Source organism: Mus caroli, chromosome 15 (assembly GCF_900094665.2).
Source record: "Mus caroli chromosome 15, CAROLI_EIJ_v1.1, whole genome shotgun sequence".
NCBI lineage: Eukaryota > Metazoa > Chordata > Mammalia > Rodentia > Muridae > Mus > Mus caroli.
The window spans coordinates 94863521-94933701 of NC_034584.1; the positions used below are offsets into that span (position 1 = coordinate 94863521).

The 70181-nt window shown below is 50.0% G+C and overlaps 2 protein-coding genes across 2 annotated transcripts; both read left to right on the top strand.

The window, feature by feature from the left end:
* The first annotated feature begins 9701 nt into the window (after positions 1-9701).
* Acvr1b (activin A receptor type 1B) lies at positions 9702-48732 on the top strand. Its single transcript, XM_021183435.2, has 9 exons — positions 9702-9859; positions 29615-29854; positions 30463-30711; positions 34278-34508; positions 37471-37638; positions 38431-38587; positions 39930-40054; positions 44111-44241; positions 45757-48732. Exons 1-9 carry the CDS (start codon positions 9769-9771, stop codon positions 45880-45882), a joined length of 1518 nt encoding a protein of 505 aa, XP_021039094.1. The 5' UTR covers positions 9702-9768; the 3' UTR covers positions 45883-48732.
* A 10793-nt stretch (positions 48733-59525) lies between these two features.
* Grasp (general receptor for phosphoinositides 1 associated scaffold protein) lies at positions 59526-67865 on the top strand. Its single transcript, XM_021184137.2, has 8 exons — positions 59526-59866; positions 61881-61930; positions 63773-63827; positions 63932-64034; positions 65674-65767; positions 65866-65932; positions 66126-66192; positions 66655-67865. Exons 1-8 carry the CDS (start codon positions 59624-59626, stop codon positions 67146-67148), a joined length of 1173 nt encoding a protein of 390 aa, XP_021039796.1. The 5' UTR covers positions 59526-59623; the 3' UTR covers positions 67149-67865.
* Positions 67866-70181: the final 2316 nt, after the last annotated feature.

The window sequence follows — 70181 nt, forward strand, 5'->3', positions numbered from 1 at the left end:
AAATCTCAGAGGCCCGGGGAAAATACTGCCAGACATGGCTCCTGGATCTGAGGACAAGCCTCGATACCACCTGACTGTGGGGTGAGGTCGGAGGGGTGTATACACAGACACACCCATGAGCACACTCCAGCCAGCCTCCCTTTCTTGTCTCCTTCACCTTGAGCCTTTGTTCTGTACTTCTTTCCCAGCTCAGCCTGGCTCACTGCCACTTCCGGGCACCTGCCACAGGCTAGCTAAGTCACTGGCTTTTCTTGCCTTTTTAGTTCAAATATGAGAGAGCCCTTCAGTGGCTCAGCTAGTCTCTATGTTGCTTTTCCTGGGACCAGATAGCCAGCCCTGGTATCATCAGCCGTAGTCAGAAGCCTGACCATATTACACCTTCCCCGCAACTACCCCCAACTCCTGCCTCTCACCCTTGCTACCCCCCCCCCCCCCNTCCCCCACCTCACCCCCATCCCATAACACTTCCCCCTTAACTCCCACTCCTGCCTCCCCACCCCTGCCCTTGTCTCCCCTCCCCACCCCACCGTTGTCCCCCCCTCCTCCCACCCCTTGGAGAAGCAGGAATTGCTATTGAGCATGATAGACAAGCAGGTAGGAGGGAGACTTTATACCAGGGGTCTTAGGGATATGAAAGGACAGGGAGGAGAAACCAGGATAACAGAGAAACTGTCAGACTGGGTATTCCCTAAATGACCTTGGGCTGGGGCTCAGTTCCTCTCCTGTATGGTGAGGAGAGTGGTATTACTGCTAAATGGTTGTGAACACAATTTAGTAAATCTTCCTAGGCAAGCTAGTGTCCAGTCTCTGGACACCATCTTTAGGTGTAAGGGGTCCGTCTGCATGAGTCCTAAGTTCTCATCATATAGAGTTATTAACTACCAGCCTGGGCAGTGTCCTCGAACAAGACACCTGTCTCTGCTGAGCCTCAGTTTCTCTACTCTAAAATAACAGAATCAAAGCTGGGCATGATGGCACATGCCTTTAGTTCCAGCACTCGGGAGGCAGCAGGCAGATTCCCGAGTTCAAAGCCAGCCTGTTCTACATAGGGCGTTCCAGGGCTACACAGAGACATCTCGAAAGAGCAATCATAACAACAATAATAAAAATGAAATAACAGGACCAGACAAAATAACTTAAAATTCCCTTTCAGATTTAGAACTTCATGACTCCACTCAACAAAGATGCCTGTATGTTCTGGAGAAGACAGCTGAAAAAGTGCAGAATGATCTCCAGGGACACGGGCATGCGGAAGTACAGCCAGAGCACTGGGGAAGCGTGGTCGGGAGATGAAGACGTTATAGCACCAGCAGTCCCACAGTACTGTGACGTCCCAGCATGCGGAACAAGGGCATCAGGCTGACAGGAAGGAACTGTGAGGTTCTCCACAGCGGGAGAATGACCAGGAGAGCAATCCTGTTTGGCCAGTGGGCATGCTCAGGTGGAAATGCAAGTATGAATCACCACTGGGCTGAGGGCACAGGGCCTGTTTACCCAGGAAGCACTGGGGTGGAACCAGGTCAGTGTGAGAGTTGAAGAAAGAAAACCCTCCTCAAAAGTCCTGAGGTAGCCTCTGGGGCCGGGAGAGAGAGAAAGGAGAGCCCGGAGGGTGTTCTTCCGGACTGCCACGCTCAGCTCCTTCCCGAGGGATCACTTGTGTGCAGGCTGCCGACACCTCTGCTTCCCTCCATATGCTGGCTCACCTGTCTGTCCATATGCCCCCATCCTCTAGCTTCACCGACTCTAAGAGACACATCTGCTCCCACCTCGGGCTGATGAACACTCCCAGAAGAGATAGTGCTGTCTGTCACACAGGGTTTCTGAGAGCTTATCTTTAATTTTTAGGGTCCCCGCTGGGCCCTCAGCACCCCCTTGGACACTCTTTCTGGTTTTCTGAGTCCCTGGCTGCCAGTCTCACTGTCTCCATATCAGTACATATTATCACCTCTGTCATAGTTCTATGAATTTATTTTACATTATTAACACTTTCTTCAAGCATACCCTCCACCATAAGCCTTATGAGGAAATGACATCAAAGTGACTGTCTCTTGACTGGGGACATTAAGATAATCTCCTGTGCTTACACATTTTCTCCTTGCTTACCTCCTCTTTCCTGTCTCTGAGATAATAACATTCTCCCCCAGGCCAAAGCTAGCCCCTGTACCCTTTCATCTCAAGCCTACCTTCTTCATCTCTTCTTGGTCCGGACTCTCTTTTGCTCCTTCAGCTTCCTGTGCCTTTGAACTCCCCTTGGCTCCTTCACGAGAGGTGAGTTAGAATCTCTCCGCGCTTGGTCAAGCAACAGAACAAAATAAGGTCATTCCTTTCACCTGTAGTATCTGCCATCTTTTTTGCCCCTCCTGTTTAGTCACTATTTTTAAATTGGATTATTTGGTTCATTTACATTTATTATAATCGTGCACATATCTGAATTTATTTTTTACTCATTATGTTCTACTTATTGCGTATTACTATTGTTGCTTTCGTTTACTTGTTTACTTCCTTGTGCTTTTCCATCCTGTTTCCTCTTCTCTTAACCTGGAAGTTATACAGTCCTTTCCTACGAGTGGATCTGTGACTCTGTAAGGCACGCATGAAGTCCGCAATGACCTACGCTTTCTGTCTGACTCCTTTTAAAGAGACATCTTGTGCGAATAGACAGTTCTCAGTTGATTTATTTTCCTGGTTGTGTCTTTTTTGGCTGCATATTTATTGGAATACTAACTAAAGAATCTCCTGAGGTCATGGGGTGACACCTCTCATGGTGATTTCTTACTTTCTTTCCTATACTACCACGCATGGCCGAGGTTACTTGAATCTAAATAGCGAGTGATCTCCCAAACTGTCTAGATAGGGAAATTTTTACATTAAAACATACCATGGAGCTGGCTTGCATTTATGAATTCTCCTGGAAGATTTTTGCCCCACCCAATGCCAAAGTTCAAGTCAGGCAATTTCTCTGTGGTGTCTTGGGGGAATTCTTGGTCGTTAGGCTAACTATTATCTTCGGTGGGGCAGAGCTTTGTGCAGAGGGTTTCTCGTTTGGATGGACCCGGGTTTTGGCTCCTCCAAGAAAACAGACCTCAAGTTTGTTTGGTGCACAAATACTCCCAAGGTGAAAGGCAGTTACCTGGTGTCCTCTCTTTCTCCTTAGGTGTTTGCTCTACGCGGCCGGGTGCTGCTGTACTTTTCCTACAAAGCTTATTTCTATTCACCACACATAAAGCAATGACAGACCAAAGGAGAGATTCCAGTCGAGTCTAGCTCGGTGAGCTAATGAATTTAACGGGGCTACTTAAAGGAGCATGGGCCACTCAAAGGCAGATCCATCACTGCACACTTCCCTCCTGCCTAGGAGACACATCACAGAAGCTACGTCCCTACAGACTCAGCAGCAGCTCCACTGAAGTGGCTCCTCTCACCCAGACTTTGTGTGTTGCTTATAGGACCTCAGCCATGGGCCTTGTGAATCTCCCAGATTTTGCAAGCTTCCTGAGTCTCCTGAGGCTCCTCCCTCCTCCCGGGAGGATATGTTTCAATTTAGTGCAAGCAGCTAGACATGGACCCCAGGGCTCACTTGGCAAACGCTCTACCAATGAGCCACAGTCCACCTTGTTCTTGGTATTTTTTTCCCTTTCTTGCTGGTTTACTGAATATTGGGAGTTGTTTTTCATAGCCAACTTCTTTTAAAGAGAAAAATTAACCTAAAGTCTGCCCCCATTCACAGGAAACCCCTCATTCTACCTCCAGTCAACTCAGACAGAAGACATCAACGGTTTATACCTCAAACCCAGAAGACCCCGACCCTTACCTCACTTCAAATTAGATCCTAGACGCCTCTCTTGCCTATGATGATCTCTATGATTCTGACACCTCTCTTGCCTATGCTGATCTCTATGATTCTTTTCTCTCCAGATTCTTTTTTTTTTTTTTTTTTTTGGTTTTTCGAGGCAGGGTTTCTCTGTTTCCTTGGCTGTCCTGGAACTCACTCTGTAGACCAGGCTGGCCTCGAACTCAGAAATCCGCCTGCCTCTGCCTCCTGAGTGCTGGGATTAAAGGCGTGCGCCACCACGCCCGGCTCTCTCCAGATTCTTTTTCCACTTCTGTGAGTCTCTCTTACTGCCATGTTGCTGCGCTTTTGACTTCCAGTGCTCCCTTGAGCTGTATGAACACCTTACGCTGTGCTCCAGGCTTCCAGAGCCACCTCTTTGTGGCTCACGTACATGATGTCTACTCAAGTCAGGGTGCCCCCAATCCATGATGGGGTTCTCATGTCTCTCCGCCCATACACATCCTTCCTACACTAGGTACCAGTTATCTGTGTCAAGTTACCCAGGAGTCCTACCAGGCAATCCTCTCCCTCACATGCCACATCAACCAATCTTGCCTCTACCTCTTGAATCCATTTCCCTGTTGGCTGTTGCTGCCTGGAGTCTGCTCTTCTTCCTCTCCTGTCTAGGCTATCGAAACAGCCTCCTCTCAGGCTCCTTGTTGTCAGCGTTCCCATGATTTGACTTCTGTATCAAGTTTTAGTTTATTTGGATTAGCAAAGTGGTCCTCTTTTAAAAAAAAATTAAAAAAAGATGTATTTTATGAGCATGTATGAGCATGTATGAGCTTGTATGCATGTATGTGTATCACATGGGTGCCTGGTACCTGATGAAGCCAGAGAAGGAATTGGATCTCCCATAATTATATTACAAGTGGATGTGAGCTACCAGATGTGTGTGTTTGGAACTGAACCTGGATCCTTTGCAAGAAAAAAAATTACTCTTAACTACTGAGCCACCTTCCTAACCCTGTTCCATACACAGAGACCTGTATGTCTGAGGAGCCCTGGTCATCCAAGAATCAACTGTAGCATGGCCTGTTCCCGGTCACACCTAACTCTTCAGCTGTTTCCTGTAGGGTGGAGTCCCCCAAGTCTCTGCCCCAGTGAGTCTGACTCTGTGGCTTGTGCCACAGTGTCCCCAAGTCATTATTGTCTTTCTTTCACGCTTGTCTGCCTAGGAGGACAAGCTTCATGAAATCCAGGAACCAAGATTCAGCCATGTATATATGTTGTGTCTGGTATACTTTGGCACTCCATACGTGCTCATAGAATAGAGGACTGGCTGCTGCCTGGGGCTCAGCTCTGTAGGGAAACCGAGATGAGTCCTCGCCATGGTGTCTCGGTGCCTTGTGACCAGGATGGAAGCAGTAACACTGTGTGACCTAGCCCCTGGAGCACAGGGAGAAAGGGCTTTTTTTCTAGGAGAATGACTTCTAGGAGGTCCGAGGGATTGTATAAAAAAGGGGCACAATAGTGGAGAAGTTCATAGGGTGTGGAGGGAATCGAGCCTGCAGTTTAAAGAACTAACAGAGTGTCTTAGTTAGTTAGGGTTTACTTCTGTGAACAGACACCATGACCAAGGCAACTCTTATAAAGGACAACATGTAATTGGGCTTACAGGTTCAGAGATTTAGTCCAATATCATCAAGCAGAGCATGACAGCATCCAGGTAAGGCATGGGGCAGGAGGAGCTGAGAGTTCTACATCTTCACCTGAAGGCTGATAGCAGAACATTGGCTTCCAGGCAGCTAGGATGAGGGTCTTATGGCCCACACTTTCAGTGACAGACCTACTCCAACAGGGCCACACCTTCTAATAGTGCCACTTGACAGGCACTTCACATGTACAAACCATCACACAGGGGCTGTGGAGAGAGGGAAGGAGGATGAGACAGGGAAAGGTTGATAAACGGGAGGATGTTCCAGCTAGATAAAGAGAAGTTTCAGTGTGTTGCTGCACAAGGAAGTGACTATAGATAATGAGAATTTCTACAGTCCAGAAAAGCCAAGGGAACAGTGTCTAAAGGCTTTACAGTCAAGACAGGATGTCTAAGAAGATATGCTTACCCTGACTTGGTCATACACAGTATATGTGTATACACGAATGTCACATGACACCACAAAATACAAGCACTTTTTTTTATTAAGGCCACATGGCTGAGTCTTTAGCCATGGTGAGGAGCTCTAGAAAGAGGTGTTCTTGGGCCTGGTCACAGAAAGGAGCAAAGGATCATGGGTGTGAGGCAGACAGTGTGCCTCCCTGAAGCTCAGGGCCTAAGAGGGAAGGTAGATAGATGCCTCACCTAGGAGCTCTGACTGGACAAGATATCTCACACCCTCACCACAGGGTGTGAGAAACAGAATTATTCCTTCTCCCCACCCCAGCAAATCTCATTTTTCATCTTCAGCTTGGTTCTTGGGAAAGCATGAGATGCTGCGGTTTTGAACAAAGTGCAAGAGCAGTGAGTGGGGCTGTGGTTTTAACAACCGATTACAGGCAAGCATGGGCAAGTCGCACCTTCTCTAAGTCTCCTCGACTGCAAGCAGGGCCCACTTGGACAGGGCTCAGCTGCTCCACAGGGCGGTAGGGAAGACAAAGCTTTGATAACCAGGGCAGCTACTCTCTTTACGTGGATACCTTTCTGTGCCTTACATACAATATCCTAACCAGTTCTCGCAGTGTCCCTCTGAGATCTCATACAAATGAGTGAATTCAGGTTTAGGGAAGTCAAAACCTCTTGCCCTAAGTTTCAGACAAGCAGGCAGTGCGTGTGCTGATCTGGGGACCTAGCACAGAGGTCCTTGTTCTCTGTGCTCAGGCTGATCTTCCTCCTGCGCAGAGGTAAAGTATCTCTAGACTCCCTCTGTGAACCCAAGGCATATGGAAAGATAACCTCAGAGGGTGCTCAGTGTCCCCCCCTCCCCAATTACAGGGGTACTGGCCGCACAGAATTAACAAGTAGCCCTTCAAAACGTGTGGATGTCATTTTACTTGGAAGCCAGATCTAACATAACCAAGTTCTCATTACTAAGCAGGTACACCTGTCACCTCAAACCTCTGCAGAGGCAGGGGAATCAGGGATTCAAGGCCATTCTCCTGTGTATAATAAGCTCACAGCCAGCCTGGACTACATGACACCCTTTTTCAAAACAAATAAAAGGCCTGAGTGGGTGGTAGCACTCACCTTTAATCCCAGCTCCTGGGAGGCAGAGGCAGGGGGAATCTCTGTGAGTTCGAGGCCAGCCTGGTCTACAAAAAAAAAATATCTTAAAAAAAATGAAAAACAAACAAATAAAAGAGCAGGAAGAAAGAAGGACGGAAGGACTTGGATTCATACTGGATCAGGGAGGGCCCTGAAAAATGACCATTGCTATTCTGATGACAGATAATTTGTATTTGTTAGCACTATATGCATATGTGTAAAGGTGTGCTAGCTCACTCACATATACACACATGGAGACCAGAGGTCAACAGTGGTCATCTTCCTTTATTGATCTTCACCCTATCTCTCTATCCATCCATCCATCATCTATCTATCATCTATTGTCTACCTTCTACCTATCTATCCATCCATCTCTCTATCCATCCGTCTGTCTGTCTGTCTGTCTGTCATCTGTCTGGGGGTAAAGGCATGCATGTCCCGATGCACATGTAGGACTCAGAAGACAACCTGTGGGAGTCTGTTCTCTGTGTCAACTCCAGTCATCAGGCTTGGCAACCAGCACCTTTACCTGCTAAGCTATCTTGTTGGCCCACCACCTTACCTTGAACAGATCTTTGTTGAACTTGAAGCTTGGTTGGCCAGTGAGACTCTGGGATCTGCTTGTTCCTGCCCTCCTACTGCTAGGGCCCACAGATGTGAGCTGTACACCTACCTGTTTTCTATCTGGGTGCTGGAGATCTGGACTTGGGTCCTTGTAGTAACACAGCGGGCACTTTACCGACTAAGCCATCTCCCCAGACTTGGATGTGGAGACACAGGCTGGGAGAGAAGACTGCCATGTGAAGATGGGGCACCAAGGATTCTGGGAACTACCGGAAGCTCAAAGGGGAGGAGTCATTTCTGAAGAGTTTGATGGAACGTGGCCAAGTGATTTTGGGTTTCTAAGCTTCAGAGCAAACACAGAATAAATTTTTTATGTAATGCCAACTTTGGTCCAGTGGCCCTCAGTACTGTTGGACCACAGCTGGGGGCCTAAAGGAGGCCAGATACAGCATAGTTGGGTAGACCAGTAAGACAGACTTGGGGAATAGGCTACTTTTGGGGGGCAGGGCATGATTGAGGGTAAAAAGAATAAAAATGGTGGTGTTTATTTACCCAGCTATGCACTAAGCACCAGTTTGACTTTCTACTTATATGTGTTTGTGTGTTGTCCCTGGGGAATGAGGCCAGAAGTCCTGTTTTCCTTGGGTTCTTTGTGTTGGAGACAATTATAAGGTAAGATGTCAGAACAGTGCCCCCCCCCCCCGTTTGTTTGTTGGTTGGTTTGGGTTGTTTGTTTGTTTGTTTTTGAGACAGGTTTCTCTGAGTAGTCCTGGCTCTTCTGGGACTCACTCTGTAGACCACACTGTCCCAGAACTCAAGAGATCTACCTGCCTCTCCTCCCTCCTTCTTGACGGTCTTCTCTATCCCTTGGTCTCACACATGAAACTATCTATGACTTTGAAAGGCTAAGATGTTGCCTGTTTTCTCCTAGTTGGTTATCAGAAGCAGAATACAGATCCCAAAGTCTCTTGTGAGCTCTTCAGAAAGATATGGGATCATTTGCCTTTTATAAGTATTTCCTACTAAATTTGAAAGTAATGTTTATCTGGAAACTATTTAGAAACTACCGGAATACTTAAAGGAGAAATAAAAAATTATTTCGGCCTGCCTCTGTGGCACACACACCTTTAGACCCAGCACTTGAGAAGCAGAAACTGGCAGTTCTCAGTGAGTTTGAGGCCAGCCTGGACAACATAATAAGACCCTGTCTCAAAAACAAACTGAAAACCCTAGTAGTAATATTGAGTAATATCGTTCCCTTTTCTCCTATGCATACATGCATACATATCATCCACAAAAACTTATTGTAAAGGTTGGTGTTTGCATTTTCATTTAACATGGAGTAACATTTCCTCGCGCCATTAGTTTTTGTAAACCGATTTTTAATCGCTAGTGCCCCTTCACATGAGTGAGCCACAGTTTATCTAAGCTTCTATGATTGCTTCTCTAGTTTCCAGCTTTTTCCAATGATAAATAAGCAAGGGAACATTTTGCGTAAATATTTAGCCTCATTATTTCCTGAAGACAGACAGGAGGAAATGCCGGGCAAATGCAATGCGTTTTGTGAAGCTGTCTGATAGGTGCTGTCACATTGTTTCCCAAAATGGTTCTACCTGGCCAGCACCCTCACCAAGGCTGTCAGCCGTGCCAGCCTAGCTACATTTCGAAAACACAGACGCTCGCACAGGTAGTTGTGTCCAGCTCGCTGCAGCGGGAGGGAACCTCGAGGGGACGCCGGTCAGGAGACTCTGGCGACTAACCCAGCGGGACTCAACGGGCCGGAGGGTCGGGGCTGGGGGAAGGAAGGAGGACAGGCGCCGGCGCCGGCTCCGTCACTCCGCGGAGGGAGGAGGGAGACGGTCGGTCGGCGGACCCGGCCTCCCCCGCTTTCGGCTCAGCTCCGCACGGGTGCGCGAGGTTGGCCGAGGCGAGAGCCTCCGCCCCTTTAACAGGGACCCTCCCCTTTAAGGCGGGCGCACGCGCGCACCCGGCCCCGCCCTTCGGGGGCGCGCGCGGCGGCGGCCGCACCGGCTCCCGGGAGCTCACGTGCCGGCGCGGAGCGAAGGAGCCGGGCGCGCGCGTGCGGGCGGGAGGAGGGAGGGAGGGAGGGAGAGAGGCGCCGGGGGCGCGCGCGCGCGCTGGGCGCTGCTGGGCTGCGGCGGCGGTTACTATGGCGGAGTCGGCCGGAGCCTCCTCCTTCTTCCCCCTTGTTGTCCTCCTGCTCGCCGGCAGCGGCGGGTCCGGGCCCCGGGGGATCCAGGGTGAGTCCGGGGCGGGGATGGGGGGGCGGCGCGGGATACAGACGGCCAGGCGAGGCCTCGCACTCGCCGTGGGGCTCGGGCGCGCCCCCTCCCCAGCCGCGCAATATGGCCGGGCGGGGGGCGCGGAGGGCCGGGGTGGCGCTGGGTCAGCCTTGGGGACCCGCGCGCTCTTCCAGGCGGAGCCCGACCGGGGCGCCCAGGGGGTCGCGCCTCCTGCACCCTCCGCTCCCAGCCCAGGCTTCCTCGAGATGTGGAGGTCTCTGGCTCCTGCCCTTCAGCACGTCCGTGCGAGGGGGGTTATTCCCTGCCAGCAGATGCTTCTGGGGGCGCCTTTTCTCCCGCCAAGATTGTGGGGTTCGGCGATGGGGGGTTTGTTTCTCCGATGTGTTCTGTTGCCGAGAGCCTATGCGTACCCTAGGCTAGAAGGGTAGGGGTCTCTAAGCCTCCCTTCATCATGGGGTGCCCCTACCCTCTTTCCCCTGCCACCCTGATGGTCTAGGCACCGGAGTCACATTCCCCCTTCTTTCGCTCAGCTCCTTGGGTTCTGCAGGGCACCCCCCTCCCACCCACCTCGGATATCCATGCTTGTAGACGCTGTTTGGAGGAAATGGGGCGAGCAGGCCCCTAAACCTTTTTGGAGATTGGCCTCAGAGCCACTCCAACCCTGTGAAAACCTAGTTCCCCAGCTGTTAATCTGAATCTAGGTGTGTTTGCATGCCTCCTCACCTCCCCCACCCCGCCCCAGGGGGCCCATTCAGTTAATCACTCCGAGGATGCTTTTCAGGTGAGATCCTGGAAACTGCTTCCAACCCCCCCCCCCAATTATTTAAAGACCCCCACGGTTGGACCGTCTCCCTGGCCCTTGGTCAGTACTTTTGCCTTAACACACAGTACCTCCTCCCGGCACCCACCCTCCACACACACCCCTTACCTTCCAGCCTTAAGGGCCTTGTGTGGCCAGGCCCACCCCCACCTTTCCCACTACAGAGGTGGAGACGTTTCTGTGGGACACTACACCGTCTGTGTTGTTTATGAGGCTTGTGAGGCTGGGAAGAGCCCGTGAAACCCTAAAATATTTCATCTGGTAGTATTCTCAAATGTGCTTTGGCATTGGGGTTGCAGAAGAAGGTTATATTTGGCAGTTGCATCAAAGTGATTATTGACCCACAGATGGGTATGGTGAGACAATTAGGGGTTGTATTTGCTGCTCCCATTGTACAAAGCCTTCTGCTTTGGCTTCTCAGCCGCCCCCAACCTTCCAGCAATGGAAGTTCGTGTGTGTGTGTGTGTGTGTGTGTGTGTGTGTCTCTGTCTGTCTGTCTGTCTATATCTGTCTGTCTCTGTCTGTCTGTGGCTCTAATCTGCACACACACACACACACACACACACACACACACACACACGATGCTCAGGTGGGTCTTGGTTTAGTAACGCAGACCCTCAGTAGAAGACACCATGCTACTTTGGAGTCTCAAAACCAAGCTCACTACCCCCAGCTTTGATGTGTTCTCCCAGAGTGGCGGGGCTTGTGCGGCTTGTGCGGGCGGCTGGGTCTTTGTTCACTGGCTAGTGCTTCTGCTAGGCACTGTGCTGAGTTCCCTGTGTTGCTGCTGCTCTGTCACAGGTAACTGAGCGGTGGCAGAGACTAGTAAACCCTGCTGAAGGTGGATGTACAGCCTTCTGTTTGTGGGGAGAGAGTGATTTTTATAAATAAGAATGTTCTCTGGGGCTTGCGGGCCATGTTTTGGGATCTGTGACAGTGCTGTTTCCCTAGTAGGGTGGTAAAAATAAGGACATTCCGTCTTCAGGTTTGTCATGTTATGTGTGTATAAATAAATCTCTAAGTCCCTCCAGTGAAATTCATATCCTGCCTCTAACATCTCCAAGATTTTGAAACAGTCAGTTCCCTGCTGATTTGGTGTCTGTCTGTGGGCTTGCCTTGTTGCTAGCATAGTTAAGAATGTTTAATTGGTAATCCAACTGGTTCTGAACACGGTTTGTTTGTGTATCCTCCCTAAAGTGGATGTTTGTTGGGGTGACAGTGGGTGGGTATAACTGGGACTTGGGTTCTTTTTTTGGTAAATGGGATATTTGGTTGTGTGTCCAGCAAACATTCTCCAAGGCCTTCAAACTTCTTGGCCAGACACTGCAGTTTTTTCCGGGATACATCTAGTTGCCAATAGTGCATGCTACAGAGACCACTGTTGCAAAAGTCTTAAAGTCGGACGTCACTTCTGGGAAAGTAGAGGCTGGGATAACAAGAAGTTGATTTTTTCCCCTCCCCTGCATTTCCTATACAGAGCTCGTCTGTGGGCTGGAGAAGTGACAGACCAAGGCAGTTCTCAGGCCTGGTATGTGAACACCATGTGAGGGCAGCAAGAGATAGGTGTCTACTAATTCATCAAGACTGGGGCTTAGTAAAAAGCCAGGACAAGGAGGAGGATTTTTCCCTGGAAACAGCATCCACTGGGTAGATGGTGTGTTTTAAGACCTGTCTTAGGAATCTTAACTAGTGTTATAAAATGTAAAATTAAGTTAGTAGCAGGAGAACAAGACATTCATGTTTTAAAGACAATCGCAGCAAGAGAGGCATCTGAGGTTCTGATAGGAACATTTTGCATTTCTATGAACAGCTTCATTGAGTGGGTTTGGACTTGAGGTGCGGGAGGTGGGGGGAGTGAACTCCTGTGGAGGGGCAGGGAGCCTCTGATTAGTTTGTTCAAACAGCTCCTGGGCAGATGTGATAAAGCACATTAAAATGGCTACTCTGGGTAAAGGTTAGAACCAGATGGAGGGAGGAGGCTGTGCTCAGGGAACTTTGTTTCATACAGGTTGCCCTTGAACAAGTAACTTAACCTGTTACTGCCTCAACTGTCCCTCTGGAAATGAGAAAATACCGTGTGTCGCGCCGATTGGGACATTTGTGAGGCTGGCTGACTGATAGGCCTTTGGCACGGAGGTATTTTTAGACATGGTTTCTGAGTTCACTGAATAAGCAATGTTGGGTTACTTTTTATCTTATGGGCAGAATAACATACTTTGATTGATAGACACGCCACATGTCAGTGTGGCTCGTTTCTGATTTTGCTTTTTAGTAGCCAGGGTTCAGATTTCCTCCAGATAATTTCTGCCCTTGGCAGGCTTTTTCCTCACCCACCAGCAGCATACCTGATCTAATGGAAGGCAGGCTGGAGGAGTGACCTGCTTTAGGCTTTATTGGTTGGCAATGTTATGCAACTCTGGGTGTGTTTATGGTACTATGTAAATGTTACATAAGAACATGGAGGCTGAGAGGTGGCCAGAACTTGGCTGTGAACACAGGGAGGTTAGACGGAAGGAAGGCTCCGTCCAGAAAGCCCTTGCGAGTCTTCAGGCAGGGGGGAGAAGCTGCACTGTATTTTCCTCTAGAAACCCTCTCAAATGATTGTGCCTTTCAGGGGACTGCTGTGTTATAAATAGGTTGATTCTCCACCGGTGAGCTAATTGTAACCTTGCTACCATTTAAGAATCAGTAGAGAGGAGGAGGGAGAGGAGAGAGGAGAGGAGAGGGGAGGGCAGGGCAGGGGAGGGGAGGGGAGGGAGACCCGCGCTGTCACTTTCAGCGTGTCCTGTCAAGGAGGCTGCTTGTTGCATCTGGGAACATGAGTTAGTTGCTTTGCAGTCTGTTCTCATAAGTGCCCAGGAGTACAGGGTGCTGTGTGGGAACGGAACCCTCAGCCCAGGGCACTTTTGACTTTCTTTCTTTTTTTGCAAGTTAAATTATAATACTGGTATGGCTGTTGTGTTTTAGTTTTGAAATCTTTGCGTGTTGCTGACGTTCAGCTTGGGACAGCAGTCAACAATAAGTCTGGGATTCCTTCTCTCTGTACTGAGTTCTTATGTTGTCTGTGGGGGGCGTCCACTGCTGTAAGATGGCGTTTTATCCTTTTCCTCTATATTTACAAAAAGATCCTCTTCCTCATCCAGCCTACAGTGCTGGACCAGCTGCGGGCACTCTCAGCGGTCAGTCCCACCTAGACTAGGCATTCATTCACAGCCTTAGAGTATATGCTCTTGGCCAGTCTAACTGGCATTTCTCTCAGCTTGTGCCATGGAGAGTCCAGTTTGAATACCGGGCTCTCTGTTTCTGCTCATCTCAGTGTTTCTACCCTGTGTGTGGCTTACCATGAGCTTGGACTCCAGAGACGCCATCTTCACTCTCTTCTGCTGTGTACCTGTTGGCTTCCATCAGGATAAGGGGACAGGTACATGGGTGGTCCTGCAGAGCAGCCTCCTTAACCTTGCTTAGAGCCACCAAAGTTTGATTTAGCGGTGAGTTCTCCATCCCCGCAGATCCTACCCATGCTGCCCGTCTCTACTCAGGCCTTGTGGCCATCCTTCCCATTTCCGTCTCTCTGTCCAGTCTCAAGCTTGTGTCTGCCTCACTGAATCCTCTGGGTTTGACATAATGAAAATGACAAGTGTCCCGTGGCCTCTGAAGCCTACCTGGTTACATATAGGGGATGCCTTTGTTCATTCAGTTGGATATATGCCTAGAACAGCTTCTGGCATGAGGACATAACACTGAATGAGAGGAACAAAAGTTCCCAAAGCCCTGCTGTTGTGGAACTTAAAATCACAGTGGCTTAAATGCAACCTAAGTAAACACGGTTCCCATCCGTCCTCTGCTTTATTCATCCTCTGTAAACCTCGGAGACGGCTTGGTAGTTTGGTCTGTAAGTTGGCCACAGACACTGCTGACCAATAATATGAGCCGTTGCTCCTCTAGGAAGTACAGGGCTAGTTCCTGCAAGCCTCTGATGAGAGGTTTCATCAGTTGATCAGCAGATAACCCTGTTTCTGTGTGAAGACCCCTATTTAATACATAGTGTTGGTTCACACCGTGAAACTCAAGCAAGAGCAGTGCTCTACCTCTTGTCTGAATCAAGCTCCCAAACACACCGTTCTCCCCAAGGCATTACTGTCTTCTTGTGCTTGGGAACACCAGATATCACTTCAGCACTATGCTTGGAGACTGTTCTACATAGCAAAACCATCAACAAAAAGCATGGCGCTAAGTAGACTGCCAAGAGGACTTGTGTTTACCGTAGGAGAACCTAAATGGGGAGCGAGTGTCACCTTGACCGACCTCCAGTGGGAGCGCGTGTACTGAGCTTGCTCAGGTCTTACTGTTGTGTGCATATATCCTCCAATGGCTGGAAAGGATTTTGAGCATTGTGTTTTGGGGTTTCATGTAACTTTTAGCAAGCAGGCAAATTCATTTGCATGCAATCTGAATAATGGAGATCAATTTCAGTAGTTAAACAAATGTCCTAGAAGTAAATTGTATCATGTAGAATTTTAAGAACTCCTTTTTGTGTGCTTGTGTCTGGTGTGTGTACATGTGTGAGCTGCCACACTTGGTCATGCCTATATGGAGGCCAGAGATCGATGTCGAGTGTTTTTCCCAGTCATTGTCCACCATATTTTTGGAGACAGGGTATCTTGGATAGACTAGCTAGCCAGCAAGCCCACAGGACCTGGCTGCCCCCCCACCCCCCACCGCCACATCCTCTCCCAGTCCTTGGATTACAGATGTGTGCCTCCACACCTGGCTTGTATACGGGTGCTGGGGTCTGACCTCAGTTTCTCTCGTTCACACAGGGAGAAGTTTGACTATCTCCCTAGTCCCTAAGGTCCCTAATGGTGCCACTGCATCTGGACATTTTATTGGTTTTTGGCAATGCTGGGGCTGGAACCCCAGAATTGTATAATACACACAGCTAGAAGTCCTCTAAGTAGATAGACATATACATGTTGAATATGTTTGGGTGATCCAGAGATTCCTTTAGCACATACTCAGTGAGCACCTTCCATACACTGGGCATTGGCGTGGCTGCGAGGGACATAGCTGCCTTTCTTCAGAATGCCCACCTTGTGCCAAATGAGACGGACATAGACAGCAGAGAAGAGGGTTGTGCTTTTGGCAGCCATGCTGTTTCCCACGCAGAGCCCTGGAATCTGATGTCTCTCCACTTGTACCCAGGCACTCAGTCTAACAGTGGTGTAGTTGGTCCTACCGCCTAGGGATTTGACAGATAGGTCTCAGTCTGTTGATATTCAGGTAAGTGGGCTTGATATAATTGAACTTGCCCTTTAAAGCTTATTCTCAGTCCATTGCAGAAAGGAAGTCAGTGATGTTCCCACTGGCTTAGAAGCAAGTGAACACCCATGTTCTGAGCTTCCTGTCCCAACAGACACGTGTGGGCAGACGAGTTGCTGAGAGTGGTCCTCATCTGACAGGAAGAGTAAAACAGTGCTCTGGGTCCTGGTGTTCGCTCGGCAGTGGATTTTGCAAGCAACCATTAAACTTGGAAGGGGACCTCATCTTAGAGAAGCCGACCTTAGCTGGCTCCCGTCTTGCTGTGTGTGGACTTGAGACCTGTAGAGACTGAATAAAGAGTAAAGTGCTTGTGCGCGTGTGGTGACCAGACAGCCGTGGGCACAGCGGAACGATGGGAGAATGCAGAGAAACAGTCCAGGATGTGGCCAGGAGTTCAGCATCCTTTCACTAGGACTTACATAGGAAAGTCTTTTCCGCGGTGTGGTGGCGTGGGGCATGAACCTATCCTCGTAGCCAGGAGGCTGAGGCTGGAGGATCATCTGGAGTCAAAGTTGGAAGTTAAATGGAGGAAACAGGATTTGTGTATTTTCTAGATTAGCTTGGGTTGAATTGAGCTGAGGAGTGTCTTTTTTTTTTTTTTTTTTTTTTTTTTTTTTTTTTTTTTTGGTTTTTCGAGACAGGGTTTCTCTGTATAGCCCTGGCTGTTCTGGAGCTCACTTTGTANACCAGGCTGGCCTCGAACTCAGAAATCTACCTGCCTCTGCCTCCCGAGTGCTGGGATTAAAGGCGTGCGCCACCACGCCCGGCTGAGGAGTGTCTTAAGAATTTGTGGAGGAGCCCCTTCGCCCCAAGTCCTCAGGCATTATCTTGATATGTGTTTGTATATTGCACTTAACACTCAGAGACATAAGATTAAATCAGTTTGTTACTAATGGCCCAGGCATGCCTGGTCCGGAGAAGAAGCAAGAGGTATATCCTTGCCCTTCAGCAGTTTACAGGCAAAGTGACTTTGCTTCTGCCTGTTGGAATTCCAGTGGAACTGCAGGGGTTCAAACCTTCTCATTCACCGGGTGATGGTGGCAGTAAAAGCCACCAATAAAAGTCTAATCTGCTGGAAGTGCAGCTTCCTCCTGCACAGTGCCTCTAGCCTTTGAGACCTCCTTGTTTCTCAGCCTCAGCACTGAGGGCATAGGGAGCTTAGGCAGTGGCCAGCGCCTGGTGCTCTGACTGCTGGGGTCTGCTGGGTTCTAACCCTGCAGTCACCTCTGGCTCCCTCCCCTGCAGGGTTTTACTGTGGAGTGCACTCGCTCTGTCCCCTCTGTCTCCTCTGTCCCTACCCGCTGCTTTCCTATGTTTCCAGGGTCAGCTCTAGGCCCCCAGGTTTGCATGGTCAGTCAGATGTGGCCCTGCTCTTGGGCTTCTTGCTGCCCCTTGTTTCTGGCCGGCCGGGACCTTGGCACTGTTGCTGGCCTTTCAGTGTGGGCCCAGGATGCCTTGTGTTTTTCATGGCCCCATGCCTTCCCTGTTCTTTCTGGTACGCTTCCTCCCTCCTCCCCTCCTCACTGAGTTCCGTGACCCAGGGGATTTTATACTTCTGTGTTTCCCGTGGTCAGCGGTCAGCCGTGCACCTTCCCCTGTGGAGAGGCTGGAGGCTCAGGCCACTTAAGGTTTTGTTCTTCCTGCATTCAGACAACAGGTCCTTCAGCTAGACATCGAACCTTGAGTATTTTAAGTGCTTATATACATTTGATTAATTGAATTCATTTTTCCATCCTCTTGGCAAAATCCTAGGCAAATAATTCCAATTTTGTCTTTCTGTGATTTTTAAAAAATATATATTTTTACTTTTTAAAGTATGGGTGTTTTGACTGCATGTATGTATATGTACTGCACGTGTGTTAGAGACCAGAAGAGGTCGTCAGATCCCCTGGAACCAGAGTAATGGATGGTTGTGAGCTGCCTCGTGGGTGCTGGGAAGCAAATGCAGGGCCTGCTCTGCTGAGCAGCCAGGGCTCCTCCCTCCACTGAGCCTGAGCGGCTCTCCCGCCCTGTGTTGTATTTTGTTCTTTTAAATCCCAGTCACTATGGATATTTTTTAATTACTTGGACATAATCTCTCTTTGGTTTCTATTACACATTTATTTTATTGCAGCCAAATGAACTGTGTCTTAGCCCCATTAGTCTCCGTGTCTTAGTTGATTTGTTTGTCTGTTTGTTTCCTCTTCATTACCTGAGTTGCAGGAATCGGTCATCTCTGTAGCTTCTCTCCCACACAAGTGTGAGGGTCACTGCTATCTGCTGACAGTGGAGTACCTGGGTCAGGAAGAGAAGACTCCCCCAACTTTAATGAACCAGAAGTATGTCTGCAAAAACAAACAAACAAATGCCACCTTCTCTGTTTGTTATAAATTAAGGAGAATAAACCAAATTCCTGAAGGAAATTGGTGACAGCTGAGCCTGTGTGTTTAGGCCTAGGAACTTTTGCACACATGCCTTCCTGGTGATGCTGCTTTGGTGCTGTCCCTCCTGTGATGTGCAGGTATTTACCATCAGCCATAAATTAAACTCCAGTGACAGCTCTTTAGCATAAACATCAAACATCTCTTCTGAGTGAGAACAAAGCTTTCATTCTCTGCACCCCAGGCTTAAAGTTGAACTTGTTTAAGCAGCTCTCTGGGGTTGGGTTTGTCTCCGAGTAGACCTGGAAAGGCAGGCTCACAGAACGCAGCAGTGTGGAGCTGCTTTCCAGACACCTCTCTTGTGCAAGCGCCATTCCAAGATCTTTTCCAAGATTTGGAGTTAAATGCCAAGTTTATCAAACGTCTATTGTTAAGTTGGTGGGTTTGCCTCTAATACAGAAACTCACTTTATTACACCGGTTGCTCACCCCCACTCCCATCTCCACCCCATAAGTGCTTTTCCACTCTCCTTGTCTCCCAGTACTCAGGAGGAGGCTGGAGAGGAGGACTAATTCCAGGTCAGTTTGGGCTACATAGCAAGATCACCTTACAAACACAAGTAAGACGGCTCAGCAAGAAAGGTGCTTACACCAGGCCTACCCCCAGGTTTGACGCCTAGGACCCTCGCAGCAGAAGGGAGCACTGACTCCCAGACATGTACTCCTCCTACCCCCACACACAAAGTCAATCAAAAACCTAGTGTTATTACAACACCATAGAAAACGTGCTTGTTCCCTAGTAAGAGAACCATGTAGTTAGTCCAGTAGATCTACCACACACACCAGCAAGCGCACACTCCTAGCCTGATACGGAAAAGAACTAAAATTCTCAAAACTCCCAAATGCCGATCAACTGATGAAGGGGTAAGCAAACTCGGTACATTCAAATAGTGGAATTATTACTCAGCCACAGGAAGGAAACAATTACACATACTACAATATGGATGAATCCTGAAAACACTGTAGAAAAAGGAACCATGTCATGTGTTCCCATCGAGATGACACTTCCAAACATGGGTTTGTGGTTAGAGGTGCTGCTGAGGGAGAGGCTGGTTAATGGATTTTCTTATTAAAGGTTTTCTCTCGGAGTGCTGAACAACTTTTGAGAATTCCACAGTGGTGATTAGATATTGCGGAAGGCTTAAATACCACAGTATACACTTTCCAGTGGTTACAATAAGTCAATCCTGCTATATGTATTATCATTTAAATCTACACACCCAAAGCAAACTGTGTATTGTAACCTCAAATACAAAAACTAAACAAATGTACAAGAAAAAAATTGAAGGCATGGTGCTTTTCCAAGTGTTTCTCCAGGCCCTCCGCCATATCCCAAGTCCCAACAATCTCTGACTCACAGGGAGGGCAACTCGGGTCCTGTCACCTTTTCCTCTGTTCTCTACCTGGCACAGTATCTGGTAAATGCAGGAATACTGAGTTTGACCAACAGTGTTTGTTAAGTCTCAGCCCAGAAAGTTACATGCACGTCTAGATTGTAATGTCATTATTTATTTATGTTAGATTTATTAATTAATGTTGCACACACGTGCACGGTGTGTGTGTGTACCTTATTTGTGCTTGGTGGCCATGGAGATTAGAAGAGGGCATCAGATCCCTTATAGCTGAAGTTACAGATGGTTGTGACCATCATGCAGGCACTGGGAATTGAACCCCTCTACAAGAACAACAAGCGCTTATAAGCACGGAGCCATGTCTCCAGCCATAGTGACACAGGGCTCGCTGTCTAGCCGTGTCTGGTTCAGAGCTTGCTATTTAGACCAGGTAGCCTCACACTCAGGAATCTGCCTGAGAGTCACCTGAGCACTGAGATTAAGAACACGCACTGTTCCTCCCACTCTGTCTCTTTTACTTTTGAAAAAGGATCTCACATATCCCAGGCTAGCCTTGAACTTCCAACTGTCTACCTCTGAGTGGGCATCTGGTTTTAGGTGGTGCCTCTACTCCCCGAGCTCTTCCTCAGAGCCCCTGTGCTGCCATTCTCCCCACTGCTTAAAACGAGACAGTAACTACACATCTAGACAACTGTCAAAATGCTTATGAAAATCTTGAATTGGAGGTCAGAGAGATGACTCAGCTGATTCAAAAGCACTTCTAGCCATCTCTGATGACATGAGTTCAATTCCTGGGACCACAGGGGAAAGAGGTGACTTCAGAGAGTCGTCCTCTGACCTCCACACACACATGCCTTGGAATTTGTACTGCTCCCCTACAAATAAGTAAATTTTAAAAATTAAAAAAAAGAGAGATCAGAATTAGACAATAAAAAAATTATCTGACCCTGAACTGTCTCAAATAGATGTTTGGTTTGCTCAGGAGATAAAAAGGTGGGAAGGCAGTAATTGGGGACTAATTCTGAGTCCCAAAGTTGGAACTATGCTAAGTAGAAAAATCTTGCACCAGCTATTGGCTACCCTTTCCCAAGTTCCATTCCATCTTCATGATCATCAAAATTGAATTTTAAAACAAGACATGAAGTTCTGAGTGCTTACATACAAGACAGTCAGAGGCCACAACGCACTGTGGTATCCAGAAAACTGAGTTGATTTGGTGAAGAGACATTTCTTTTCTGTAGAATATTCTAAGCCCAGATGTTGAAAAGCATTTGATCAGATATATGACTTTATTTCTGGTCTCAATTTCTTTGATGTATACATCTGTCCTTATGTGGTGTTTGATAAGTATGACCTTGTAGAGTAGAAAGTTTGAAATTGGGAAAAGTGAGTTTTCTGAATTGGTTCTTGTATTTCTACCTTCCATGGTTGTCCTGACTCAGGATCCCTTACAATGCTATGTAAATTTTATTGTCAGATTTTCTGTGGGGGAGGGGTGTTGGCACTGTGATTTGATTTATAGTACAAGATATTGGGACGAGGGCAGGTGGGGGGCGGGGCTCAGCAGTTAGCAGTGTGCCCTGCTCTTGCAGAGGCCTGGATTTGGTTCCCAGCATCTGCTTCAGGCTACTCACAATTGCCTGTAACTGCAGCTCCAGGAAATCTGATGCCCTCTGCTGGCTTCTGAAGGTACCTGCACTCATGCGCACACACTAGCACGTGGATACAATTACGCATAATTAAAAATAAAATAAATGCTTAAAAAACATATGTGATAGCCAGGCATAGTAGCTTACAACTTTAATCCCAGCACTCAGGAGGCAGAAGCAAGTGGATCCTCTGTGACTTTGAGGCCAGCCTGGTCTACAGAGTGAGTTCTGGGACAGCCAGAACTACATAATGAGACCCCATCTCAATAGATTAAACAAACATATATGTGTATGGTATTGTATTTCATATATTTTATGTAGAATTTATATGTTGGTGAACAAATTAGGTTCCTATTTTTTGTGTATTTAGTTTGAAAGTTACATCATCTAAGAAACCACTGAGAGTTGTACATCCAAGTAAGTAAGTAGAGAAGATGACTGAGCACCCAGGTCCTGCAGCCTCCTCTCGCTCTCAGGGGAGCTTGCCTTGCTTTTCTCCATTACTGCTCTGTGTCTGGTGTGGCTGCTGTTCTGGGAGGCACCACCAGTCATCCACACAAATATTTTAAAGAAGGAAATGGAGATTGTGTAAAGTAAAACAACCCAGTCACAGAAAAATACACTGGGGCAAGTGGCATGGCCCTGCAAGCCTTATGCTCTGCACACTCACATACATCACACACACACACACACACACACACACACACACCAGATACATACATCACATATGAACACCTCACTCACACATATCACACATATACACCATACATCGCATACACATCACACATAATACATACACACATCACACACAGACGCATCACACACTTACACAGCATACACACCACACACAGACCATATCACGCATCACATACTATTCACAGTCATGTATAACACCTACATCATACATACATCAAATGCACGTGCACACACACTTAGTCAAAAGACAAAGGGCATTAAAAGACCGAAACCTAGCATACAATGTTTAGAATGGCCGTAGTAATTTTTACAGCGACTGGATGTCCTGGGTAATTCTCCAGTGTGCATGACTAGAACTGAGAAGCTCGTAGCAAGTGGGGGCTTTGATAGCAGCACAGTGTGGGGATGCCAAACTGCAGACCTGTGGGGAGGCACAGCAGAAGGAGTGGCCTGGTGGAGACAGGACAACCTGACACAAGATCTCTGCTCACGAGATCTTGTCCTTATATGGACTCACTAGGCTTGGAAGGATGTGATGCCAACCTCTGGCCAGGGTAATGAGGCTGGACAAGCCACAGGATTAGATCAGACATGAATGATTGTAGACAGCAATTATCAAAGCAGAAGCAAGAGAGGAACCGATTTGTAAGGATGGGCATGATGGCTCTTGCCACTGAGTGTGACAACCTGAGTTTGATCCCCTGAGATCCACATGGGAGGGGGCAGAGGTCTGATGCCCTCAGGTTGTCCTCTGTCTTCCACGTGTGCAAGATAGCATGCATGTGCAAGCGCATGCACGCATGCACGCACACACGCATGCACACACACACGAGAGCAGATGTTTTAAAGAACCCATTCTTAAGCCTTAGAACTTCTGAGGAAATGCATTGAATCCAGTCTTTAGTTTTGAGTGGAATCTAGTGGGTGCATAGTGTGCGAGGTGTCTTTGCCAGAGACTGTGCCTTGTGGGCAGTGCTGAGGACACAGTGCTTGCAGTAGGTAGGGTCTGTCACGAAAGGAGACACCTTGAAGAACATGCTGGAACAGACCTGGAGTCCCGGCAGTAGAGGCAGAGGAAGGAGGAGTTGAAGGCTAGCCTAGGCTACATAGCAAGACCCTGTCTTGGAGAGCCAAAAGATGGGAACTAGAGAGTTGGTTCAGGTGTTAAGAGCACTTGCTGTTCTTACAGAGGACCAGGTTCCCAGCGCCCACATTGTGGCTCACAACCATCTGTAACTCCAGGATCAGAAGATCTGACATCTTCTGGCCTCTGTAAGCACCAGGTATATACATGGTATATATACATCCACACAAGCAAACATTCATAAAATAAGAACGAAATCTTAGCAGTCACATGTGAAGCCACCCGCCTCCCTCGCACTCGGCAGGCAGAGGCAGGAGGATCAGGAATTCAAGGCCAGTCTGGGTGGTGGAAGACCCCTCTCAGAGACAGAGAGGGGCAAAAAAAAAAAAAAAGGTAAAACTGAATTGTATACAAATCAGACCTTCAGATCTGAGTTTATAGAACTGCAGAGGTGTGCATACTCAGAGGACACCACTAGGAGTCAGCAAAGCCCAGAATGCGGGCACTCCAGGATAAACCACCTGGCTTCCTTAGCAGGTGACTTTCCTGAAAGTAGTAACATGGGTCTGACAAGTTTAAGAGCTTTTGGCCAAATGCAGTGAAACCGGCTTTTGGTTTAGATTTGAACAAGCCAGCTCTTGGGCATCTTTCACGATAACAGCGCTGACAGGCACTGGGAGGGTTAGGGGCATGGTCAGTTAATTTGAGGAAGTGAGAAAGCCAAGCAGTTTAAGATGTAACTTGTAGAGGATTCTCAGAGCTAGCCTGGGACCAGCTACCCCTGCCCTACGCTTAGAATCCAGGTACAGAGGGCAGATGCTGGGCCAGTCCATTCACACCCCAGAGTATCTGGAGCACCATGGTTTTTCCTCTGTCTTGAAGGATTTCAGCACTGTAGTGATAAATGGCCATTAGATTTATTTTGTGTTGGGGGAGGAGTGCCACAGCAAGTGTTTAGATCAGAGGACAGTTTTCTGGAGTCCGTTCTCTCCTGAGATATGATGTTCCAGAGATCAAACTTGGGTCAGCTTGGGTCATCAGGCTTGGCAGCAGTCATACCTGCTGAGCCTTCTCACCAGCCCAGTGAGAAAACCCACTTTTTGAGTAAATATTTCCTGTGAGTCTACTCATATTCTGTTCTGGAGACACAGGTGAATGAAGCACTGTCTGGTTTTTGGTTTGTTTGTTTGTTTGTGTTTTTAAATAGTACTTCAGCCAGAACACTGATAGTGACCCAGTCCCTCTGTTTGTGAAGAGATGCCAGAGATCTGACTGTAGCACTGGGAGCCACAGTGAAGGCTAAGCCACCAAGGAGAGGTGACTGGAGGGTTTCTCTAAGACTTGGCAACCTAGTGGTTTGGTTGTTTCTAAGAAGGTAAGAATGTCTGAAAAAAGGGTGCTAGGAGACAGAACACAAACTGTCAAAGACCAACGTCTGCACTGGTAGCTGTCTGGAAACCTGACTTTAGAGGCTGAAGCGGGAAAATCCAGGTTCCAGGCTAACTTGTGTCGTGTAAGTTCTATCTTACAACAACAAGAGGGAACTTTCGCTGTATATGCAGACCTGCCTCTTAAAAATAAGATGGGGAGCTACATTGGTGTGCATGGCACAGCTGTCTGCTCAGAAGGCAGAAGGATTAGACTGGAGGAAGCTGCAGGAATACTCGGTGAGATCTTTTGGTCAGAGCATTAAGAATGGATATGACCTGCTGGAGGTAGAATTATGGGGGTTTAACTGGGAAGGTGTCTCCAGTGGTTCTGAGAGTTAGGAATCCTGGGCAGTGTCACAGGGACACTGGAGAACACCATGGGTGCTCTAGGACAACTGGGTTTGTAAGGTTGCTTACCGTTTGTGAGCCCCATACCTTCTCTAAGGCCTTGTTCCACTCTGTCTGCCTCAGCTCTGAGCTGTGTGGAGACCACATAAGAGAGAATGCAGATCACAGAAGAGTGGACTCTTGCTAATGTTATCAGTTGAGCATCACAGCATCGGAGAAAGCCAGCTTCGTGTCTTTGTGTTATCGCTAGTGAACTTACTTAAGTGGCTTCCCTAGCACGCCTGAGGCCCTGGATTCTGAAAATATCAGCCTGTCAGAAAAGCACACCCATCAATACAACCCTGAGAGGTGCCCATAACAAACACCAAAAAGCTGTAGGGAGGTTGGGCGAGGGCCAGGGAAGAAGTGGTAGGCCCTGATGCTGTAGGCTGCTGTTGTTCACACAGTGTATAGTGGGGTTAGAAACTGCAGCGTGGGGGCTGCACAAACCCCGCATGTACTGTCCTGATAGACTGTCCAGTGTCCCTAAGGAGTAATGAATAAACTAAGGACCATGGTCGCTCTACCTTTCAGAGCTAGAGAACTGGTTGTGTTCGTAACCAGTTCTTGGACAGAACAGGCTGCTGTGTAGCGTGCTCCTAACTTTCTGAGGTTTTGGGTATCCCCTGCGAGATCTTGTGGCACTGTGAGTCTAAGGCTCTGTAGTGGTTCCTGGGACTTCCCAGCTGAGCACAGCCTGAGCCTCTGTGTCCTCCTGACACAGGAGGCTGTGTGTGCAGCACACAGCAGCCAGAGTCAGCTCATCCTGGGACTTGGCTTTTCTCAAAACAACCTTTTTCTGAATCAGATTGGCATTCACATCCTACCACAAACCACCTTCTAGTCAGACAGACTGAACCATGCTGTAGCCCTGTTGAGGTGGTTTTGTCTTCAGTTCACTTCTGACTAATTAGACTCATTAATAACAGAGAGTCTGTGCTGGGGAGAGAGGGCTCGTGTGCTGACATCCCCCCGATTTGATTGGCCATTTGATTTATTTTTATATATTTCAAAATGCCGGGGACTGCATGTGTGAGACAGGCCTCTCAACCGCTGACTTGTTCACACAGAGTGAGTTAGTGCCTCTGTGGTAGTCACTGCTCATGCATCATGCTTGCTGATAGAGTAGGGAGTGTTTTAGGTGACTGTGTGGTTGTACACACGTGCAGGTGGCCCTGTGGCAGTACACACATGTGCAGGTGACTGTGTTGTTGTGCACACATGTGCAGGTGGCCCTGTGGCAGTACATGTGTTCAGGTGGCCCTGTGGCAGTACACACAGGTGCAGGTGGCCCTGTGGCAGTACATGTGTGTGAGGTGGCCCTGTGGCTGTGCACAAGTGTGCAGACTTTTGACCTGATGAGTCATGATGAAACATGACAAGAGGCTGCTGTCATTAGCCCGGATTTAGCTTTTCAGAAAGAATTAAATTTAGGATATGAATTTATAGTAAGTTCAGCATATGCTTATAATTTTATTATTGCTTCTTCTGTTTCAGCGAAGAGTATTAGCAGATGAGTGGTGAGTGCACGAGTCTTTAAAGGACACAGCAGACTGACTGAGACAAGTGCTCTGGACCTAGACCAGAGGGAGGAGAGCTTGTAGCTAGCGAGAGCGTGATGTCATCTTTTTCACTTCCTTTTTCCGGTTGATCAGGAGGAAAATGAAGTGCAGAGATAGTTGATGACTTCCTGAAGCCACACAGTCCCACAACCATGCAGCGAGCTAGCAATTTCCTCTGAGACTGTGGCTCACCTCTTCCTAGCCATTGTTAAGAAATATTTTCCTTGTTGGGTTTTTTTTTTCTTTCAATTTTTACATTAAAAGGTTCATATGTAAAGTATATTACTATATGTAATGTTTATATGTTGTGTGAGCCTTATTAACAGTCCTCCTTCACACCAAAAGAGACTGTCACAGTTAGGGTAACTGCATGCTCCAGGTCATGTGGCCAGTATTGGAACTAGCACTTGAGGTTCAGGTCTCTGTGACCTGTTGCTCTGTGATGCCCACTGTCCCTCCTGCTATGGTAGATTCAGATCCTTCCAGGGTGCAGGTATGGCGATGGTTATCTTCACAGTGTGTCTGCTTGGGCTTGCCACTCATCTGTAAAAAGCAAAGGTGAACACAGTGAGGGCGGGATGAGCCTTGCTCAGGGTAGCCACAGCACTTGGCAGGCGCTTGGCTAACTTCCCTCTTGTCTCTGTAAGATAAACGGTGTTTGCTGGTTGGAGAGTGGCAGCCTAGATAGGCTCAGGGACTTGCCTGCCCGCCTGGCCCACTCCTTATCGCAGGCCCACATGGCCCACTTCCCAGCTGATCCTGGGCCCTTCAGCATAGATTTCACCACTTCTGTTCTTTCCTGCCTTACACCAGGCCTGCTTAAGTACTTCCCAAAAATAATGAGCCATGTGTGGGCGTGGTCATTCTCCAGAATGAATCACTGTGAACCAGGCCAGCACCACCAAAGGGGGAACAGCTATCAGGAACCAGAGACTCTCCTCTGCCCCACTAATTGATGGACTCCGAGGTGACTGCTTTTGAAAGGGCCGCTGTGGGTTTGGCCGTATGTCTCACTGGGCTCAGAATAGTCATCTCTTGAAGTTGTTAATTTTCCCTTTCTTGCTTCCCAAAATAGACCCAATGCTGTTGTCTTTGCTGGTCACAACATGGTGCTGAGAGGTGCTCCCTGTGGGGAACCCCTAAGGGACACAAAGGGACTTGTCAAAGGCGCCTTCTTGGATTAGCAGGATTCCAAAGGAAGAAAAGGGGGTCTTGCCAAGTTTTCTGAGGCTTGAATAAATTTTAAGTTCTTAAGAGGAGTAAGACAGAGCCTGGCTTAGTAGCCCAGGCCTGTGATCCCAGCACCGTGGAGACTAGGGATGGAGAGTTCAAGGCCAGCTGGTTACTTAGTGAAAACTGTCTCAAATACACTAACCAATAGGAAAAACAAACAAAAACAGAACGAGAGAGAAATTTCACCCACAAGTTTGGGAGGAAGATCTGAGGCATTTTTAGTTGTGAAGCTAGAAGAGTAGAGTGAGTTCCAGGGGGAGCTTCCTGTGGAAATTGCTTTCATGACCGATCTGCTCGCAGTTCCTACTTCACACGCTCTGTCTGTGAGAGATGGTACAGCCCAAGCTGCTCCCAGGCGGCTATGTGCTTGGGAATTCATCTCAAGAAGATAGAGATCTCATCAGACACTGTAAAGAATACAGCAGGCCCTGCCTGCATGGAAAAGCTTCCATCTACCTGCCTGTCTCACAGTGCCGCCACCGCCGCCACCTCCTCATACCCTGTGTCCTTGTGTCCCTGTGTCCTTGAGTGGGAACAGCAGAGGGGTTGCCTCATTGATAGACACTCTGAGGTAGCTTGGGTTGTCTTGGGTATTCAGAGCTGAGCGATGACTTCCAGAGTAGAAGAAGAGATGAGGATAGGCTTTTCTAGCCTGGGCTTCTGTTTGGATTGGGCCCAAGCCTTTCTGTTGTAGCAGCTTAGTGTGCAGGTCCTCCCACAGCGGGTGTGCCATGGAGGCCTTGCCCCCTTCCCTCTGTCTCCTGGTGGGCGAGCGAGCACTTCATTCAGCACTCGCCAGCTTCAGTGTTGTAGCCAGAGCTACATTCCTGCCATCCCGGGAGGGAGGTCAGGGCCAGGTTAGGCTGGGGGAGACAGTAGAGGAGCACCAACTGTCTGCGCTATTCTTGTCAGATAAAGAAAGGATTGCAGCTTTGAGAGGCGCCAGGTTCATCTGCAGTGATTTCCTGTTGGGGGCACACACTTCAGTGTGATCCACACCCAGCAAAGTCATCAGCCCCAGTGAGGACTGTGTATTCAGCATGGATGAAAAGTGCGTGTGTGCGTGCGTGTGATTGTGTGTGTGTGTGTGTGTGTAGCACACGGTGAGTGTGCGTATGCATGCCGGGTGCTGCTCAGGGGCCTTTCAGGCCCTGCTGGCTTAAGTTTATTAAACACCTTTATGTGCATGAGTTCACTTTGTCCTCACAGTGACTTTGTGAAGCAGGCATTCAGATTCTCTATGGAGAGCACCCTCCTTGGCCCTCCCTCGAGATGAAAGGCGCCACACATGGCCTAGAGGAAGTGGGTGATAGGGAGGCGCAGGGGGAGTTTGTCAGGGGAAGTGTGCCTGGCAGAATTTGGAAGGATTTAAGCAGGAAAAGGAATTTCAGTGGAAGGACATATGAGGCCAGGCCTCCCTCATCCTGGAACTGGGTGCCTGCTGTCCAAGAAGAGATGGGAGGAGGCTGGTTTCAGGGATACTGCATAGTTCTGTATGGGATGTAGGGAGTACCTGCTCTCCCAATGGAAGACTCCGTCCACCCAGCAGGACCCATTTGGATGGAGTCGATAGTTCATTTGTCCTTTACTGGCATAGACTAGAGCAGTTAGGAACACTGGGCCTATAGAGCTTGCCTGTAAGCTGAATAAGGTGCAGTAGTGCCGGCCAAGGCTGCCTTTCTGTCCCTGGCTCTATAAAAGCTGCTTATTGGGGGCATGTGAAGCATGCCTCTGACTCTGGAAAAGGACCTGGTGGGAGATCTCACATCACTGTTGATACCTGCCCTTCGCTGTCCTATAGCTCTGCTGTGTGCATGCACCAGCTGCCTACAGACCAATTACACCTGTGAGACAGATGGGGCTTGCATGGTTTCCATCTTTAACCTGGATGGTGTGGAGCACCACGTACGTACCTGCATCCCCAAGGTGGAGCTGGTTCCTGCTGGAAAGCCCTTCTACTGCCTGAGTTCAGAGGATCTGCGCAACACACACTGCTGCTATATTGACTTCTGCAACAAGATTGACCTCAGGGTCCCCAGCGGTGAGTGAGTTCTTGTGTTGTTGCCTCACTGTGGAGGAAGGGCATCTTGTCCTTTCGTTCTTGCCTGCTCTTCCCAGCCCTGAGCTCAGGGACAGCTGACGGCAGGTTTAGTTTCTCCCTGAGGTGATGACAGAGGATCAGCCTCCTTTCTAGGCAGGCTTGTTGCTCAGAGGTGAGAAGAGTAGAGCTCCCAGCTACTTGTGGGGTCGAGGCCATCAGCAGCTGAGACATCTGCTCTGGGGACAGGGTGGACATCGTGAAGAAGGCTGAAATTTGACAGGGAGGTGATTTCAGTGGAGCAGTGTCAGACACCGCCTCAGACAGGCCCCCCATTTGTCAGATCTTTCTAGGGAAAGACAGAGAGAGATTGGGCCAAGCTTGCTACTCTGGTGTGCTGTGAGCTTCCAGAGTGGGTTTGGTTCCACAGTTGTAGGGGTGCTTCACCAAGAGAAAGGAAGCATTAGAGAGAATCAAGGCACAGGCTAGTCCAGGGAGACCAGAGGAAACTCACAAGTGAGGGTTGTTCATGGGTGGTCCAGTTACGGGGTGGGTTGGGCCCAGCCGTGTCTTGTTTTCACTGTTTGTTCCATCCTTGCTCATCTTCCCAGGACACCTCAAGGAGCCTGCGCACCCCTCCATGTGGGGCCCTGTGGAGCTGGTCGGCATCATCGCCGGCCCCGTCTTCCTCCTCTTCCTCATCATTATCATCGTCTTCCTGGTCATCAACTATCACCAGCGTGTCTACCATAACCGCCAGAGGCTGGACATGGAGGACCCCTCCTGCGAGATGTGTCTCTCCAAAGACAAGACGCTCCAGGATCTTGTCTACGACCTCTCCACGTCAGGGTCTGGCTCAGGTAGCAGGTTCTCCAGGCACTGTATGTGTTGGCCCTCACCACTGGTTTCCAGCAGGAGGTTGTGTTTATGAGGAAGGCCGGGGCCCTGCTGTGTTGAGTCATTTGGTTTCATAATTCTCATCATCTGGAATCTGACATGTAATAAGATACGATGATGGCCTCACCAAAAACCCTTCATGCCCCGAGATTCCAGAGGTCAGGTGCAAAACTTTCTATTGCTAAAGCCCTGCCTCGCTCCAGTTTTGGAGCTGTGTGTCTGTGAAACTTGAGCTGGCTCCACCTGAGTGGTGGTGTGCTCACTTTAAGGGCCCCTTTTGAGAAACAGGAGTGTGCCGGATTCCTGTGAGGTGCTGACGGCTAACCATTGATCCCTGAGCAGCCACGAGGGGTGTTTGAGGACACGGAGTGAAGCTCAGACTGGGGATTTGGTGAATCATTGACTTTGCCCCACTTCCACAGGCTTTGGGGAGGGTTATCGGAAAGGCGGCTTGGGCTTCCAGCATAGCTTGGTCTCCACTTCCTGTTCTGCAAGGCTTTCTTACATGAGCATTGGGGTCAGCACAGTCTGACAGGACACCACAGCTCAGGGTGGAAAGAACTTAGTAGGTTGCTCACATCTCAGGAAATAGCTCAGCTGACAAAACCAGAAGCATATTAAATTTCTGCGTGTGGTAGAATATGGCCGAAATCATCCATCATCCCAGCAGTAGTACTTGGAAGGCTGAGGCAGGAGAATTGTCTCAAGTTCAAGGCCAGTACAGGCTACCTAGCAAGTATCGGGCCTACCAGGACTACATTGTCAATCCTGTCTCAAAAACTTGTCCGTGATATGTCCCAAAGACTTGCTGCTGTTGTTACTGCTGCTGCTGCTGCTGTTGTTGCTGCTGTTCCTGTTGCTGTTGTTGCTGGTGCTGTTGTTGCTGTTGCTGTTACTGTTGCTGTTGTTGCTGTTGCTGTTACTGTTGCTGTTGCTGCTGTTGTTGCTGCTGTTACTGTTGCTGTTGTTGCTGCTGCTGCTGTTGCTGCTGCTGTTGTTGCTGTTGCTGCTGTTGTTGCTGTTGTTGTTGCTGCAGTTGCTGAACTGAAGATTAATGATCACTTTAGAGCTATTCTGATCTGGAGCATAAAAGAAATAGTCAAAGAGGTCAGTGCTGCCATGTGAGCACAGGTGAGCACACATGAGCACAGGTGAACATACATGTGAGCACAGGTGAGCACACATGTGAGTACACATGAGCACAGGTGAACACACATGTGAGCACAGGTGAGCACAGGTGAGCACACATGAGCACAGGTGAACACACATGTGAGCACAGGTGAGCACACATGTGAGTACACATGAGCACAGGTGAACACACATGTGAGCACAGGTGAACACATATGTGAGCGCATATGTGAGCACAGGTGAGCACACATGTGAGTACACATGAGCACAGGTAAACACACATGTGAACACACAGGTCTCACTGTGTGTGACTCTGTTTCCCCGCCATGGGTTAGACTGTGGTTACACAAGGAAGTTGTACCATCAGTCATGGCCAGATGCCCTCCTGAAACTCGGGGAGTCCTGTGAGCTCTGACATATCCATCATTTTGGCTTTATGAAGCTCGGCATTAGAGTGCACCAACATGAATATATTGCTGCACATTTTTAGAAACCTAGAAAATATCCAACATATGCTTTCCCAACAAAGGTCGGACAGTGGTTGAAAGAGCCTGAGAGAGGTGATGGTCTTACTGTCCTGGGAATTTCCAGATGTTTCAGACCATCTGAGCCTTGGTTGATACTTTGTTTAATGACAGTTTTCTGTGGGTAATTCAGTCCATTTTGGTACAGAGTGCACAGAGCCCCCAAGTGTTGTCTTATTTGTTTAATTATGGGGGCAGGAGGTGAGCAGGTATGTGTAGCTGAGTAGGTGCCCTTAGAGGCCAGAGATGCCAGATCCACTGAAGCTGGACTTTGTGAACCATGTGATGTAGCTGCTGGGAGCTGAGCTTGGATCTTCTGGAAGAGCAGTTGGGCATGCTTGCTTGCTTGTTTGCTTTTTTCACTATGTAACCTTGGCTGTCTTAGAACTTACTATGTAGACTAGATTAGCATGAAACTCATAGAAATCCACCTGCCTGTGCTTTCTGAGCACTGTGATTAACAGCGTGCACCGCCATGCCCGGTCCAGTGTGTGTTCCTAACCACTGACCCATCTCTCTAGTCTAGGCATTGGGTTGTTCAATAATGTTATCTTTAGAGCGTGGAGCTCATATCACATATGTAACTCTGGGCCTTAGTAACAGATGAGTACTGAACATCCCCTAGAAACAGACTGGGAAGGAGCTGGCCTGGCCTGGCTCACATGGGCTGGCATGGTTGTTGGAATGGTGGTACAGCGTGCACACATAGAGGAGTCTTGAAGAACAGGTTGAGGTTGTAAGTGAGGTAAGCAGCAGGGGCGTTCCAGGCCACAGGGCAGGCTTTGAATGCAGAGAGCAGAAAGCTGTGAAGGTTCAGTTTATTTAAAAACTCATAAGGAGACTGGCATGGCGTGTCTGGAGGGGGCGGAGGCAGGCTGGCCAGGTGTCAGAGACTCTGGGGGTCACACTATCTCACAGGTTAGAGTGTGACTGAAAGTTCTTACACAGACAGACGAATGGTCATTTTCCCCTTTGGACAAAGTGTTGGCTGTGGTGTGGAGGATGGGTTCGCTTGCTTGCCAGTGTCTTACTAGAAAGGATGGGGTGAAGCAGGGCTGTGTGTGGTTGCACAGGGCCAAGAGCAGGCTGAGATGAGACTGGAGAACAGGCTTTAGGAGGAGGGCGGAGTGGGACAGGGCATAAGCTTTCAGGGAAGGATGGAATTTCTGTAAAATCCTTGGCGGAGACACACATGCATGTTAAACACACAGTAAATCCAGCAAACCTAGGGTTACTAACAGCTGTTATTTGGTCCAGTGAGAGAATGGAAGTCAGTCATGATAGATAAGGGGATTGGATAGAAAGAGAGATAGACATCAGATGAGTCAAATGAAGCAATGATGAGCCAGCCCTACAAGGCAGTAAACTGAGTCATGAATTAGTGTGGGTAGTCCCGAGTCTACACTGGAGTTTCCTGCTTTCCTCTGCAGAGCTAGGTACCCTGTGTGCTTCCACCATAGGTCTGCTTTGTTGACCACACAGCATCGCCCTCTAGTGGCCAGTGAGCAGGGTGGCCAGAAAGGCAGTGCCCGCCTCAGGAGTCTGCTACATTCTTCCTGTTACACCAGAATAAAGCAGACATCAGTGAGTTGGTAAATCTAGTCAAAGATTTACATGCAGGTCTTTGATCCGTATAGCCTGGAGGGGAACTCCTGGCTAAGGGCAGCTAGCATGTGTTTTTCTGTGCTGACTTGTGCTTAGCCTGCTGATAAACCACCTAGCATGGCTCCTGCCTTGCTATAGCGTCCTGTGGCTATTGGGTCAGGGAGAGTGGAGAGACACCTGGTGGAGGGCCTTTCTGGGGTGTATATTGTATGGCAGGCCCAGAGTTTGACAAAATTGCAGTGTCAGATTTTTCTCTATTCTTTGGCCTACAGGGTTACCCCTTTTTGTCCAGCGCACAGTGGCCCGAACCATTGTTTTACAAGAGATTATCGGCAAGGGCAGGTTCGGGGAAGTATGGCGTGGTCGATGGAGGGGTGGTGACGTGGCTGTGAAAATCTTCTCTTCTCGTGAAGAACGGTCTTGGTTCCGGGAAGCAGAGATCTACCAGACCGTCATGCTGCGACATGAAAACATCCTTGGCTTTATTGCTGCTGACAATAAAGGTACAGTGTCCCAAAGTCAGTGCCCACTTGGGGGCGCTAGAGAGGCCTGGCTGCTCTGCTCTGCTGCACACAGCAGGTCTGAATAAGACCATAGTTCTAAACCCACTTTAAATGTGGAGCATTTTATGCCAAGACGCTCACACAGAACCTGGGTTATTGCGCAGCTAAGAAGGCCTCCCATGCCCCACAGGCTCTTCTTCCTCTATCCCTTGATTTGCTCTCCGATCTGCACCCAGCATGGCCCCCATTGGGACTCCCATGTGTTTGTTTTGAAAACTGCTACAATAGGAATCACGTTCTCACCAACCTGGGCAGGTGGCAGAGACACATACACGTTCTACAACACAACACAACACAAGCGTTACACACACTGTTGTAGGGAAGCCATCATAAGCAGACACTGGCCTTTCAGTGTCACCTCATAGCTGTGAGACTGGTTTCGGTCTGTTTTATACCTAGAGCCCCAGAGCTTCTGCTGCTGGTCCTCCCCCTCCTCTATCCCCTCTCCTTCCCCTCTCTATCCCCTCTCTTCCCTCCTCTATCCCCTCTCCTCCCCCCATCTATCCCCTCTCCTCCCTCCTCTATCTCCTCTCCAACCCCCTCTATCCCCTCTCCTCCCCCCTCTATTCCCCTCTCCTCCCCTTCTCTATCTCCTCTATCCCCTCCTCTATCCCCTCTCCTCCCCCCTTTATCCCCTCTCCTCTCCCCCTCTATCCCCTCTCTTCTCTATCCCCTTCCCCCCCTCCAACCTCGTTTTTTCTCCTTTGTCATAAGGCAGACTAGACATATAGGACAGCCTAGCTACAAATGTACAGTCTCTCTGTCTTAGCCTTTTAATTACATGGGAGAAGCAGGGGAGGGATAGGCAGAGACAAGGTTATGCTGGATTTTTGTGCGTTCCCATGCCTGTGTGTGTGTGTGTGTGTGTGTGTGTGTGTGTGTGGTGACACATATCTATGTTGTGTGACCTGTAATTCTAGTTCCAGGGGATATCATGCCCTCTTTTGGCATCTGCTGGTACTTGCATGAATGTACACATAGCCCTACAAAGACACACCATTCACACACCTGGCATCTGGTACCCCTGGAACACAGCAATGATGAGGGCACTGCATTGTGTTTTAGAAGTGTCTGGCAGTTGTGACACATGTCCCTCTGCAGCACAATGACACAGATGGATGGAGAATGCCAGCTGAGCATATTCCTCAGAGTGCTGCGGGGCTGCAGGTCCCTGGCTGCCCAACAGCTGAAGAGCCCTGGGTGTTAGTGCAGGGGAAGAAGAGATGGTCTCAGCCTTCTGATGAGCTGCTGCTATCCCAGACATCTTAGAGTCATTAAAAGGCTCCAAGTGTCCTATGGCAGGTCATGGCCTCCTCAGAAAGGAGTTACTGGTTAGAATATGGCCCTCTTTGGGGTCAGAGCTGACAAGTTCAGACATTTCTAGCAGCCAGCCTTTATTGATTCTGGAAGCTTGTATGAGTTGGGATCTGGCTGGTTGAGCCCGAGTTAGGGCCAGGGAAGGAGGGGAGTCATACCCCTTTGTTCTTGCCTTGTTACCATGATATATCCAGTGTGAGGCCCTGGGATTAGCACCAGCCTAGAATTTGGGAGCTTTCAGCCCAGTTTCTAATCTTCCTAGCGACAGCAGCAAGCATAGCCAGATTGATGAGTGTTGCTTTCTCCTCTCCCTGTCCTCCGTCCTGCCACCCCAAAGTGAAAGAGAGATCAGCAAGCTTCCTGCCTTCCACTGCTTTCCCGAAGGGCAAGATGGCCTTTGTGGGAGTGCTCAGAAGTAGACGGCTCACACACAGTAGAGCATTCCTGGCTCTGTAATAGGGATGCACAAATGGGATCCTTCTGCTCTCATCATGGCCCTTGGCCTGAGAATGGCCACCAACTGGAAGGAGACATTTCCAGTGAGACAGGTGCTGCACTGGGTCATGATCGAGGGAGGAGTGCAGGCAAGGTGGGTGGAGCACTGAGAGCCTCCTGTCAGAGCGAGGGAGCAAGCCACTAATCTGACCAATAGTAACAAACTGAACCTGCACATTCCAGACTTGGCGGTAAAGTGGCTGCTGAGCATCATCCTCACTGACTGGGCCACTTGCTTGTTGCTCTAATAAGACCCCACAGCCAAGTGGCGCACGCCTTTAATCCCAGCACAGAGGAGGCAGAGGCAGGCGGATCTCTGAGTTCAAGGCCAGCCTGGTCTACAGAGCTACACAGAGAAACCCTGTCTCAAAAACAAACAAAAAACAAAAACAGGGCTGAAGAGATGGCTCAGTGGTTAAGAACACTGACTTCTCTTCTAGAGGTCCTGAGTTCAGTTCCCAGCAACTCCATGGTGGCTCACAACCACCTGTAATAGGATCTAATGCCCTCTTCTGGCATATAGGTGTGCATGCAGTTAGAGCATTCATACATAAAATAAATAAAACTTAAAAAACAAAATAACACAAATAATGGCAATAACACATAACACTACTACTACTAATAATAATAATAATAAAGACGCCATGGCCTGAGTGACTTCCAGAGCGGTTTGCTCTGTGCTCGCGGTCCAGATGGTCACAGCCTGTGACGCTGAAACAGGGCCAGGAGCTGAGAGCTCATATCTTGAGCTACAAGCAGAAGGATGGCTTGTGACCTCTGAAACCCCAAAGAGTGCCCCAGTGACATACTTTGTTTAGCAAGACCCTACCTCCTAGACTTTCCAAAGAGCCACCCACTGAGGGTCAGGCAGTCCAAAGGCCAAGACAGTTGTGGGGGAGCATCTCGTGCAAACCGCCACACACACCTGGGTAAGGGAGTCAGCCTGAGAGAGAGGTGCTCTCTGGCCTCCCTGGAGGCTGCCAGAGGTGAAAATTCAGGTCTGCGTGGACCTGGCACTGCGTGTATCACCTATCTCCTTCCTTATTGCATAGTGTTCCTTCTATGTGACCCTTGTCTGTGTTCTCTGCAGATAATGGCACCTGGACCCAGCTGTGGCTTGTCTCTGACTATCACGAGCATGGCTCACTGTTTGATTATCTTAACCGCTACACAGTGACCATTGAGGGAATGATTAAGCTAGCCCTGTCTGCAGCCAGTGGTTTGGCACACCTGCATATGGAGATTGTGGGCACTCAAGGTGAGTATCAAACTCAGCCAGGGAGCAGGAAGCTTGAGACAAAAGGCCTGTCCATCCCCATGTCCTCCTCACTGAGGCAGTTGGGGACAAATGCTGGGAATGGTAGTTTCGTGTGAGGAACAGAGCCCCTAACTGGGTTGGTTTCCTCATTGGCTGTCATTAGCCCTCCCCTAGGAAGAGCCATAAGATGAAGGATTGGCAGCTGTTAATGCATGGCACAGGTGTTTGCTAAGGAACAGCATGAAGGAATGAAACTAAGAAGTGAGGCCAGCACACCAGGAGCGGGAGTGCAACAATCTCATGCCAAGGTTGGGCACTGCCTTGCACAGCTCACGATGGCAAGATGCGGTGCCCATCTGTCCGCATCCTGGATGAGGAAACAGGCTTTGCACTCGGTTGTACTGTTGCCTCCAGACCCTGATGTGATTGTTGGTGCTTGGTTGACCTGGGCAGCAGCTCTTACCAGCATGGCTGTCGGGCTAATGTCAGTTCCATGTGCTCTTTTGCCCATCCGGCTCATCTGGGCTCACCTCGACTGGTGAATGATGGAGATGTTCTAATGTGAGTTAGTAGCCATGCCATTGAGAGGCCTTTAGTTCTGGGAGTGCTTCTGTCCTCTGCACATTCCCATAAAGTACCGCTACTCTAGTTGTTCAGAGAGAAGACAAGAGATGCTCATGGGGTCACTGGCTTGAGGGATGCAGAGCCGGGGCTCAGCCCAGAATCCTCTCAGAGTCCACACATTTCCTATGCACACATCTTCCTTGAACATGCCCGGTTTGTGTCTGCCAGGGAAGCCTGGAATTGCTCATCGAGACTTGAAGTCAAAGAACATCCTGGTGAAGAAGAATGGCATGTGTGCCATTGCAGACCTGGGCCTGGCTGTCCGTCATGATGCGGTCACTGACACCATAGACATTGCTCCAAATCAGAGGGTGGGGACCAAACGGTAAGAAGTCCCTCGGCCCCAGCCCAGGATTGCCACCTTGCCTGGATGTCCCATGTGTGGGTCATGAGTGCACACAGGAGGAAATGGATAAGCACAGAGGAGCATCTCCTTGTCCTTGATGGCCAGTGTTATTCTGTTCCCCATACTGGGACACTTGACAGCAGTGTCCACCAAGCTCTGGCTCCATAGAAGTGTGGCCCTGGGGCTGGTGAGATGGCTCAGTGGGTAAGAGCACCCGACTGCTCTTCCGAAGGTCCAGAGTTCAAATCCCAGCAACCACATGGTGGCTCACAACCATCCACAACGAGATCTGGCGCCCTCTTCTGGAGTGTCTGAAGACAGCTACAGTGTACTTATATATAATAAATAAATAAATCTTTAAAAAAAAAAAAAAGAAGTGTGGCCCTGGAGGCAGGCAGTGAAGAAAGAATTCAGAGTAAAAGACCTGGCTTGAGCCGGGCAGTGGTGGCACATGCCTTTAATCCCAGCACTCGGGAGGCAGAGGCAGGTGGATTTCTGAGTTCGAGGCCAGCCTGGCCTACAGAGCAAGTTCTAGAACAGCCAAGGCTACATAGAGAAACTCTTGCTCAAAAAATGAAAAAGATTTGGAAGGAGGGTTGGGAAGGGTGGGGTCCGGGGAAATGCTGCAGTATAGAGGGAAGCTTGCAGAGTGAGCCCTCTGGAAGCAGACAGAGCGTGTATTCTGTTGGAGTTTACAGACCAGGTTTGCCATCCTAGAGCAGAGCTAATGTAGGCTAAAACTGGGGTACCTGGGAGGGCGAGGCCTGTTCTCCACACCACTGAGAAGTGAAGGAACTATATAGCTGACATGATAGGATGGAGGAAAGTGGAGGAGAGGGTCTGTGAGTTGGATGTACGTGAACTAATTATAATTACGCTGCTGCATTTTGTCCTTTTGACCTGAGATTGCATCTACCCAGGCTCCAGAGTATAGGCGGGGCATCTTACATCACATAATTACACACGATTACTGCTCAGTCACTATGTGTGATTTCAGTCACCTCTAGAGTTATTTTCACCTGTCTGAAGTCAGGTTAAGATTACAAAAGAAATTGAATGAAATTAAGCTCATCTCATCACTGTGCCCCCCTCAGTAAAGCGAAGGCTCCAGCAGCATCCCACTGGCCCCGTCTGTGTGGTCCCATAACAGCTTGTACCAGGAAGGAGTCGTCAGTGCTGAACCATGTAGACTTGAATCCAGGCTTGCTTCTGCTCCTCAGAGAGCTGCATTAGAGCAGCCGTCTGCATACCCAGACCTTGGCCTCAGCGCTCTGATGAGAACGTCCTCGTGTTGTCTGCATGACTCTGTCTTGCGTTGCAGATACATGGCTCCTGAAGTCCTCGACGAGACGATCAACATGAAGCACTTTGACTCCTTCAAGTGTGCCGACATCTACGCCCTCGGGCTTGTCTACTGGGAGATTGCACGGAGATGCAATTCTGGAGGTACCTTCTCCTCCCACTCTGGCTTCCAGCATTATGGGTTACCCCGTGGTGCTAGTGCCCCTTCTCCACAGCCGGTGCGATGCTTGGTGCCCGAGTCTGGAGGCAACTGTGCTGCGCTGAGAGGCCAGCTTGGCATTGTTTGTTTGCTCGGGGCTGGGGATGCACTGGGCTTTGTCCATGCTAGGCAAGATTCCTGCATACCTGAGCCTGGGGACCACGTGCTGAGCAGTGATATTAGTTGTGATGACCAATCTGGGGGGGTCTCTACACCCTCTGTCTTCTCTCCTCTTTTTTCTCCACCCCTTCCTCCTTCCCTGCCTCTCTGCTCTCACACACTGTATTATTAACTCGCAGTGAAGACAATTCCCAGGATGCACACAGGTCGGGACCTTGTGAGTCAGAGGCAGGTTGTTCTGACCTGCTCTCACGCGCTCCTAGCCGCATCTCTGGGAGCCCTGCTGTTTCCTCCTAGTACTAAGAGTAGAACTTTCTTGGTTGGCAAGAGTGCTTAGGACTTTCTTAAAATGTTTTTTCTCATAATTAAAAAACAGATCCTGACAGTTTTGGTAGCTTGTTCATGCAAGAGCCTGGTAAGGGGGCAACAGCAGGGTTAGCAGGAGACAGTTTCATTGGTTGGTTGGTTGGTTGGTTTGGTTTGGTTTGGTTTTTGTTTTTTTGTGTGTGTGTGTGTGTCAGGGTTTTTATTTGTAATGGCCCTGGCTGTCCTGGAACTCACTCTAGATCAAGCTGGCCTATGCTCCCAAATGCTGGGTAAAGGTGTGCACTGCCACTACCCAGCTATGTTATTTTATAATGACCTCCAAATAGTCTCCCATGCAGTGATGAGAGAGGTCCAGAGCCTGTCCAGCCTTTGGCCTTTCCTCTCTGGTCCTGCCCTTTTCTGTCTATGATATTAGACCCAAGTAATGGAGGAGATGCTTGTGTGTGACTAAGTAAAGATGACTGGAAATTCTAGAGCTGGATGCAGCCTGGTAGTACTGCTAGAATTCATATAGTAGGTATATATTAGTATATGCAGTATAAGCACCAGCATCCCTCTTTCTACAGAGAAAATTACCAAGGATCTTTGTAAAATGAATTATTTTTAATATAAATGTAAACAGTAAGTTAATGTGGCAACTGTAGCTCTTGGCCTCCCAGTAACCACACAGAGAAGCCAAGCTTGATGTCAAGGTTCTCGTCAATACCGAGCAGTTAAATGATCTATGTTAGCCCCATGCTAACCTGGCCGCCTCCCCCGCCCCCTGCAGTACTTCCAATTTAACATACTGTTCTAGCTCTCTCTGCTTCAGATGTTTCTTCTCATGGTGTCTTTTCTGGTCCTCTACTTGTGACCCCAGTCTGAATCTCCCTGTGTCTGTTTGTCTCTCTGTCTCTGTCTCTGTCTGTCTCTCTCTCTCTGTCTCCTTCTCTCCCCTCCCCCTGGCTGGCGGATGTTCCACCCTACTCTCTCTTCTGCCTAGGCATTAGGTGGTCAGCATTCATTGACAAGGCAGAGAATAAATGGTAAGCATTATTTACACAAACCTGAGATGGGAGATTCTAGACATAAGCATTACAATGCTTGCTGTGTCCAGATTGAAACAAGAAATGAGGGCAGAGAAATCAGCATTTGAATAACAAACACAAGGATAATCTTTACACAGTGCACAGTAACATTATGTCTACAGGTCTTTTTAAAAACTGTGTGTGTGATGTATGTGCATATGTGTATACGTGTGGAGGCCAAAAGTTCACCTCATGTTTTTGAGACAGGGTGTCCCAATTGACCCATGAGTTAGACTGGATGGCTGAGGTGCTCTCATACTGGGCTTCAGATGAACTCAGTCCCTCATGCTTAGACAGCGGGCACTACACCCACTGAGCTGTCTCCTCAGCCGTGCCAGACAACACTTCAACTGTGAATAAGTGTGTGTGTTCTTTCTCATGACATCCAGAAAACTAGGGCTAAATGTGTAATGCATGATTGTAGCATGTCTTCACCCCGGCTGCATGTGCTCACTTTGCATCTTCACTGCAAATCTGTAAAGGCAGATACTCATATTGTCCTCATTTTGTAGATGAAGAAAATGATAGAAAGGTTAAGTAATTTGTGCAAGGTCATGGAGCTGAGACTCTACAGGCCAAGGCATGAGCTTCAGCTACTATTGCCAAGTCAGATAATCTTATCTCACAGTGCGGGAAAGATGGCTCAGCAGTACAGCGCAGCATGGCAGTGGACCCTGTTAGTGCAGTGCTGCAGTGGATCCCATTAGTGCTGTGCAGCAGTGGATTTCGGCTTCTCTTTTTGGATGGGGGTAAAATGAGAAGCTCCCACTCTGCCCCAGACTGACCTAGACTCTCAGTCCTCCTGTCTCAGCTTCTAAGGCCCAGGGCTAAGGTTGATCCCATTATGTTCAGCTTCGGGTTTCTTGACTTTTTACTATGAGTTTGTTTACGTATAAATCAAAAGGATAAGAATTAAGAATACTCCAGTTAGTTTTACAGTGAATCCTAGGATGCTGAAGCAAGAGTGTTACAAGCAGAAGGCCCCAGGGAACTTAGTGAGACCAGCAGGAGGCAGAGGCTGCTGGGAGAGAGAGCACTTGCCTGCGACCTGGGTGCCGTGGTACAGTACCCAGGAGGCTGAGACAGGAGGATTGAAAGCTTGAGGCCAATTGGGTAGTGATAACAAGACCCTATGTCAAAAACAAAAGGACACCGCAATCCTGTGTAGGACTGTAGTAGAGAGCTTGCCAGGGTGAGCACACACACAAATTCAAGTCAGAGTCCAGATGCCACCATCAGTGGCACACCCCAGGTCTCTCCTGATGCCACCATCAGTGGCACACCCCAGGTCTCCCCAGTCCTAAATTTCCCTGTGCTTTTCCTCTTCCCTTGCTCTACTGGAGAACCCAGTCAAATGTCCCATAGTTTCCTGGACTGCATTCCACAGATTGTGGGGTCCGCATGCCCCCTGCGCCTGACATTTCCTGTGAATTATTAGTATGTGAACCTTCAGTTCAGAGTCACATCTGGGTTACAGATTCTTTTTTTTGTTCATTTGGTGTACAAATGTCTCATGGCTTCAGTCTTTGGGGCTTCTAATACAAAGTGCAGAAGAGCAGTCTTTTCCCTTCATGGTGCGGACACCGAGGGTGACTGTTTACACACCGAGGGTGACTAGAGGCTCAAACTCAAATGCCAGCATTTCTGCAGGGTCACTTTCCTTCAGTGAGTTGGCTGCTTTTGTTCTTGTGGAGAAAGACCTGGCCACAGGGTATGTTGGCCTACTCACCTCAGAGAGTTCAAGGTCAGCCTAAACTGCATAATGAGACCCCGCCTTAAGCCAAAAAGGGTTAAGATAATAAAGAAAAGTTTTACCTACATATCTGTTTGTTTGCCAGTGTATGCTTAGAATAGGACATAGAGGAGCCACCTGCTTCCCTCTGGTACTCAGGGTTTCAGAGTAACAGCTCCCTCTCAGCACACAGCAAACGGATGGCGCTTTCTTCTCCTAACATTGTTTATGAACCAATGAGTTCCCGCTCAGCAGGGTGGTGCATGCTGGAGGCAGGAGGACCCAAGTGCAAGTCTAGACTGGCCTACTTAGGGAGTCCCAGGACAGCCAGGGCTATGTAGAGAGAGCCTGTCTCAAAATAAAATAATAAAAGAAAATAGAAAAAAATGTTCCTTTCCAATTCCTTAGTCCTATTTAGATTTTACTAGCTCTGGGCAGCTTTTGGGGTCTGATAGGTCCTAAGCTTAAAGACTTTTGGGGCCCATAGTTGTCAAGTTTTGTTTTTGCTTTGTTTCTATTTGAGATGGGCTTATGAGATTCTCTTGAACCCAGTCTTCCTACCCCAGCCTCCCATATACCAGAACCACATGCCCAGGCTGTTGTGCTTGCCAGGCACCTGTGCAGTCCTTACACGGCACTGTGCCCGGGAGCAGTGCCTTCTCCAAAGATCCCAGGTTTGTGTCTGTGAAAAATGGTTACACAGCGTGGCTGCCCTTTCTCCTCCTGCCGCTGACAGGTGGCTTCTCCTCTCCTAGGAGTCCATGAAGACTATCAACTGCCGTATTACGACTTAGTGCCCTCCGACCCTTCCATTGAGGAGATGCGAAAGGTTGTATGTGACCAGAAGCTACGGCCCAATGTCCCCAACTGGTGGCAGAGTTATGAGGTAGGAGCTCGCTTGATATCTGTGGCTTCTTCATCTGCCAAGTTTCTCTGCTAAAAATCAGACATTTTTTAAATGAGCCAACTCCCAGGTTTGACTTTGAATATACCCTTTATCTGTAAATCCAAAATGTAAAACTTTTTTATCATTTTCATAGTGCTGCAGCTAGGTCAGTATACGCAACAGGCACATTGAAAATAGTATGCACGGTCACTTTCAGGCTACAAGTGAAGGGAGGCGGGCCGCGAGCGTGCATGCGTGCGTGTCCTGTTCACAGCGGTCCTGGCCCCTGCTCTGTAGATGTCTGTGAGGATAGAGCACCCAGAGTCACAGCACCTCCTATCCAGGCATTTCAGGCACAAGGTACCCACTCTGTGCTGCTACACCGAGGCCTCCAACTGTGGTCACTTTTCTGGCTATTGTGTAGATTAACCCTTTGGAGGTGGCAGCCTAGAAGAAGGGGATCCTTGCCATTGGGAGGTAGTCAAGGCAGGACAGAAAAGAATAAGTAGAGCTGGGGAAACCTGTCAGTGGCCTTGGCCTTGGGCAAGCCTGGCATCTTATCTTCAGGGTGGCTTTAACAGACCTGTCAAACTAGAGAAGTAGCCTTGAAGCTACCAGCTAGGGAGATGCAGCCATGGCATTCAGACCAGGTGTCCCAGAAAGAGGCAGGCCTGAGTGAGACAGAGGCCTTTGTAGAAACTACAGATAGAGGGGTGGGGAAGGAAGAGTGTGTGGGGGAGGGGTATAGGGAGAAGAGTAGGGGGAAGAGTATGGAGGGGCTGGAGTTAAGAGGGAGAGCACATGGGGTGGGAGGTATTGGAAGGAGAAGAGTGTTACCATGGTCCTGACTGACTTACGGCTCTGGAGTCCTGCAGAGTAGAGTCTCCCCAGCAGGGGCACAGGCTTCCGTTCACAACACTGTTTTATTTCTGCAGCTTCATTGTAACAGACAGACATAACATTTGCTGCTGACTTTACGTCTAGGTTAGGCTGTGGGAACTACCACAGTCAAGCCACTCGACACATCTTTGTTGATATATGCACTTGCCTTACGACTGTGCTGAGAGCATCTCAGGTCAACTCTGGTCAGATGTCAGCCCTGCTGATTCTGAAAACCATTCAGTGTTAGGTCGTCCTCTTCCAGCATCCTTGCCTCCACCTCTACCTTTAAAGATCCTGGCCACTAGGGGGCGTTTCTGCACCTAGGAACCCGATTGAGGGCTCCTCAGTGCCTACCAGTTGCTTGTGGTTGCATAAGAGAGCAGTATTTTCCAAAATGCTTGGGCACCTTGGATTTAGCTGAGGGCGAGATGGAAAGAGCCAGCCTTCCCTGCTGTCCGTTCTCCCCTTGTACCTCTGCCCCTTAAGGAAGGGAAGGCCTAGGAAAAAAGCCTCAAAGCATCACGGGGTGGATCTGACCTGACGAATAGGCAGGCAGCAGAGGTGAGCCAGTGCCAGCGGCCAAGGCTTCTGTGGGTCTCTCACTGCGGGTCTCTCACTCTGGGTCTCTCACAGGCCTTGCGAGTGATGGGGAAGATGATGCGGGAGTGCTGGTACGCCAATGGTGCTGCCCGGCTGACAGCTCTGCGCATCAAGAAGACTCTGTCCCAGCTAAGCGTGCACGAAGATGTGAAGATTTAAGCTGCTCCTCTGCCTACACAAAGAACCTGGGCAGTGAGGATGACTGCAGCCACCGTGCAAGCGGCGTGGAGGCCTACCTCTTGTTTCTGCCCGGCCCTCTGGCCAGAGCCCTGGCCTGCAAGAGGGACAGAGCCTGGGAGACACGCACTCCCGTTGGGTTTGAGACAGACACTTTTTATATTTACCTCCTGATGGCATGGAGACTCTGAGCAAATCATGTAGACAACTCAATGCCACAACTCAAACTGCTTGCAGTGGGAAGTACAGAGAGCCCAGTGCATCTGGCGTGTTGCCAGGAGCTATGAAGGGTGCTGGGCTCGCCCAGGAGCAGCCCCCATACCTTGTGGTCCACTGGGCTGCAGGTTTTCCTCCAGGGACCAGTCAACTGGCACCAAGATATTGAGAGGAACCGGAAGTGTCCTCCCTCCTTCCCGTAGGCAGTCCTGAACCACGCCATCCCTTCTCATGGACATCCGGAGGGACTGCCCCTAGAGACACAACCTGCTGCCTGTCTGTCCAGCCAAGTGCGCATGTGCCGAGGTGTGTCCCACGTTGTGCCTGGTCTGTGCCACGCCCGTGTGTGTGTGTGTGTGTGTGTGTGTGTGTGTGTGTGTACACTTACCTGCTTGAGCTTTCTGTGCATGTGTAGGCCAGGCTGTGGTGGCCATACTGTCTCTTGAGTGCTGCTGCTTCTCAGTGAGCAGCATGTAGTTAACCTGGTGCCCTCCTGTGTCTCCTGTCCCCAGACCCCGTCAGTCAGGGAGGTCCTGTCTTCTCAGCAGGCTGCTTGCCCGCCCTGTGTCACAGGCCCTCCTCTTCCATTTCAGACCAGAACCAAAGCTGGCCCACTTGTCCATGGTAGGAGAGGCTTTTGGGTCAAAATGAGGGGGACTTGATGAGCAGAGAGAGAATGTAGGTGGAAGTCTTGGGTGCTGTGTTTCAGCATCAGCCATGGGAAATGAGCCAGCCCAAGGGCATCTTCCTTGACAGCTGTGAGGAAGGGCCGAGGAATCCGAAGCCAGAGCTTGGGACTCAGATTGGAATGTAACATCTGTTTATGTCCCACCCCAGATTCTGCAAACTGCAGTGTATATTTTTGGTGGTGGTGGCGGTGGTGGGTTTGGGGTGGGGAGGGATGGGTTGCAGGGCGTGGGGAGGGAGGCTGGGGTGGGAGGGAGGCGTCTGCATGGGCTTCTTGTACTGGATTCTCTGATCAGGGTAGAGAAGAAGAGGCTTGCATCCACTTCAGGGTCCCTACTGAGGAGAGCGAGCGGTCCGAGCTGAATATGGTGTTTAACCTAAGTGTAGTATTTAATGAATTCTAGAAGCCTGGCTGTGGGTGGTGATTTGGTCAGCATATCTTAGGTATATAATAACTTTGAAGCCATAACTTTTTAACTGGAGTGGTTTATTTTAATTCATTTTATTTTATTTTATTTTGGGGGGAGGGTCAGGATTTTAACTTTAATATTGTTAAGTTTTGTAAAAGGAGAACCATCTCTGTGACAATTACCTCTTAGTCTGTTTGTTTTTAAAGAAATCCCTAAAACAAACAAAACACAAAAATTCTCCAGACTCAAACGCACATAGTTCAGTCACTGGAAACGCTTGTCTTTGCACCTGAGCCTGATCCCGCTGAGCAGTGAGGGCTGGTTTTCCCCATGGGGGCTTGCTGTCTCCTACTCCCTGCACCCTCGACCCCATCCCGTGAGCACCTCAGCCCTCTGCACATTGCCAGGTTGGTTGGACCCTTTCCAGATACTTGCTCAGCAAATGTGGGCTGCGAGCCTGCTGAGCGCTGGCCCGGGAGGATCTCCTCAGGGTGGGGCAGGCTTGGGCGCCGCTCCACTCCTCTAGCATTGGAGGGAATGGAATCATGTGAATGGGCGAGCACCTGCTGTGGAGACCAGAAGTGCTCGTGGCTGGTCCTGAGAGCCTTGATGAGCTAGGATCACTGTTCTTAAAGACCACTGAGGAACTGGAAGGAGGACCTATATCCCCTTGGGAAGAGAAGCCCCTGGCAAGCAGTGGGTCCTGGAGACTGGGTTCATTGTGAGCCTTTCCTGCCAGGGGAGGCATGAGTCTATGCAGGGAAACTGTCTCCTCCAGTTTCTCCTGCCTTGGTCTCCCCATATTCTTAGCCTTTCTATTTATTTCCTGGTGTATAACTTCTTTCCTTGCTTTAAAGGGATCTTCCTTTAATTCCTTGGGCCAATTTACTGGCCATTGAACAGTGTCCCTTGAGTCCCAACTGTGTCTCTGGGGAACCTCCTTACCCACCCCTGCTGACCTCCCACCTCCCACCCTGCAGCTGAGTATCCGTGATTACAGGCGATTGAACTGTAGAGTCCTCTCTGCCTCTGTACCTGCCAGCAGCAGCCTCACAGTGACCCCCCCCATGCCACTGGACAACTCCCAGGAGACCTCTGCGCTCCGTGCAGCTCAGCTCAGCCGCCTCTCAGGAAGCCTGGAGCAGGTCTGGGGGACCCCACCACCACCACCCCATCGCTCTTTACATTAAGCTGAGAGTTGGGAGAAACTGAAGCTGTGGTTTGGCTCCCCGAGGCCACCCTGATCCACAGGGCTACCCGCACCTCTGGATTCTGGATTCACAGACCAAGTCTAAAGCCCGTTCCTAAGTTGCCGTCAAGGTCCCTGAACGGTACTCTCGGTACTTCTGTTTGTTTTTTGTACAATTTATTAGAAAGGACTGTAAAATAGCCACTTAGACACTTTACCTCTCCAGTATGCAAATGTAAATATATTGTAATATAGGAAATTTTTGTTTTAATATAAGAACGAGCCTGTCCAGTTTCTGCTGTACATTATTAAAGTTTTATTCACAGAACTGCTCTGATCCCGTCTGCCTTCCATATGTAATGACTGCCTGGGGCTTGGCCGGAGTGGGGCCTGGATCCCCTGTGTGCTGCACTTGAGCAGAACATGTTCTCTGCTGACCTGGACAATTAGGTCTTCTGGGACTGGCTTTGTGTGGTCTTTTAGCATTTTGGTCTGTTTTTTAAAAAAAGAATTTTGATTCTGGGTAGTCATGGGCCACTCACTGTCCACGACAACGGAAGAGACTCCAGTTTTGCTTCCCTCACCTCGACTGAAGTGTGATCCTTGAGCTGTGGGGTGCTTAGGAGACTGAGGCGAGTCTGCATGCTTTAGCTGGAATTTTCAGAGCATACATAGTTACTGACCTAGTTGGTGGCTGGGCCTGGGAGAGCGGAGCCTAAAACTGAGGTGGACTGAAGTCTCACACAATAGCCAACCTTATTGAGAACATCAGACAGTTTATACTCTGGGAGTTAAGAGACATCACTGGGGCAAAGTTCTCATCAATTCAAACCGCACATGGCAAACAGGTTTTCCATTGGAGGCGTGTGGACAGGGAACGGCAGCTAGTTGTGATGAATGACTAGTCTTGAGTAAACACCTGTGCGCCTCACCTGAGCAGAGCACAAAGCACATTCCAAGAACCATTCCGAGTTTTGAAGAAACTAAGGTCACTAGACTCTTATTTTCTTGGATATTTCTCACAAGCACTCAGAATTCTCCTCACATGGCTCCATTTTTTTTTCCCCCCCGAGACAGGGTTTCTCTGTGTAGCCCTGGCTGTCCTGGAACTCACTCTGTAGACCAGGCTGGCCTCAAACTCAGAAATCCTCCTGCCTCTGCCTCCCAAGTGCTGGGATTAAAGATGTGTGCCATCACTGCCCAGCCTATGGCTCCATTCTTGGACCATGTTCCAACAGGCTAGGTGCACATGTTGTAGCTCTGGGCTGGAGCTACAAAGCAACAAGTGCTACGATAGGAATCTCAGGTTTGGATACGTCCCTGCAGATGACTGTAGGTCACACGCACTGCACCGTGCGCTAACATCCAGGCCCACAACTTCCACTTATAGGCTGCTGTTGTAGAAAGGACTTGCAACTTCTGCAGGTTTTCCATCTCAAAGGCTGTAAAACTGTTTGAAGGGAGCAATCAATGGTAGCAAAGGCCTACTGAAAACATGTAGCCTCCAGATGACTCAGTTTAAGTGTTTGCACGGTGAGATAGGAGACAGAAACAGAATCATCTCCTAATGTCCACCTACAACCTGTGGCTCATGAAAACACATGATTCTAAAACCTCATTTTTCACTATAACATCACTGTAGAACCTGCCCACTGTTCCAACCTTTCACATTTTAGGAGATCTGGTTATTATCTAGGACTTTCTGTTGTTCTCCCATCCGAGACTGCCCAAGTGAAAGTCAAGTAACTGCTCTCTATAATTTTGCTGTAAGTTTGCCACATACCCCAATAGCCCAGTCAGCTATTAATTTACCCTGTTTCCTGGCTGTACTTCCCTTGCCAGAGATCACAGCAGAAGCCCAAGGCCCTTGCAGAAATATTATGGTGACTACCGTTGATCTGACCTGTTAATCCCTTCTTCCTTCAGAGGTTTGTGTGACCTCAGTCCTGACCTTGCAGATTATCCTATGGCTGACCAGCCTCTCGCTCATCCTGGGCCTGGGCATAGTTTGCAGAGTCCGCTTTGCCAACTTGAAAATCAGAAGAGCAGCCATTCTGGCATACTCTTGAAAGTTACTGTGTCACCAAATACATGGGCTCATTTGAAGGATGAATCACTTGGTGTTTTGCTTCACAGAAGTTTTTGACCCCTGAGCCATATGTGTTTGGATTTTCACAGTCCTAGGAATCTGCTTGCTAAACACAAAGCAGAATTAGGAGTAATATGGTTGAAGCCACTGACGGGACATGACTGGGACGTGGCAGAATGACTTTGAATTAAGCCAGTATTGCTATCGCTAGGGTTGTACAGAAAAAAAAAAAATGGAATAATTGGGCGTGTTTAGAGGGAGACAGAGAGAGATTTTAACACATTGAGTCTGTTGTGAAGGCCAGCAAGTCAAAAATGTGAAAAATGGCCAAAAAGTCAGCTCCCCAGGGAGAACCAATGCTGCAGTCTTGAATGTAAGGGCAGAATCCTCCCCTGGGAGCCCCAGTTTAAGGCTTTCAGCTGTAGAAAACCCACCCATATTTGCTGTAGTTTAGACAAGTGTCCCCTAAGGGTCCATGTTAAAAGCTTGGTCTCCAGTCCCCAGTGGCACCTGGAGGCAGGAATTTAGAAGGGTGCTCAGTGGGAGGACTTTAGGTCATTGGGAATGTGTCCTTGTATCAGTTGCTGTTTCTTAGTTACAAAAACTAGCTATAGGCCTTAGCGGTGCACACTTGAAAGGTAGAGGCAAGCAGGGCTACATAGAGAAACCTTGTCTCAACAAACAAAACACATTGAAGTTATAAAATGCTGACAGAAGCAGCCAAGAGGAAAGGTTCATGGTTTGAGAGTACAGCCTGTCCTGACGGCCAGGGCCTGAAGATGCAGCTGGTCACATTGCTCTTACTCCAGGATGGCAGCCAGGACGTATACTCAGCTCCGCCTGCTTCTCCTCTATGCAGTCTGAGACCTTAGCCCACAGGACAGTGCAGCCCACAGCAGGCAGGGAGGTATCCCACCTCAGTAGACTCTAATCCCTCAGACATGAGAGCCTAGCCTAGTCAGGATAATCCTTCATGGGCAAGCTCAGAGTCTTGTTTTCTGGGTGACTCTAGATGCTGTCAAATGTATAGTATTAGCCTGCACAGCCTCCATAACAGAATGTGGGAAAACATTCTTTTTTGTCTTGTTTTGTTTTTTGTTTATTGTTTGTTTTTTGTTGGTGGTGGTGGTGGCTTGGGGTGTTTGTTTGTTTGTTTGTTTGACAGGGTTTCTATGTGTAACCCTAGCTATCCTGGAACTTGCTCTGTAAACCAGGCTGGCCTCAAACTCAGAGATCCCAGCACCCACATGGCAGCTCACAACTATTTGTAACTCTTAAGAGCTGATGCCTTCACACAGACATACATGCAGGCAAAATACCAAAGCACATAAAATAAAAACAAATTATTACAAAAAATGACTATATCAAAACCCCACGGATGTGGGGCTTAAAGTACAGGCAGAACACAAAGGCATGTAAGCGATGGCTCCTGGCTTGAAGGAATGCTTAATCTACACAGGCTACATTGTACAAATGTAAGGCAGATCAGGGCACGCTCGGTTACAGAACAATACACCAGGCATCCCAGAACCGCCGGTGAGGTATAGGGAAGCAAAGACAGGACCCTCCAGGGGCTTCCCTCCTACAGAATAGATAGCTACTTAGGAGGGGAGATAGCATGATCAGAACAGACAGGACACTGGGGACCACAAAGGATAGAGGAAGTTGGGGGTCACATTTTGAAACAGAGGGGTTACAGTCAAAAGAGCGTTACCATTCAAGAGCAAGTGCATGAAAAGATAAGGGGATGTGGGATGTGTGGCCAGGACCTAAATATGCATATGTATGAAGTTGTCAAGATGAAATTAAAAAAAAGAAAAAACCCATCCGGAGTACTACCATGCCCAGGGTACAACCTATTATTCCAGTACTTCAGAGGCTGAGACAATTTGAGGCCAGCCTGTCTCTGAAAACAAGGGTGCCCTGCTGGCTGTCATATATCTTCAGTCCCAGAACTTAGTTCTGTGAGTTTGAGGCCAACCTTGTCTACATATACTACAGCTGGAAACTGTAACATCCTGTTTCAGGGGCTACACTGTCCTTTCTGGCCTCTGTGGGTGCCAGGCATGCAATTGCATACACGTAGGCAAAACACTCATTAAAGTGAAAGTAAGCCGGGCGTGGTGGCGCACGCCTTTAATCCCAGCACTCGGGAGGCAGAGGTAGGCAGATTTCTGAGTTCGAGGCCAGCCTGGTCTACAAAGTGAGTTCCAGGACAGCCAAGGCTACACAGAGAAACCCTGCCTCGAAAAACCAAAAAAAAAAAAAAAAAAAAAAAGTGAAAGTAAGCCTTGACAACAACAACAATCCAAAGAGTTTTGGCCACATTAAGGAAGCCAGCAATATAAGGAGAGAAATCAACTGGAGCTTTTCCCAAGCTTAGAAGTCACAACTTCTGGGGTGGGGGCAGGGTACAGAAATGGCAGCTATGTAGTACTACTGTGTTACCTCTGCTGGGACAACTCCCTCTGACTGTGCTGCTATTCAGTAATTTTCCCTCTTCTGTTATTCTCCACACTTTTCTTAATAGCTAGTATACTGTACCCTAAGTTAAAGCCTTCTGCAGCTGAGACTATAGTTGAGTTGGCAGTGCTTAGCAGGCATGCATTTTGATTCCCAACTCTGTATAACACTGGGTGTGTGGTATTATATATGTCTCAGCAAAGAGGTGGGAGAGTCAGAAGTTCAAGGTTATCTTTGGCTATATACTGATTTCAAGGCCAGCCTGTGGTACATGAGACCGTTCCTCTAGAAACCAGAAATCATAGCTGGGAGGTGATGGTGCAGAGGCAGGCAGATCTATGAGTTTTAAGGCCAGCCTGGTCTACAGAGTGAGTTTTAGGACAGCCAGGGCTACACAAAGAGACCCTGTCTTAAAACAAAACAAAAATAAAAACAGGAGAGAGAGAGAGAGAGAGAGAGAGAGAGAGAGAGAGAGAGAGAGAGAGAGAGAGAGATATTGAGAACTAACTAAAACACCGAAACCATTCAACATAAACCTTACTTCTCTCTTCATATAGGGCAATGTCATTGAAAGGGGTTTTAGGTAATTTCTGTTGCCAATCCATCTGGACCAGGTAGCCACACCTTTAATCTCAGCATCTTTTTCTGGGCAGAGATGGGCAGATCTCTGAGTTCAAGACCAGCCTGGCTTACATAGTAAGTTTCAGGTGAGCCAAGGCTACACAGTGAGACCCCGTCTCAAACAAAACAAACAAACAAGAAAAGTCCAAGTTATGGTAAGAACACTATCCCTAAAACATGTGAGTCCCTGGGTTCAGGCCTTGTGATGGTTATCTATGCTTGGCCCAGGGAGTGGGACTATTAGGAGGTGTGGCCTTGTTGGAGTAGGTGTGTCACTAAGGGCATGGTCTTTAAGACCCTCACCCTAGCTGCCTGGAAGTCAGTCTTCCACTAGCAGCCTTCAGATGAAGATGTAGAACTCTCAGCTCCTCCTGCACCATGCCTGCCTGGATGCTGCCATGCTCCTACCTTGATAATGGACTGAACCTCTGAACCTGTAAGCCAGCCCCAACTAAAGTTGTCCTTTATAAGACTTGTCTTGGTCATGGTGTCTGTTCACAGCACTAAAACCCTAAGACAGTCTTCATGGTAAGGATGGGAAGATATTCTTAGCTTGGATTTTTGTTGGTTGGGATTTTTTTGTTTGTTTTTGTTTGGTTTGTTCTGTTTTTGAGATCGGGTCTCACTATGTAGCCAAGGCTAGCCTCTACAAACTCATAAAGACCCACCTATCTTGGCTTCCCAAGTGCTGAGATAAAAGGCTTGCACCACCACTCTTATGGATAATTTATAAACACAAACTTTTAGCTAACATTTATTTTTTTTAATATTTTTATTAGGTATTTTCCTCATTTACATTTCCAATGCTATCCCAAAAGTCCCCCATACCCTTCCCCCACCCACTCCCCTACCTACCCACTCCCACTTTTTGGCCCTGGCATTCCCCTGTACTGGGGCATATAAAGTTTGCAAGTAATGGGCCTCTCTTTCCAGTGATGGCCGACTAGGCCATCTTTTGATACATATGCAGCTAGAGTCAAGAGCTCCGGGGTACTGGTTAGTTCATAATGTTGTTCCACCTATAGGGTTGCAGGTCCCTTTAGCTCCCTGAGTACTTTCTCTAGCTCCTCCATTGGGAGCCCTGTGATCCATCCTTAGCTAACATTTCTAGGGATTGAAAAGCCCAAGATCAAGAGACCGGCAGCGTCAGTGTTTACAGAGAGCTTGGTCCTGGAAAATGGTGCTTTGCCCGTTCTGGCAGGAAGGGAAACAGGCTCCCGTGAGACTTTTATAAGAGCACTTGTCTTAGAGTTTCTATGGCTGTGATGAGACACCATGGTCAAAGCACGGTGGGGAGGAGAGGGTTAACTTGTCTTACACTTCCACAGCACTGGTCATTTTCAAAGGAAGTCAGGACAGGGACACACACAGGGCAGGAACCTGGAGTCATGAGCTGATGTAGAGATCATGGAGGGTGCTGCTTAATGGATTGCTCCTGGCTTGCTCAGCCTGCTTTCTTATAGAACCCAGAATCACCAGCAAAAGGATAGCACCACCCACAAAGGGCTGGACCCTCCCCATCATTCAATAATTAAGAAAGTGTCCTATAGCCAGATCCTATGGGGGCATTGTTTGCTTGCTTGCTTGATTGATTGATTTTTGAGACAGGGTTTCTCTGTGTAGCTCTGGTTGTCCTGGAACATGCTCTGTAGAGCTGGCCTTAAACTCAGAGATCCACCTGCCTCTGCCTCCTGAGTGCAGGGACTAAAGTCATGTACTGCCACCACCACCAGGCTTGGAGGTATTTTCTCAACAGACGCTCCCTTTTTTCAGATAAGTCCAGTCTGTGTCAAGTTGACACAAAACTGCCCAGCACAGTGCTTGTTCCATTCACAAGGACAGAGCCCTCCTGACTGAATGAATCACCCACCTCCTAAACCCTCCACCACTTAGTATCACAGTGAGGGCTGAGTCTGTGGGACACCGGCTTCCACACTACAGCGGATTGTAAGCAGGAGCGTGATGTGGCCCTGCTTATCTGTGGGGGGCACTTTCTGAGGTAGCAGACCAGAAGAACTGTGAGGAGAGACACAGCCAGTGGGGCAGGAGACAGGTTCAGGCACGATCAGACAGCCATGCAGAAAGGGGATGCTGACTTCAGTCTGAAGTCAGTGGCAGAGAGAGCCATGGCGGGGGGGGGGGGGGCTGTTCTAGCATGAGCATTTTGGGGTTTGGATAGCCTGATACACAATGCTGCCCAACAGCAACAACAACAACCAAAAAGCCAGGGATTAGACGCTGAACAGGTGTTCATTTGCCAACAGGGAAGAGGTCCGTGGAGTTCCTGCCCTAAGAGCTTCCAGCTTCTGCATTTCTCCTGCAAAAGTGAGAGGTAAGGAAATATGTATTCCATGTCTCATGAGTGACGTGTTGCTGCTCTGAGGAAAACCAGACTGAGTGTCCCTTCTTTCTGTCACTCCAACCTGGCCATTCAAGAGGCAGATGGCCCTTGGCCTCTGGATGGGACTAGACCAGGAGACACCCATATCCAACACAAACTGTCCTATCTACCTGGCTCCTACCTACAGACCTCCTGGGAGTCAGATCTCTGAACTGTACTGGATCAGACCTGCTAGGACTCTCCCACAGCAGGGCCTCAGCACCAACACAACACTGTACCGCAGAACGCTGTTAGGCAATAGGAGTCATTAAGAAAACAAGCATTCCCTGCCCAGCCAGCTGCCCACCGGCTGTTCTATACCTCCTGCAAGCAGTGATGTCATGCAGCTGAGGCCCAGCCCATCATTCCTGGTGTACCAGAGAGCCAGCTGAGCCCCAGGCCCTCTCTTGCTGCTAACTCCCCTCCCCCTCCCCTCCCCTCCCCCCTCCCACACAGAAGCAGAGGCGGCATCCATAGAGCTATTTATTCATCCTTGCTAGTTCTGTGCCCTGAAGTAACTGACTCACTGGGACTCTACAGTTCGAAGCTCTAGTGCTCCAACTTCCCGAGGGTTCCCCAGAAGTTAAGCAGGTCTGTGGGGGTCACAGGAGTCACCTCCTACAGTTCCTCACAGGGAATTGTGGATTGGTGGGAGACTTGGCAAGGGGTTGTCCTTAAAGAAGTGAGAAGGGGCTTTGTCCGTTAGACAGCCTCTACTAATCCCATGCTACCCAGGTCCCCCCCTCCCCCCACCCTTAAACCCCATCTTAGGATGGAGCAGCTGGAGCCAAAGAACTGGGAAACATGAACTCCCTGGGAACAAGACACCTGCTTCGACATAAGTTGCAGACGAAGTATAGATTTCTCAGGAGCAGATCCACAGGGGATTTGCTAAGAGGCATGAGGAGGTAAGGTAAGGGACATTCTGGAGAGGCAGGAGGCCTGGGGAAGGCTAATTGGAGGAGGAGAACAGATGCTAGGCAAGGGGCGTGGCATAAGAGAGGAGGTGGGGCAGAGAAGGCTGAGCTCTGGAGCCGTGCTGTGGAGTACATTTAACCGGCAGCATCTCCCTCCTCACAGCTTCCTCAGTGTGAACTCAGTGACCAGCTCACTACAGATCCTCCTGGAGGAACAAATGCTGTATGGGATCCCAAAATATGGCAAGGTTTCCAGGTGGCGCCGAGCACCAGACGGCTTTGAGTCTGGAGATAGTTCCACCACAAGGCTCACGACCAGCAGAGGGCGCCACCATCCCACAGGGAGGCACCCAGGACTCCCCAATCCTCCCTGAAGAAACTGTGGAACCGCAGAGGAATCAGGCAGTCCCCTCCCCAGCTGCCAGCTGCTGAATTAGCAGTCTTTGTCAAGAGTCCTGGGTTCCTAAATCCATTCCGGGGCAGTCTTTCCCTCTCTGACTGCTGTCTCAGGCAGGAGGGCTTGGACCACACACATCTTTTCCAGAACATGAGGCCTCTTCCAGCTCTGAAATCCTAAGATTTGAGAAAATCATGCCAAGGACTTAGAGAAATTGCCTTTTCTGGGCTCACACTTGCTCTGGGTTTTCTAGCACCTTCTTGCTTAGGTGAGAACTTCAGCTCCCTGTGGTGGCTTCTCACCTGGAGGCAAGAGGCAATGGACTTGCACAAACTGGGGTTGTGGGGGAAGAGGTGTTTACCTCTAATCAGCACAAAGGACGTCTGTCAACAGGGCTGTTAGATACGCATTCACTAATCCTCCGGAGTAGGCAGGTGGCACCTTCATAGGTGGCACAGGATCTCGTTGGGGGGTTGGGGGGAGGGTCCTTTCGTGGATAAGAACTAGAATGAATGCAATACAAACTTTTCTGTCTTCTGCCTTCGTAACTCCCCACCCCCTCCCCCGCTACAGATGCCGTCTGTCAGGCAACAGACGGTCCAGGGGTCCATCTGTGTTAATGCTCTCAATAGAGTCCCATGTTTCCCCACCGACTCTCCCTTGGCCCCTCAACGGATGGCCACTTGGTGGTTAAAGCAGGGAGAGAAGCATTAAGGGAGACATCTTAGCTAACATAGTCCCTAAGCCACCCCTACCCCCAACCCCACAAGCATCCTGCCATCTGGACTTGTGCAATTTCTGAGGGTGGAGGATCACCCCTCCCACTTACACTTCTTGTGCGGTGAGGGCACAGGGGCCTGGGTGAGAGTAGGGGGCTGGAGGAGGGGAGTCAAGACACAAGGAGACAGCCAGACTGATGAACAGGTAGAAGAAAGGCTTTTCTGGCCTTTTTCTGAGATATGGCCTTCTGGCCTCCGCTCCCCCATGGTATGGGTCTTACACAGCACATGTACAGCATGCAACCGGCTCCCAGACCAAGCACCTCTGTCACACCAGTGCCTAGCCAGCCCCTGGCACAGAGTAGGGCTCAAACTCACGATGAAGAATTGAAGTCAGCATCACAGAGTAAGGCAGAAGTTCCAGAACGGGGCTGCCTTGTTTGGACTGTCAACTTGGTCACTGAGCAACCCTCCTAGCAAGGTGCTTTCTGTCTGGGTTTCAGTTTCCTCCTCTGGGAGGGATGATACTGGTACCTGTTTCATAAGGTTTGTTATGATGTATGTAAAGAGCACGCGTGGTGTCTCATGTCCGAATGTGGAGCCCCAGGCTCCGTCTGTGGTGGCTAGACACCCAACTGCTTCCCTCTTTTGCTTCTTATTTGGGCGCCACTGACGACAGACTTGGGCTGTGGGTCATCCCCGCCTCTCCCACAGCCTGGCAGCCATGGTAACAAAGAGCTTGAGGAATGGTATCTAAGACAGGACTAGAGAAAGGCTCAGCGCCGGTCATGCCCCAACTCCGAGGACCTACTCACCTACTCTGGGCATATTCCAAACCCCAGGTGAGGAACGGGAGCCTTAACTCCAGCATCCAGAGTGGAGAGGTGATTTCACGCCTGGGGGTGGCCCCAGTAGGGCTCCGATTTAAACCTGCTTGCAGGTTCCCACAGCTTCCCTTTCTCCTAGCCCTGAGAAAGGAGGGTGTTTTAGTTAGCTCTTCTACCATGCAGGTGGGAAGATGGACCCCTTAGCCCCTCACTCTCCCGGGGGCTTCCACTGGGTGAATTCAGAGGTGTACCTGTCTCCCAGTTCCTTCTTCAGAAACTACAATCCTCCCCTGCGCAGCCCCGGCCTCCCCCTCTCCAGTCTAGGGCTTCCTGCAGTCTGACCCACTGCTACCCCGACCTCAAAGCTTCCCCCAGTTTATTTACCACGACTCCTTACTGTGCCCCCATCTCCACGAACCACTAAGGCCATCATTCATTCCCTAACTTCATCCAATGTACGTTCACAGACTGCTTCCAGGTAGCATATAAACCCCTGCTCGCCCCAGATGTCCTGTCCCTCCCGCTGCCGTGGGCAGCCAGGTTTCCCCCACTGAGCGCCCAAGTCCCCCAGAGTTTCCCAGAGCCTGGCTGGTGGCTGCGCACTGTGGGCGGGGCTCGCCATAGCGGTCCCCCCTGGAGGCGGTGCCTGCGTGTCGGGGGGCGAGGCCACTGGAGGCCGCTCCCCACGCCTCTCGGGAGTCTATAAAGCAAGGCTACACGCGGCCCGCTGGGCTGGCGTCCCAAAGCCGTCGCCAACACCATCAAGCAGAGAGAGCGCGGCCTCCGAGGGGCCCCGGACGCCGGAGCCATGACCCTCCGCCGACTCAGGAAGCTGCAGCAGAAGGAGGAGGCGACTGCCGCGCCGGACCCCGCTGGCCGGGCTCCCGACTCCGAAGCCGCTCGTGCCGCCCCGCTACCCTCCGGCCCTCCGGCTGCGGCCGCTCCGCCCGGAGCCCCCGGGGAGGAGCTGTACGCAGCACTGGAGGACTATCACCCTGCCGAGCTGTACCGCGCGCTCGCCGTGTCCGGGGGTACCCTGCCCCGCCGAAAGGTGCGTTACTTAACCTGCATCCCCAGATTCGGTACCCTGCCTTCTTCCTTCCGCAGGATACACTCACCCGCAGCAGCGCGGATGACTGCCACATTCCCCAGCCCTGCGACCCTGGGCCACCCGCCTTGCTCCGCCCAGAAGGTGCAAACCTGCCCACTCGGGTCTCAGAAGGCTGTAGCCCCAGCCATTACAACGCCCCCAGTTCGGGTGGCTCTCCGCTCCATTCCCCACGCGCGGATGCCCCATCTCCTCCCACTCTCTTGCCTTAACTCCGCCCCAGCACCCCCTTTCTCCAGCTTGCTCCATCTGGCTTTCTGCCTCCTCCTGCTCCGCCTGCGGGCGTCCAGAAGTCTAAAAACTCTCAGGACCCTGCCGCCCAAGCACCTTCTCAAGTTGGAGCAGTGATAGGGAAGGAACCTCACCACTTGCCTCGAATAAGTTGATGGTCCTGGAGCCCTGGGCGGGAGAGAGATTAATGGCCCCTTAGAAGTAGTGCTGCGAATTCCCAAAAACTCCCCCTCCGCAGGGACCCCCGGCTTCTTGGGCTCAGGGCCTCGCGCTTTGTCCCGCATCTTAGATGCGGGGGATGCGAAAGCGTAGTTCTTCTAACTTCAGCCAGGACCGGACGCGGTGGGAGAGTCACAGGGCAGGAAGGATGCGGGCCGCACCCGCCCTCTGCCCTAAGTCTCCCTCTAAGTGAAACTCGTCCTCTGGCCCGAGAGAACCTGAGTCTTCAGACGCTGAGAGCCAAGACCCAGGTTAAGGAGAAAGAATGGGTAGCCCTTCCCTACGCGGCCCCCTCCTTCTCTCATGGTCCCTGGCTCCCCCTACACACAATGAACAGCTTGTTGAGAACTTGCATTTTATGAAAATCGGGTTGAAAAACAAAGGGGTCTCTCTGTACTGCCCAGTCCTTCCTTCTTGGCCTATTTGGATACTGTTCCCACCCAGAGGTTAATCCGCTTCTGGAGGAAGAGGGTCCCCTTCTCTTCCTTGCTTTAGGGTAGCTTATGGGGGTAGAGAGTGTTAACAAAAGCACAGACCAGGAAGGCCTCAGGCAGTTTGGCACTTGGGGAAAGGGTTGGTCCCAGATGAGACTTCCTCCAAGAACTAAAATCTTAGGAGGGACAGAGGTTGTTTTTAGGTTATCTGGGGTCCTGAAGAGTTCAGGACCTTCTAAAAAAAAAAAAAACAAAAAAGCTCCCAGTTTCTCAAGCATAGTGAGACAAGTTTGATTCTGAGATTTACTTATTTTTAATTTATTCAATAATTATTTTGTTCTAGAAAAAAAATTCATGGCAATATCAAGAGACTCAGGTTTGGATGGCATACAGCCAGCTTCATCTGGAATCTACTGTCCTACCTACCCCCCAGGCAACCTGTTCTTAGGAGATTTGGCACCTATGCCACATTCAGGCTGTCATTGCCAGGCCCCTGACTCTCAGTTCTCCTAAAAATACTGGGTCTGCCTGAACCATTAAATGGACAAACCCAGCTGGTGGGAATCTGTAGAGTAAGAACCCTAAGTCTATGGCTTCCTTCTTCAACTCAGGGAAGCTCCTGCCTCAGCTTTTGAGGCCCAGAAGGTCTGGACCCATCAGACATGATGTCAGTGGTGAGATTATTCTAGAGTCACAGTCTTCTCCAAGCTGGTTAGCAAAGGCGAAATTTACCAGTCTAGAACCCAGAATAGATGTGACCCTGAGGTCCCAGGGACCGTGTGAACTCTGGGAGCGATAACAGCAGCTACATTTGGCAAATAGTTAAATTAGCGCTAAAGCAGAGTTGTAGCTAGGAAGGAAAAGACAGGCAGCAGGAAGTGGGGTGCTGTGTCAGAGCTGGGCTCAGGTGAGAGTCCTTCCAGAAAGGGTTCCTCAGCATCTGCCCCAGGATAGCCCCTTCTCAGCATCTGCCCCAGGATAGCCCCTTCTCAGCAACTGCCCCAGGATAGCCCCTTCTCAGCATCTGCCCCAGGGTAGCCTCTTCATTGTCTTCTGACTGTTTTCCCACCCAGGGCTCAGGATTCCGTTGGAAGAATTTCACTCAGAGTCCTGAACAGCAACGGTGAGTCACCCCCACCCAAAGCCCCTGCTGTGGTCCAGAAAAGTGAGGTGGTGGGGGTGGAGGTGGAGCATCTCAGCCCAGCCCCCTAGGAGGCATCTCCCATCCTTGAGCATGACTTCCCCGCTGGGATTGAGGGGCAGGTGGGGGTGTGGGCTGTGTGAAGGGGCGGCATAACAAGGGGGGCACTTCTGAGTCATTAGGTGCTCCTTAACCACCCCCAATCAATGCCAGTTGTGTCTTCCTGGAAGAGTCGGATTAGTGAGAGGTGGGGGTGGGGAGGAGGAGATGCCATGGGGGTCCCCTAACTCGTGCTCCTTGGCTTACTCCCTGAGCCCACCCAGCCCTGCAGGCCCAGACCATGGGCATTCTGTGACCAGCTGTTTGAGTCTGATGGGTTTTATGTATCAGGCTTTTAGTCTTACGTTGGTGCCATGCCACAGCTGCAGTTTGGGAAGGCTCTGAGATCTGGACAGTGGACAGGCGCTCATCCTAGGACCTGGGGCTCAGGTTCCCTTTTTGCCTATGTCTCATGCCCAAGACCCTGGCTTCCCCTGACATGGTCCTGCAAACTGTGACCTCCTGGCCAGGTTGGTCTGTTTGGCCCTTTAACTAAGAACCTGAGGATGTATGCTCACACATACATTTGTTGTTGTTGTTGTTTTGCGTTTTGAGACAGGGTCTCTCTACAGAGCCCTGGTTGTCCTGGAACTCAAGAGATCCCCCATGCCTCTGCTTCCCAGGTTCTGGGCTTAAAAAAAGGCATGTACCACCAGTGCCCAGCTTATTTCAATATCTTAAAGGGTTATAAAAACAAAGAATAATATATGACAGAGGCCATACAGGGCCCACAAAACCTAAAATATTCGCTATCTGGCTCTTGCCAGGAAAAGTTCGCAGACCCTTCCAGGAACCCAGAAAGCACTGGGACAGACAGAGAACTTCCACTGCTCCTGCCCCAGAACATACGGGGCTCCCAAGGAAGAGAAGTATCTTGCACAGCCTTAGGTGGCAGGGGCTGTGACTCAGGATAGAAGCTAGAGGACTGGTCTCCAGGGCCTTTCTGAGGCTGCCAGACTCAAAGAGGCTTTCGGAGCCTCTTTATTCTGCCTCTGGCTGGTGGAGAGGAAGGGGAAGGGGTGGGCAGAGGAAACTCTGGGCTCCCCCATCAGCCTAGGATCTGGAGCAGTTCCAGACCATTGTGTCCAGCAGGCTGCCTTCAGTTCGGGAAGGGGTGGCCCCAGGCTCCCCTCCCCCAGCCCTCACATCTGGTGGGCTGGCCGCACCACAGCTGGGAGGAGCGGCTGTGGTGTGGTCTGCGCCCAGCCTCGTGACTGCCCCCGGGGCTGGAGCTCTGTTTTCTCCAAAGCATCAGAGCCAGGATGCTCCAGCCTGGGGGGGCCAAATTGGGGCCTTCGGTTAGTGAGTATATGGTCAGACTCACTAGAAGTCTGGGGGTGCTGATAGGCTCACTCCTTTCCTGAGTTCCCACCCTGCCCTACACCCCACAGCCGCCCCACCTAAGAGGCTGGCTTTATTCTGCACAGCTCCTTGAGGCCAGCTGGGTTTGGGAAGGGCATTCCAAAAATCTGTGTAGAATGAGCTGTCACAGGAGACTCTGGGTCCTTCTGGGATGTTTGAGATCAGACTTCCACTGAGCTGTGGGACTGTCAAGCTCCTGGTTTTGTTGCTGTATTTTGAGACAGGGCCTAACTATGTAGCTCGCGGCATCTTCCTGCCTCAAGTCTCTCAAGGGCTGGGGTTACAGATGTGGGCCCACCATAGCCAGCTCTCCCATGCTTTTCTTAATTTTAGTGATCTTGACCCTCTGTCTGTCTTCTGCAGGAAGGTTCTAACTTTGGAGAAAGGGGACAACCAGACCTTTGGCTTCGAGATCCAGGTGTGGAAAACTGGGCAAAGAAGGGGGAGGATGGGAGGACAGTTTGGAGGATGGGGCAGGTCTGCTTGCTTCTGCGGAGTGAACGTTCAGTCTCTTGTTTTCAGACATATGGCCTTCACCACCGAGAGGAGCAGCGCGTAGAGATGGTGACCTTCGTCTGCCGAGTTCATGAATCCAGCCCTGCCCAGCTGGCTGGGCTCACGCCAGGTAGGCCTTGAGCCCAGAGTGCACAGGGCTCTGGGGGAAGTGCATAACTTTACTCCTAAGCAGAGGCGTTTTCATTTTCCTCCTTCACCCTCCAACTTGGAGAAGGCCCGAAGAATTAACAGAATCCTGAGTGTGGATTCGGACACACTGGCCATTGACTGTGGGGTCCTGTGTGGTTCTTTTGCAAAACGGGGCAGGCAACAGTGTGGCGCGGTGGCGGTACCCTGAGCCCAAAGTGGAAACCCTGGAAAAGCAGTGCTGCTTGTGAGCAGCTGTTCTGCCTCCTGGCAGCTGTGCAGTCCAGCTGGGCAGAATCTGGTAGAGAAGCATTTTACCAGGTCTGCCTCAGAGCGGTCCATGAGGGCCTGTCCTTCTCCCGATGGGGCACCTGTGCTGTGTCCTTCATCGAATGCTGGAGACCCCGAGATTAAGGTCCTAGTCAGCCAGCCTGAGGCTCCCATGAATCCACATCTATTCTGTCAGCACAGTTGTCCCTTGGCCCTTACCTTCTTGCCCACTTATCAGCAGCACTTTGCTAGGTAGTTCCTGACTGCCCTTGATGTAGCCACAGCAAGGATCCACACCCCTTACAGATGTCAAACAAGCACCCCCAGATGTGAGCATGAAATCTCTCGTGCCTGGAGCGTGGGCCAGCTCCCAGTTGGGCACTGTTCACCCTATATGCCTTACCTGTATCGAATGATTCTCATGACAGGTGTGAGTTAAAGAGAAACAGCTAACTCCGGGAGGGGCCTGGGAACCTGGGAGGGCTCTGTGATGGGGGAGAGAGATTCCTGGGGGTATGCATATGTCAAAACTCACTTCTTCTCAGATCCCTGGAAGCTAGCATAGGTTGCTATATCCAGACAAGCTGGTGGTCTCTGTTCAGGGAGAAATGACTGTGGGTTTGTGTATTGGTTGTTGTTTTTTATTTTGTTTTGTTTTTCAAGACAGGGTTTCTCTATGTAACAGCCCTGACTGTCCTGGAACTTGCTTTGTAGTCCAGATTGGCTTCAAACTCATGGAGATTTGCCTGCCTCTGTCCCCCAAGTGCTGGGAGTACATTAAAGGCCATGTACCAAGATGGGCGTGGTCGCCCATGCCTTTAATCCCAGCACTCGGGAGGCAGAGGCAGGTGGATTTCTGAGTTCGAGGCCAGCCTGGTCTACAAAGTGAGTTCTAGGACAGCCAGGGCTATACAGAGAAACCCTGTCTCGAAAAACCAAAAACAAAAACAAAAACAAAAACAAAGACAAAAAACAAAGACCATGTACCACCATGCCGAACTAGGTTTTAGGTTTTGTTTGTTACTTAGTTTTGTTTGTTTGCTGAGACAGTGTTTCTCTGTATGGCCTTGGCTGTCCTGGAATTTGCTCTGTAGATCAAGGCTGGCCTCAAACTTAGAGAGATCTGCCTGCCTCTGCCTTCCAAGTGCTGGGATTAACGGCATGCGTTGCCACCCCTCCCCCACAACTGGTTTTGTATATTTTGAGTAGGGAAAAAGAGATGCCCAGGTCTTCCACCACTGTGGAAGTGAGTTCTGGGGTGGTTTCTCCGGGTCACCATCCTGCTCTTTCTGACTGGAACCTTTCCTCCATGCCCTGGGAAACAGATTACTGACTTCTGCTCTTCCTGGCAGGGGACACCATCGCCAGCGTCAACGGTCTCAACGTGGAAGGCATCCGGCACCGGGAGATTGTCGATATCATCAAGGCGTCTGGCAACGTTCTCAGGTATCCGTGTCTAGGTGCAGTGCCTAAGGGCTCCTGAGTTTGTGGTGCTTCCTCAGCCTCCAGGCTCACTCAGCCTTCGTCCCCCTCTATCCCCCCAGGCTGGAAACTCTGTATGGGACGTCCATTCGGAAGGCAGAACTGGAGGCGCGCCTGCAGTACCTTAAGGTGGGGACCAAGAAAGTATGGGCTTTGTCTTCCTCTTTCCGGTCCCTGCTCCTCCGGCCCTTTTAAGGCTTCGGGCATCTTTCTTAAACTCTGTTAGCCCCGAGGCTTCTGTGCCTTTCTCCCTTTCCCATGCGTCCCCATATCCTGCTGGGAACCTGGTACTCCTGACAGTTGGTTTACATGTGTCTTACAGCAAACCCTGTACGAGAAGTGGGGAGAATACAGGTCACTTATGGTACAGGAGCAGCGGCTAGTACATGGTGAGTAGGTCGGGGCGTCCCCACGGATACCCCCAGCAGCACAACCCTCTTAGAACTCGCAGGGATGGCCTGGAGCTACTGCTTTGGACCTCATATTGCCCTAAGCCTATAACACAGTTTTGTTCTCACAGTCGCCCTCTGGAGGTTAGGGTTGAGTACTGCTGTTTGGTGCCCGCCTTTAATCCCAGAAGCAGAAGCAGAGGCAGGCTGATCTCTGATGCCAGCCTTGTCTACAGTATTAAGTCCTAGGACAGTTCAGGCTCTCTTCTGTGGACTGCTTTCCTGACTTAAGTGGCGTTCTTGAGTTTAACTCCAGCTTTACAGACAGAAAGACTGGGGCCCAGGGCACTCATAGGTAGCAACAAGGAAAGAACAGGATCTTCTGCCCATGCCTTCTGCACCTTAGCCTAGGGCGCTCTGGCTCCAGGATTCAGGAAGCTCCCCGGTCTTCTGTCCCCACAGGCCTGGTGGTGAAGGACCCAAGCATCTATGACACACTGGAGTCCGTGCGCTCCTGCCTCTACGGCGCAGGCCTGCTTCCAGGGTCGCTGCCCTTTGGGCCTCTGCTCGCTGCGCCTGGGAGTGCCCGCGGGGGCGCGCGGCGGGCCAAAGGGGACACAGACGACGCCGTGTACCACACGTGCTTCTTTGGGGGCGCCGAGCCGCAGGCGCTGCCACCCCCGCCGCCCCCCGCGCGCGCGCTAGGCCCGAGCTCCGCGGAGACCCCCGCGTCCGTGCTGTGTCCCGCACCTCGCTCCACGCTCAGCCGCAGCGCCAGTGTGCGGTGCGCGGGCCCGGGCGGGGGCGCGCCGGGCGCGCTCTGGACTGAGGCCCGCGAGCAGGCCCTGTGTGGGGCCGGCCTACGCAAGACCAAGTACCGCAGCTTCCGCAGGCGGCTGCTCAAGTTCATCCCCGGACTCAACCGCTCCCTGGAGGAAGAGGAGAGCCAGCTGTAGGGGCGCGGGTGGGCAGGTGGGAAGTATTTATTTATTTATTCATCGTAACAGCCTGTGCAAAAAGTAGGGGCGGTAGTGTCGGTCCAAGGACCCCGGGAGCCCAAAGCTGCAGGAGAGGGTCCTTGCTAGCGCTGGTCTTTCTGGTCGGTTCACTGGCATGTCTGCTGAATAAAAAAAAAAAGGGGGGGGGAGCCTAGTTGCTTTCTGCCCTCCCCTAAACCACAGCAGGAGCTCTGCAGGGGGAGAATAGACACTGGGAGTTGGGAGAAGTCTGGGGGACCAAAGAGGGCTGTGCCAGCTTAAAGTCTGGGTCAGTCGTGCCTTGTGGGGGTCCTGTCCCAAGAAATCCTCTCCTCAGATATACTGGCTCCCCAGCCCTTCCTTAGCCTTGGGGAGAGGAGATCCACGATGGATCATTCCCCACCCTACAGAGACAGACAGATACACACACACACATCAATGGACCAGTGGGCCCCAAGGGGGCAAGGTGCTGGTCCCCTCCCTCCAACCTTGACCCCTAAGGGCTTAACCCCTGTCCAGGGGCCTATAACTAAGTGGGGTCCTACCAGGCCGGGGTCCTGGGTTCTGTGCTCCTTGGGGAACAAGAATGAGTTCATTCAGGTGGGGTGGGGCAGCCTGGACTGTTCCACTGTTTTCTGCATATGTTGCTTCTGAACCACAAACTGTATAAAATTGATGGTTTTTTTTTTTTTTGCATCTGTGTCAGTGTGGTAACTGCCTGTGGGGGAGGACTGTGCTCAGGCAAGCTCTGACTCCGCCATGCAGCCCCCTCCAAACACACACGGGCTGCACTTCACATCTTTCTTTTAGCCTGAAGCCAGGGAAACTGTCTAAGGGATTTTAATGAACATGTACTGGCCTGAACTGAGGCCCCACACCCTCTTTAGATCCCGGGCCTCTCGTTCAGGTGCATTTTTGAAGCTTCCCTCCCCAGATACCCACAACAGATACACGGTCGCTGTCTAACGTTCCTTCCTGGCCCATCTGAAGTCTGCCTTGAGTAGTAGCTAGACCACAGACTTAGCCACTGTTCACCCAACCTGTGACAGACAGGTCAGTCTCCTGGCCCTCCTCCCACTCTTCACACCCGTGCCTCCCTGGCTAAGCCCTAAGCTTCATTTCTGGGCTCCTTACTGCTCAGGATGCTGGCTACAGACATGTCCCTCTGGGCCTCTGCATTGGCTTTTTCCACAAGTGACCCCCTTCAGTATTTGATCTACCTCTCTAAGACCTACTCACTCAGTCAAATGGGGCCGTGCTCTCTGATGGCCTTGGCTTGTTTCTATCACACCTTGAGTCACCATCTGGAACTGTCTTGACTCTCATGGGTTTAGTGGTTGGCCAGTCCTCCCCACTCATGAAGGTTTAGGTCCTCCCTACTCATGAAGGTGTATGTCCTCCCGACTCAGGAGGGTGTATGTCCCTTGCAGCAGGCTCAAGACTTCCTGGCCAATCCAAGCACAAAAGACCCTCAATACAGCATGTTCCCAACCAAATCCAGGAAGCAACATGCTGAGCCGCAGTGTAGTCACACAGCAGGCTAGCAGCAAAGCAGGGTCTGGCACCTAAGATTGCTGTGCTGTGGCAGTGGCCAGCATTCAATTGTGGCTTTGAGAGACGTCTAGGTGGACCCTTCCCTGGGCACACCCCATTCCACAGGCAGTACTTACCTTCCTGGAGTGGGCCCCACCTCTTTCCACAACCTCACGGTCAGCCTTCCTTCCTGACAAAGCAGTCAGGTGACCCTTTCAAAAGCAAACCCAGAGCTGGCTCCCCACGGCTTGGGAGGTGGAGGCAGAAAGGGTCAGGAGTTTAAGACTAACCTCAGCTGACTACACAGTAAGTTTGAGGTCAGCCCGGGCTACAGGAGTAGACCTAGTTTGTTTCACAAAAAAAAAAAAAAAAAAAAGGTCCCGTAGTAAAATGCCTCTCAGCAGATAAAAACACACGCAGGAGCCTAATGAGTGACCTGTGTCTGACCCCTAGGCCGGGTCACAGTGGAAGAAAAGAACCAACTCCTAAAGTTCGTTCTGTGACACCCCATGGGGGCTAGGGCACACGCGCAACGGTGTGAAGTACAGAAACCACACACAATAATAAATACATCATTTTTGAATCAAAAAAAAATTTTTTTTTTGAGGTAGGGCTTTCTACATAGCCCTGGCTAACCTGGAACTCAGAACCCTCCTGCCTTTGCCTCCTGAGTGCTAGGATTAAAGGTGTGTACTTTTTTTGTTTTTGTTTGTTTTTAGTTTTTCAAGACACAATTTCTCTGTGTAGCCCTGGCTGTCCTAGAACTCACTCTGTAGACCAGCCTGGTCTTGAACTCACAGAGATCTGCCACAATGCCTGGCCTCATCATTTTTTTTTTCCTGCCTGAATCAAATCTCTGCCCTCTGCTTCAAACCCATCACTGCAGCCCTGTGGAATTAGAAACACAAAGCTAAAACTTTGTAGTGAGACCTGTCTGTCTGTCTGTCACCTCACTCTAAGCCGTGACATTACAGAAAGCTGTGGGCCCAGTCACTCTGCCGCTGGAACCCTTGTGTGGTCCACAAACCCGTCCACACGACGTTGGGATGGCCTGCATTAGACCTCACGGAATCTTCTCCCGAGGTCTCTCTACCATCTCTAACTCTTTCTCTTCTCATGCCACAGAAAAATACCAAACTGCTCTTTGTGTTCCAGTTCCCCAGCGATGCCAGGCTGTCTTTGGCTTCTGGCTCTGGTGGCTTTGTCTATGCTATCCCGTCTGCCTGGAATACTTTTCTGGATCGATTCAGTGTCCTGAGGTCCCGGCGTAACATCACCTCCACCATGGTTTCTTCAAAGCCCACTGGAAATGGTTCCTGTTGCTTTATTCTAGACCTCAAGCCCATTTGTTTATCTTCTTTATAGTTCTTTCTCTGGCTTGGTAATTATATTCACTTCCTGTATTGATATATTCTGGACTCTGTCTTTTGCCTGGCTTGGAGTAGGTACAAAGCCTTTTATCAAGTTGCAGCTCAGGGT

What these genes read in the sequence shown, in the direction of transcription:
- Acvr1b (XM_021183435.2), top strand. Translation starts at nt 9,769, where the DNA reads ATGGCGGAGTCGGCCGGAGCCTCCTCCTTCTTCCCCCTTGTTGTCCTC. An exon ending in TGACCTCAGGGTCCCCAGCG is followed by an intron (nt 29,855 to 30,462) that starts GTGAGTGAGTTC and finishes TCATCTTCCCAG; the next exon opens with GACACCTCAAGGAGCCTGCG. An exon ending in GGAGATTGTGGGCACTCAAG is followed by an intron (nt 37,639 to 38,430) that starts GTGAGTATCAAA and finishes TGTGTCTGCCAG; the next exon opens with GGAAGCCTGGAATTGCTCAT.
- Grasp (XM_021184137.2), top strand. Translation starts at nt 59,624, where the DNA reads ATGACCCTCCGCCGACTCAGGAAGCTGCAGCAGAAGGAGGAGGCGACT. An exon ending in CCTTTGGCTTCGAGATCCAG is followed by an intron (nt 63,828 to 63,931) that starts GTGTGGAAAACT and finishes TCTTGTTTTCAG; the next exon opens with ACATATGGCCTTCACCACCG. An exon ending in GCGTCTGGCAACGTTCTCAG is followed by an intron (nt 65,768 to 65,865) that starts GTATCCGTGTCT and finishes CTATCCCCCCAG; the next exon opens with GCTGGAAACTCTGTATGGGA.